General features: G+C 38.8%; 1 protein-coding gene across 1 annotated transcript; it reads left to right on the forward strand.

The window, feature by feature from the left end:
• The first annotated feature begins 22,401 nt into the window (after positions 1 to 22,401).
• On the forward strand, positions 22,402 to 48,368 carry LOC120861580. The gene is given in 9 exon segments (XM_040237311.1): positions 22,402 to 22,691; positions 22,809 to 24,321; positions 24,323 to 24,788; positions 24,791 to 26,053; positions 26,056 to 26,485; positions 28,619 to 29,276; positions 38,302 to 38,518; positions 43,316 to 43,509; positions 48,258 to 48,368. Coding segments are annotated over 9 exon segments (5,142 nt in total).
• Positions 48,369 to 72,089: the final 23,721 nt, after the last annotated feature.

Genomic DNA, 72,089 nt, shown 5'->3' on the forward strand with positions numbered 1-72,089 from the left:
CTCATGCGAAGAGTTGACTCATTGGAAAAGACTCTGATGCTGGGAGGGATTGGGGGCAGGAGGAGAAGGGGACAACCGAGGATGAGATGGCTGGATGGCATCACTGACTCGTTGGACGTGAGTCTGAGTGAACTCCAGGAGATGGTGATGGACAGGGAGGCCTGGCGTGCTGCGATTCATGGGGTCGCAAAGAGTTGGACACGACCGAGTGACTGAACTGAACTGAACTGAGGTGATAGAGAGGCCAACAGATAAGGAGACAATTAGCAGTGAAAAGATAGTTTATCACTCATAGTTCCCATGAGAGGGCATGCCATGAAATGGGTGGGCTGGCACATGGAGAGGCACCAGGGTTGGTCAAGAAACCAAGGGAACAGGTTGGGGGCACTGTGGGCAAATGCCTTTACTGTGGTTTTCTCAGGAAGGAACAGGAGAGACAGGGTAAGCAGGTTTAGGACTGCCTACTTTGTTTTTTGTTTTTTTTTTTCCACATTCAAAATCAAAGAAATTTTATTTAAAATGATGAAATATCACCTCATATTAACAAATACTGACAAATTTGAAAATGTAGTGTCATTAAGGGTATAAGAAACAGGCTTTCCTTTGGTATTATTGGTGCAAGAGTAAACTGGTACAGTCTTCTTGGAGGACAATTTGACTACATCCATAACAATCTAAAATCCACATGTCTTTTGACTTAGCAATTATACTTCAAACAATTTATCCTAATAGATAAATTCTCATACATGTGTTAAAAGGAATAGCTAAGGCCACAGTATGATCTATAATATTTATTATAAAATTTGGAAGCACTTAAACATTCATTGACAAGTAATGCATTCAATAAAGGACAGCATCATCATATATTATAATACTGTGCAACAATTAAAAAGATGAAGTCAATTTATATGAATAGGTAAGAGAAGACTTCCAAGACACAGTGGTAAGTCATAAAAGCAGGACAAAGGCATCAGATATTATATGCCTACTTTGAATAATTTCAGCATCTCTGGGGCACAAGGGCTGTTCATAACTGCCTGGTACCTGGCCCTGAGCTGATTAGGGCAGGTGGATAATGGTCCAGAGTGAGAACCCATAGAGAAAGTACTTGAGGGTGAGGCTCTCACTGTTTAGGTTGCATTTAAAAACACACTTTCCAGCAAGTTGTTTATACTGCTAGGATCTGGCTAGCCCTAGGAAGGACAATCACTCCAGGGTCAGAAATTCTCAGATGTGAAGATATTAGAATGCAGAAAATAAAAGACATTATTAATATAATCCTCATACCAATTTTATTTTCTTCATATCATCTCTCACTACCTTACCTTATATTATAGATTACTTTATTTATTTATTCTATATTTATTCTTCCATAATAGAAGCCTCGTTAAGGTAGAGGCTTTTCTGTTTCATTCATTGCTGTCTTCCTAGTGCTAGAATAGTGCCAGACATGGTGTAAACATTCAATATCATTTTTAAATTAGTTGACAAATGAATGGATGGAAGTTGTATGTCAGATTCTCCATCGGGGTGATTTTATTTCCCAGGGACATTTGGCAATATTTGGATATAATTTTCATTGTCACTCTAGGGGCAGAGGAGTCCTACTGGCATAGACAGGTAGAAGGTAGGTATGCTGCTAGCATTATACAATGTAAGGCAGCTCCCCACAATTTCATGAGTGTCAAGGCTAAATATTGTGCTGTAGATAAACCACATTGCTTTGATGAATCTCAAAACCTATATCTTTTTGAAACCATAGCAATAACTGTTAGAATTTAATGACTACGGTCACAGGAATATTTAATTCAGTACGAATCTTTCTCATGCAATCATTATGTTCATAAACTTTTATTAAATAGGTAAACATAATCATTAACTGCTATAACTACTTATTGTATTTCAACAAAAATTAAACCATGAAAAGCAAAGCATTCATTTGTTAATTTCTTATTTGTATTCTACTTCACTCAGTAAAACAAAAAAGACTTATAAGAACATCTTCCTGCTATGTTCTCACGTGGCAGAAGGGGCAAAGGAGCTTTCAGTTCAGTTCAGTTCAGTCACTCAGTCGTGTCTGACTCTTTGCGACTCCATGGACTGTAGCACGCCAGGCCTCCCTGTCCATCACCAACACCCGGAGTTTACTCAAACTCATGTCCATTGAGTTGGTGATGCCATTCAACCATCTTATCCTCTGTAGTCCCTTTTTCCTCCCAACTTCAGTCTTTACCAGCATCAGGGTCTTTTCAAATGAATCAGTTCTTCGCATCAGGTGGCCAAAGTATTGGAGTTTCAGCTTCAGCATCAGTCCTTCCAATGAATATTTAGGACTGATTCCCTTTAGGATGGAATGGTTGGATCTCCTTGCAGTCCAAGGGACACTCAAAAGTCTTCTCCAACATCACAGTTCAAAAGCATCAATTCTTCGGCGCTTTTGGAGTCCAACTCTCACATCCATGATCTATCCAGATGGATGAAAACTGGAAAAACAATAGCCTTGACAAGACAGACTTTTGTTGGCAAAGTAATGTCTCTGCTTTTTAATATGCTGACTAGGTTGGTCATAACTTTCCTTTCAAGGAGTAAGTGTCTTTTAATTTCATGGCTGCAATCACCATCTGCTGTGATTTTGGAGCCCAAAATATAGTCTGTCACTGTCTCCATTGTTTCCCAATCTATTTGCTGTGAAGTGATGGGTCCAGATGCCATGATCTTAGTTTTCTGAATGTTGAGTTTTAAGACAACTTTTTCACTCTCCTCTTTCATTTTCACTAAGAGGCTTTTTAGTTCTTCGCTTGCTGCCATAAGGGTGATGTCATCGGCATATCTGACTTTATTGATATTTCTCCCGGCAATCTTGATTCCAGCTTGTGCTTCATCCAGCCCAGTATTTCTCATGATGTACTCTGCACATAAGTTAAATAAGTAGGGTGACAATATACAGCCTTGATGTACTCCTTTCCCAATTTGGAACCAGTCTGTTGTTCCATGTCCAGTTCTAACTGTTGCTTCTTTACCTGCATACAGATTTCTCAGGAGGCAGGTCAGGTGGTAGTCCCATTGCTTTCAAAATTTTCCACAGTTTATTGTGATCCACACAGTCAAAGGCTTTGTCATAGTCAATAAAGCAGAAAGAGATGTTTTTCTGGAACTCTCTTGCTTTTTCAGTGATCCAGCAGATGTTGGCAATTTGATCTCTGGTTCCTCTGCCTTTTCTAAATCCAGCTTTAATATCTGGACATTCATGGTTCACGTACTGTTGAAGCCTGGCTTGGAGAATTTTGAGCATTACTTTACTAGTGTGTGAGATGAGTGCTATTGTGTGGTAGTTTGAGCATTCTTTGGCATTGCCTTTCTTTGGGATTGGAATGAAAACTGACCTTTTCCAGTCCTGTGGCCACTGCTGAGTTTTCCAAATTTCCTGGCATATTGAGTTCAATATTTTCACAGCATGATCTTTTAGGATTTGAAATAGCTCAACTGGAAAGGAGCTTTATCTCTTTTATAAGGGTACTAATCTCATTCATGAAGGCTCTGCCTTCATGACCTAATCACTTTCCAGATGTCCTACCTCCAAATATCATCTCATTTGGAATTAGATATCAAAATATGAATTTTGAAGCAATCTATTACAACACTCATTTCTGTCTTAAAGGGAAATAATTCAAAGCACCATATAGTTACTGAACCCAGCTTGAAGTCTAGGCTTTTTAGGTAATACAGTATGTTTTTTGAAGTCTTTTGTGTTTCCCTGTGGGAGTCACAACATACAAACTAAAATGACAAACTTGCTGCATCTCTACCTAATACGAACAAGGACAGGGTGTGCCCAACAAAAACTTCAGATCAACAAAGTGAAAATGGGAGACACACAGCAGTTACTGATCTATGGCAAAGACAGAATTCTGCTGAGCAAGCAGTTTGAAGAATCTTCCTCTGCTCTTTGCTTAGACTTGGACTGGTTACCTTGAAGGAACCAACTGTTCATTGTACTCTGTAACGCTTAGCTCTGCTCACTAAGCATACAGGAAAGTTGGCCTTAGTTAGGGAATTGTGGAAAGTTTAGCTTTTTTATTCTGCTTCCTAACAAGGTAAGTTGGAAGTGTGGCCTAAGTGTTGGTTCAAAGTCACCAGCTGTTTTTGGCTGGGATTATAGTATCCTTAGCAGTACAGTTTTGGCCAAAAAAGAGCTTCCCTGGTGGCTCAGACAAAAGAATCTGCCTGCAATGCAGGAGACCCAGGTTCAATCCCTGGGTCAGGAAGATCCTACCATACTGAAGCCTGCTGGCATAGAGTGAAAGTCAATCCCCTTACTTTTATATGGTCTGAAGCAACAGTTAGAACTGGACATGAAACAACAGACTGGTTCCAAATAGGAAAAGGAGTATGTCAAGGCTGTATATTGTCACCCTGCTTATTTAACTTCTATGCAGAGTACATCATGAGAAACGCTGGGCTGCAGGAAGCACAAGCTGGAATCAAGATTGCCGAGAGAAATATCAATAACCTCAGATATCCAGATGACACCACCCTTATGGCAGAAAGCGAAGAAGAACCAAAGAGCTTTTTGATAAATGAAAGAGGAAAGTGGAAAAGTTGGCTTAAAGCTCAACATTCAGAAAACTAAGATCATAGCATCTATTCCCATCACTTCATGGCAAATAGATGGAGAAACAGTGGAAATAGTGACAGACTTTATTTTGGGGGGCTCCAAACTCACTGCAGATAGTGACTACAGCCATGAAATTAAAAGACACTTACTCCTTGGAAGTAAAGTTATGACCAACCTAGATAGCATATTCAAAAGCAGAGACATTACTTTGCCAACCAAGGTCCATCTAGTCAAAGCTATGGTTTTTCCAGTAGTCACGTATGGATGTGGGTGTTGGACTATAAAGAAACCTGAGTGCTGAAGAATTGATGCTTTTGAATTATGATGTTGGAGAAGACTCTTGAGAATCCCTTGGACTGTAAGGAGATCTAACCAGTCCTTTAGAGGAAATCAGTCCTAAATATTCATTGGAAGGACTGATGCTGAAGCTGAAACTCCAATACCTTGGCCACCTGATACGAAGAACTGACTCATTTGAAAAGACTCTGATGCTGGGAAAGATTGAAGGCAATGACAGAGGATGAGTTAGTTGGATGGCATCACTGATTCAATGGACATGAGTTCTAGTAAACTCCAGGAGTTGGTGATGGACAGGGAGGTCTGGCGTGCTGCAGTCCATGGGGTCACAAAGAGTTGGACACGACTGAGCAACTGAACTGAACTGAACTGATGCCTCAATTACATTTTTTTCACCTGAGAGGCTTAGATGGTCTTTATGCCCTCGATGCCTTTTCAGTCTTATTTTGTATTATTTGAACTCCAGAAACTGTCTATTAGTTTTTATCATCATGTGAAATCAATGTGTTATATTTTCCACTTGAAAGCTAGTCAATTACTATTCTAGAAGGAATTAACCAAAATATTCTAACTACTTGGATGGTTCTGACAGCTCTCCTAAGAGCTACAGGCTTAGTAGGCACTTGATCTACCTTCTAGGTAATCCCAGGTGACAATTTTATCAAATGTTTGCCATGGTAAACAAAGATCTCCAGTTTTCTAGGCACCTCTATTTGCTACCCACAACCAGACTGCTAAGCCAGTTCAACAGATTTTAGTGTTTTTTTAATAGTAGCACTCCACTTCTGGTATAAATTTCTGTATTAGTTTGGGTGACCTAGCTGCAGTTATAAATAAGAACCAAATTTCAGTGACTTAACAGAATGTAAAAGTATTTCACAACTAAATAGAAGTTCTGCACATACATTCCTGTTGCTTTCTTCTACATGATGAATCACGGAGTCTGGTTGCTTCCATGTCATGGCTCTGCCTCTTCCCAGGCCTTGGAGTCCTCTGAATCAAGTTTGTGGTAAAGGAGGAGTATGAGAACTGTACATAGGAGGACAAAGAGGTCAGCTCTTTAACTTCTTGGAATTATTGATAGCAGTATAAATCATAGTTGTCATGATTATAATTTTTCCAGAAGTTTCTCTTCATACTAATTTCCTGAATTATATTTTACCCTATTTGTTATTGATGTTACTTGTTTTCCTGTTGGGGAATAAAACAAGTTAAACATTAAGCTGTAAGTGTTGCCTCTTGATGACTTAAAACCATGATTCAAGAAAACATCTGACTCTGAGCTTTCCAATGTGATTCTCCTTTCTCTGTGCCTTACTTCAATATCAGCTGCTACTGACCTACTTTTACTAAAGCTTGGCAACTCTCCTATATACTTAGTGCCCAGTTTGTCTTATCCTAGACTCTTCTTTATTTTTACACTGCATGAAACCCTCCACCTGTATTTAACTTTGATATCTTTATGTTAGGGATATCATCTCAAAATAAGTCTATCTCATTATAAATCATAATAGATGATAGTCCTTCAAACCACTCACTTTTGATCAACAGCCTTTTAATAATGTTTCCTATTCTATTGCATTTGGCAACTTATTCTGAGTCTATTTGATCTAGCAAGAAATCATTAACTTGCATCATCCCAGCTATACTGGAGAAAAAACTTTTATAATTTATGCAAATGGAACTTTAAAAAGTTAATAATCAGAAAATTAAAGAAGGCCACTTAAGAAGAAAGAAATATGAAAACCTAAATATGCCATTGTTCCCTTGAACCATAAGTCACATTTCAGATCCCCTGGTATCCCAATGGCAATGCTGTGAAAACTAATATTTTAGCAAGGGTTTATATACCCTTGAGTAAATTACCTCCCTTTCCAATGATCTGAATGAGCATTTACAGCATCCTTCAATGCCTAACATCTTAACTGGGGGTGTTTCAGAGCAGGAAATCTTAATCTTTTCAGAAATGTGAACTGGTTCAGATTCAATCACCAAAGTATCAGCTCTGAAAGAATACAGAATGTAAGCACACTTAAAGAATTTAGAGGTTCACCTCCATTTTCTTGCCTAGCAAATCCCATGGACAGAGGAGCCTAGCAAGCTATAGCCCATGGGATTGCAAGAGTCAGACATTACTTAGCAACTAATCTACCACCGCCACCATCACCTCCATTTTACCCATATGATCCAGAGCCTTATTACTCTAAGTGTAGCCCACAGACAACAGCATCTGGGAATCATTAAAAATGCCAAGTTGTAGGCCTCACTACGTGCCTATTGAACAGGAATCTCACACCTACTGAACAGGAATCTGCATCTTCATAACATAATGGATGATTTATAGGATAGCAAAGTTTAAGAAACTCTAGCCTAATAAAATATATACTCCAGTTCAAGGTCCAATGCTGGTGTCAGAGACTAGCCAAGAACCAGTCTTTATGTCTCTTTTCAAAACATTTCCCATCATGGTCTACCCACCCACACAACGGCTCCTGGGTCCTCCCTTTCTACCACACTAGGTTTGTGCAAGATCCAGAATCACTGGTAGGCTCCATGCTAGGAGACCACACCTTTTCAGAGAAACTAAAACAATGTTCCAGAGCACAGCTTGGTGAAGTTATTATAAACCAGCTTGAGAGTAAGCATAAGACTTTCCCATTGCTATCCACATAGCCCCTAAACATAGGATTTTAAATAGTCAAGATGTCAAGGAGATATAACTCTTTGAATAAGTACACCTCTATTTGTTAAAAAGGCCCTAGTTAATGGTACACAAACCATTAAAGGACAGAAACGATATGGACTTAACAGAGGCTGAAGATATTAAGAAGAGGTGGCAAAAACACACAGAAGAACTATACAAAGAAGATCTTAGTGACAGAGATAGCCACAATAGTGTGATCACTCATCTAGAGGCAGACATCCTGGAGTGAGAAGTCAAGTGGGCCTTAGAAAGCATCATTATGAACAAAGCAAGTGGAGGTGATGGAATTCTACCTGAGTTATTTCACATCCTAAAAAACGATGCTGTAAAAATTCTGCATTTAATATGCCAGCAAATTTGGAAAACTCAGCCATAACCACAGGACTGGAAAAGGTAAGTTTTCATTCCAATACCAAAGAAAGGCAATGCCAAAGAATGTTCAAACTATTGCACAATTGAACTCATCTCACATGCTAGCGAAGTAATGCTCAAAATTGTCCAAGCTAGGCTTCATCAGTATGTGAACGGAGAAATTCCAGATGTTCAAGCTGGATTTAGAAAAGGCAGAGGAACCAGAGATCAAACTGCCAACATCCATTGGATCATTGAAAAAGCAAGAGAATTCCAGAAAAACATTTACTTCTGCTTCATTGTCTATGCTAAAGCCTTCGACTGTTTTGAACACAGCAAACTGTGGAAAATTCTTAAAGAGATGGGAATACCAGACCACCTTACCTGCCTCCAGAGAAATCTGTATGAAGATCAAGAAGCAACAGTTAGAACTGGACGTAGAACAACAGACTGGTTCCAAATTGGGAAAGGAGTATGTCAAGGCTGTATTTTGTCATGCTGTTTATTTAATTTACGTGCAGAGTATATCATGCAAAATGCCAGGCTGGATGAAGCACAAGCTGAAATCAAGATTTCCAGAAGAAATATCAATAACCTCAGATATGTAGATAACACTACCCTTATGGCAGAAAGCAAAGAGGAACTAAAGAGCCTCTTGATAAGAGGAGAGGGCTTAAAACAACATTCAAAAAACTAAGGTCATGGCATCTTGTCCCATCACTTCATGGCAAATAGATGGGGAAACAATGGAAACAGTGACAGACTTTATTTTGGGGGGCTCCAAAATCACTGCAGATGGTGACTGCAGCCATAAAATTAAAAGATACTTTCTCTTTGCAAGTAAAGCTATAACAAACCTAAACATCATACTAAAAAAGCAGAGACGTTACTTTGCTGACTAAGATCCATCTAGTCAAGCTATGGTTTTTCCAGTTGTCATGTATGGAGCTGAGAGCTGGACCATAAAGAAGGGTGAACACTGAAGAATTGATGCTTTTGAACTGTGGTATTGGAAAAGACTCTTGAGAGTCCCTTGGACTGCAAGGAAATCCAACCAGTTAACCCTAAAAGAAATCAGTCATGAATATTCATTGGAATGACTGATGCTGAAGCTGAAACTCCAATACTCTGGTCACCTGATTGGAAGAACTGACTCATTAGAAAAGACCCTGATGTTGAGAAAGATTAAAGGCAGGAGAAGAAGGAGATGATGGAGGATGAGATGGTTGGATGGCATCACCAACTCAATGGACATGAGTTTGAGTAAGCTCTGGGAGTTGGTGATGGACAGAGAAGCCTGGCATGCTGCAGTCCATGGGGTCACAGAGTCAGACATGACTGAGCGGCCAAACTGAACTGATCTGCATGGTACTGAAAAAATTAATGATGGGACATGTGCGAAGAACAGTCAATACCTTGAGGGCAAAGTCTAGGGAAAATGTAGAACAAAGTATTCTAGGGATTCTACCAGGAAAAGAGGTAGGTCAAAAATAGATCCAGATACAATGTGTGCTAAGTTACTTCAGTCTTGTCCAACTCTTTGTGACTCTATGGACTATAGCCTGTCATGCTCCTCTGTCCATGGTATTACCTAGGCAAGAATACTGGAGTGGGTTGCCACTTCCTCCTCCAAAGAAGCTTCCCAACCCAGGAATCGAACCCAGGTCTCCTGTATCGGTAGGTGGGTTCTTTACTACTAGTGCCACCTGAGAAGCCCCTCCTGGTACAATAGACCCTGAATATAGGTAACAATTGATTGAAGGGCACTAGGCATTCATAAACAAATTCAATGGATGAATTAACTGTAAAATCTAGAGTTCAGTTGAATAGGACTATTCCTGTTCTCTGCTGCTACTGCTGCTGCTGCTAAGCCACTTCAGTCGTGTCCGACTCTGTGCAACCCCATAGACGGCAGCCCACCAGGCTCCCCGTCCCTGGGATTCTCCAGGCAAGAACACTGGAGTGGGTTGCCATTTCCTTCTCCAATGCTTGAAAGTGAAAAGTCAAAGTGAAGTCGCTCAGTTGTGTCTGACTCTTCGCGACCCCATGGACTGCAGCCCACCAGGCTCCTCCGTCCATGGGATTTTCCAGGCAAGAGTACTGGAGTAGGGTGCCATCAACTTCTCCGCCTGTTCTCTGACATGTTCAAGATAAATCACATAGCAAAAAACAGAAAAAAATTATGGACTTCGTGGCAGTATCAGAGTTCAGAAAGGTAGCACTTAGTTTGATACAGCAGCAACAGACTCTGCTTTGATTTGAGGTCACACATTAGTTGTCTTGGTTTGTAGGTTTAAGATGATACCAAAGACAGTTTTCAATGTCTTCCAACATTGTTCAAGATCTGGTTGTTTTTTTGTTCTGTGCCTCTTCTATCCTTATTAATTTGTTTTTTTTTTTTTTATCATAATAGATTCAAATCTCTCTATGTGCCTGGTTCTATGAAGGTCTATCAGGAAAAGCTTAAAACTTCTAAACCTTCTCTCCAGTTTTAGCATCCTCATATCTACCACAGACTGTGTATAGACATAAAAAAAGTTATACAATAAATTTTTTGTGTGTTTCTCAGAATAAAACATTCTATACACTGAAAGCATTATGGAATCCAAAATTTTGAAGCATCTGAACAAGTGATCAGCTCTGACATGATCTTTTTCCTCATGAGTTTAATGTTCTATTTTTCATAGAAACAAGAAATATACTTGTTTTTCATTCTATATTCAGCTGAGCAAGTATTAGACCATTTTTTCTCACTTCAATAATGCATGGAATGTTTTATAGTTCCACCCATACAGAGCAGTCTTAAAATACAGTAAAGAAGGAAATTGCATGTGTTCTTCATATAGTATGCATACTGTTTGTGCCAACTTGTAGGCACACATTAAATTGAAATTATTTTTTAAGCTGCCTTTTACAGAAGCATCATTTTTCTTATTTTCCTTGAAGTAAGCCAGATTCTTGCTTTTTGAAATTAAAAATGAATTTTCCCTTCCTTCCTTTTCAATAGCCCTTAACCAATAACTGTTGAACCTTCTTTTTACTCAATTACCCCAGGGGTTTAACAATATATTTACTATTTATTGTGGAATCCTTATCTCTCTTCTACATTTTAAACAATACAAAATTCACATTTTGCATTCCCTGTAATGCTGTTTAAGTTTATATTCAATTGTTTATTTCAAATGTAGCTTTTCCTTCATAATAGCTAAACACTTGGAAATCGTTCACAATTACTTCCTTTATAATTTCCAACCCCAAATGACTGCTATTTGCCTCCCAAATGCATTTCAAAATTTGCTATGTGTTGATGTATTTAGTGAGTCAGAGTACTGTAAGACAATTGACTAGACCTTTGCATAAACACATGATTTTTGTAATTAGAAATTTAATTCCACTTTCCCCTTGTTGATATCCGCCAACTGCAATACATTTTTATTATTTCATAACCCTTGTCCCAAGGGATGAAGCCATTATCTCAAATTCTATCTTATTTTTTTTTTACTGCTAAAATGTCATTGTTTTTCCTTTTCTTCATGTTAAATTCTAATCATTGTTATTTATTTTCCTTTTAGAAATATGTATCCAAGGACAGTTGTCCTAAGCCTAACAATTCTGTGTTCCAGCTACATAATATAGTTTTTAGGAAGTTCATTTTGACGGCCTCTTTTTCAGTGTTCTAGCTCTCCTCAGGCCACTGTTTTTGAAAAATTTAGCTCCTTCAATTCTGCCTCTCCCTTTGTGGAAGTCATATTATACATCTCACACAATCTGTGGTTTCTCTATCAAAGCACAGAGTGACTGACATGCCATCTTCCATTCTAGTTGATTATTTCTTCACATCACAAAAGTGGCATCATCTTTTTATGTGCCTGGTTTCAATAAAATTCTATCAGAAAGAGGACATAGTTGAAATCTTCTCTTTCGTTTTAGTTTCATGATCTTAGTTTGTATCTTTGGGAACACTGCTCAGAGATCTGCCTGATTCCCAAAATATCTTCTTAGGGCACTCAAAGTAATGTCATTTTGAGCCTCACATAAAATATGCTGTGAGGTGTATTATTGCAGCATGTATTGGGTTTCCAAAACCAGAATGAACCTTTTGGCCAACCCAATAATTTCCTTTTCTTGACCTAAAACAAATGGTCTACCAGATATCTCCCAGATATCTCTGCAGCAAAGGTGATTTTGGGGGTGGGGGGTGGGGTGGGGATCACCAGAGAATTGCAATCTTGCACCTGCAATCATGGTGAACTGCATGTGAGTGCCTGGCAAAGGAAGGAGGGCACTTTATAAAAGGGAAAGGAATTTGGGAGGGCTATAGGAAACAGGGTCCATGGGTTTTCATTTGGCAGAGTTATTGCCAGGAAAAAAGGAAAGTCTTTCTTCTTCTTTTTGGACTCTGCTATTGATACAGTAGGGGAAAGCTACCACTTTCAGTCTCCCAGCTCTATTTAATCTGGGTTTCTATTAATTTTTTATACTTTTCAGAGTCTTAGGATGCAATGTTTTCTATCAAAGTGAAATAACAGTTTAAGAGAAACGAACTGCATGATAGAACCACTGGCTTTGGGTAACCTTCAATCACAATAATTAAATAAACCCAAATATTCATTGCAGCACTACTTGCAATAATCAAGACATGGAAGCAAATGTCCATTGACAGAATAATGGATGAAAAAGATGTAGTATACATACTTTATGAAATACTATCCAGTCAGAATGAAGTAATGCCATTTGCAGCAACTTGAATGAAACTAGAGATTATCATACTAAGTGAAATAAGCCAAAGACAAAGGTCATATGACATTGCTTGTATGTGGAATCTTTTTTTTTTAAGTTGGTACAAAAGTAAATGCAGCTTTGCATTATTCAACTTTGCCATTTAATATTGGAATACATTTTTAAATAAACATGGTTTTGTTATACATCAAAAATAAATAAATACATATATCTATGTCTTATATTTTACCCAGATAATTGGAAGTTTCTTAATCATCATATATCTTTAGGTAAATGAGAACCAACTGCTCACAGCAAATACACAGATGGAGTTTTCTAGTACTAGTTTGAGACGCTGAGGAGTAAGGACTCTTGTCTTATTCACTTCTATATTAGTTCTTACCAGAGTGCCTGGCATCCAGAAATACATTTATTGATTCAAACAAACATTACATATGTCTTTAAACTGATGATCCCTTAAGTTCAATGGTATGATTTTTGCAGATATTAATTATGTTTAGAATTTTGTACTATAGTTGTTGCACATAATTCTCAGTTGTTTTAATGTTATAAATCATTATGTAAGTAAGATAGCAATGAAGAGAGAGAAATACGGAGCAGATGTTTTGGTTAATAGTTCTTGACTTGACTTGACAAATAAAGAAAGGTATCATGAGTGAAATCTTAAAAATATGAAACTAGCTGTATTTGACTTTTAAAACATTACATTCAACTGAAAGTTCAGCATTCAGCTAAAAATTTAAAGTATTTATTTTTTGTTTCCAAATTACTTATTTTTTAATTTTTAGAAAGAGTGTATTTTTAAGAGTACTTTTTGGTTTTATAATAAAACTGAGAAAAAGATACAGAGATTTCCCTTATGTCCCCTGTTCTCACACAAGCACTTACCAGAATGGTACGTTTATGACCCAGGATGAACCTACGCTGACACATCATCATTACCCCAAGTCCATAGCTGACTTTAGGTTTCACTTTTGTTGTTGTACATTCTACGACTTTGGACAAAGTATAATGACATACATTCATCATTATAATATTATACAAAGTATTTTCAATGCCCCAAAGTCTTCTGTTCACTTCCCATCACCTTGCTTTTTCCTAGCAACCACAGATCTTTATATTGTTTCCATAGTTCTGCCTTTTCCAGAAAGTCATATAGTTGGAATCATAGAGTATGTGGCCTTTTCATATTGGCTTCTCACTTAGTAATATTTTTGTTAATATGGTAAATCCTTTTAAGAAGTCGTTACAGTAATTGTCTTTTCTTTTCAGTCATTCTTATGTGTTTTTACCTCAATGTATTTTAGATTTCACATGAGATGCATGAGGCACCTGCCGTGGTGTTTGAGCATGCTTGCAGAGTGTTAAGCCGCAGTGAATGTTCTCAGTGATTTTTAAAATACTCCAGAAGAATGGAAATCTTTCATTTCAGCAGTTTGAATGACGCAGCAATAACAGTCTCCATGGGAGAGTTAAAGAAGCAACGAACTGCAAAGTATGAACTCAGAGGGTTGGATCTGGAAATCAAAAGGGCTCAGCTTTGAAATGTAATATATCTGCTCATATTCCAATTCAAATAAAAATGTAGAAAGTCTGACTTACTAGACATTTATTAATTAAATGGCACACAGCACAATTACTCATAGAAGTACTCTCAATGCTGGGTTACTTTAGAAGTTACCTCATTTAATAATCTAAACTGGGAAGCAACCATAGTTCAAGTAGGTTAAATAATTTGATCAAAGGCACCTAGCCAGTGATAACAAAAGGTGAGATATAATTGTAGACCTAATTAAAAAATGAAGCTCTTTATCGTGTGTCATGCTATCTCTCAATTAGGACATATGCAATTGTCATAATTTTTGCCTTTTTTAACTCCCCATAAAAGCCCTGGACTGAACTCAGGAACTCTGAATTGCAGTAAGCCCTATGCTAGAATTTGCTTGACGTTGAGCAAGTTAGTTCACATCTTGTTTCCTCATCTGAAAAGTGAAAGCCTGAACTCTACGAGGACTTTAAAGATTTTTCCACCTCCAACAAGATATATTGTAACTTTGGAGAGGTGAGGCAACAGTCAATAGGACAGAAGCCAAAAAAAAGGATACTTTTATAATGCAATTGAAGATCAACTATTTTCAGGAAAAAAAACATAAATATTTAATTTTATTTACTATCTATCTCAAAACTAAAAAAATTTCCTTTAAGCATTTAAAACATGTTCTTTAATATGTATGTTCATAATTAAGGAATTCATAATTATTGTAAAAAATAGAAGTTCAATACAAGATCTTCATGACCTCAACTTAATCATTTCCTCAATTGTTTATAAAGCATATTAAGAGAAAGTTTCCCTAAAAGTATAATAATAATACAAGTCTATAATGACGAACTGACTGTTCCCTCTTTTAGAATTTTCCCAGGATGTACATGCACTTTATCCTTAGGAGTGAATTTTAGGACTGCAAAGAGACCATAATGTTCATTACAGAATTACGTGTCAGATGTACTGCTGCTGCTGCTAAGTCACTTCAGCAGTGTCCGACTCTGTGTGACCCCATAGACGGCAGCCCACCAGGCTCCCCCATCCCTGGGATTCTCCAGGCAAGAACACTGGAGTGGGGTGCCATTTCCTTCTATTACCATAATTATAATCTGTGTAGTAATTAATTTGATCTTGCCCCAAGCACTCTTGCCTTTGTCCCAGGGTCCTGAAAAGCAGTCTCTTAAACTCTTGGAATTTCTCAAGTGGTAAGAATGTTTTTGTTATGTGTGGTGAGCCCCTTGGATCACACCTATAATTTATGCTAAATATTAGGTGACCAGTGACATGAACTAAAGAAGCATTTATGTATAACTATTATGACTCTTCCTTAAATTAATTTTTCAATCTATTGACTATCTCTGGTCATGAGTGTATCAAATAATAAAGTTTCTACTTTATACAAATCCATCCCTTCTCCAAAATTTAAGAAAAAAAAAAAAAAGAAAACCACTATAATTCCAATATCGAGAGAAAAGCACCTTAACATTTAGATAGAGAAAGAGAGACACAGAGGAATTAATTTGCATATTTTAATTTAAATATAGAATATAGCCCAGTGTTTTAATGGATGTACTAAATTTATAATAACACATCAATGATCTCATGCTTTGAATGCTACATGAAAGGCAGTTCCTTTGACATCTGGGGATTTTGAAGATGAGTAGTATACAGTACCTTACTTTGAAAAAAAAATCAAATTTGAGAGCAAGGATGTGTTCTTAAAACACATTTTATTCATTTCATAGAATGTATGAACATCTACTATGTGCTTTGTTCATCTTATCACCGTAGGTAGGACAATAAAACAAGACCAACAGACACGATCCTCACACTCACACTTTATTTTATTGGATGAAATCAACAAGAAATATAGGTAAACAAGAATAATTTTCATAGCGGTTAATATTATGAAGACAAATATAATAAAAATAAATAGTGCACTATGAAAGAGAGTGACTGGCTTGCTACTGTAGATTGAATGATGAGAGAGGGTATGGGGGGTAGAATTTGCCACCCCAAAATGTATCTCTTTGGCATAAAGATTATTTTTAGCTGCTGATTTTTAATAAATGACAGACACTGAAGAAGTTCTGAAAACCAAGAGGCAAGTTACTCTTTGTAAGAGACATCTATGTTTGTAAGGGAAATCTTTGTTTGTAAGGGTGTCTCACTCACTGTGCCAGGAAGAGGGGGATGACTCAATCTCTAGAAACTCATGTCAGTGGAGAAAGCAAAGGCTTTAATCCATGTACACCTGTACTTTAATGCTGACTTTCAGATAAGTAGCTAGCACCCAGGCCAGTTATTGAGGAGGAATATTCCAGATATAATAGGTAACGAGGGAAAATGCCATAACGTAGGAACAAACTTAACGTTTGATAAAAAGAAAGGCAGTTAGGCTAGTGTATTAATAACTGGTAGTAGAATGTATGAGATGAAGCCTGAGAAATAAGAGAACCTGATCAAATAGAGAGCTCAGCTTTTAAATGTGATGGGAGCCATTCAGGGCATGAAGAGTATGGTATTTCAGTAGCTTTTAAAACTGTCCCACAGTTTTTTGAGTGTTCTGTTCTGGGTGTTTTATTTGTTTTATTTGCATTTCAGTTTGGAAATTTCCTCATGAACTATCTTTAAGCTCATTAATTCTTTCCTTAACTGTGTCAGTTTACTAATGAGCTCATCCAAAAGTATAATTTATTTCTTTTATTGTGCTTTTGATTTATGACATTTCCTTTTGCTTCTTTGTTAGAATTTCCATATCTATACTTATTTCTCATCTATTCTTGCATGTTGTCTACTTTTTCCTTGAGAGTCCTTAACATATTAATGATAGATATTTAAATTCACAATTTGCTAGTTCAAATGCCTACGTCATATCTGAGGCTGGTTCTGATGATTGCTTTGTCTCTTCAATTCTTTTTCTCATTTTGTCTTTTGCAGTCCTTGGACATATCAGTTGTTGTTGAAAACTGGATGCCTTGTACACAATAATAGGAACTAAGATAAATATGCTTTTATGTTAATCTGGCTAGGAATTTGTTGTTGTTCAGTCACTCAGTTGCGTCCAACTCCTTGTGACCCCGTGGACTGCAGCACTCCAGGCTTCCTTGTCCTTCACTATCTCCCAGAGCTTGCTCAGACTCACGTCCATTGAATCGATGATGCCATCCAACCATCTCATCCTCAGTCTCTCCCTTCTCCTGTCCTCAATCTTTCCCAGCATCAGGGTCATTTCCAATGAGTTAGAAGTATAGAGGAGGCTTGAGTTTCAGGAGTACCCTGCCTCAAATCGCTGGTAAATGCTTTTCCTCCTGAGCGAAACCTTTGTTATGGAGAAAGCTCTAGGTATTTCACAGTGATTGCTCTTGTAAGCCCCTTAGCAGAGCTGGGAGAGGATCTTCTCCAACTCTTCAATATGAGAGTTTGATGGATTCCTACAGGTTAAAACTCATGAAAATCAGAGGGTCCTTTAAGACAGAAGCGCCCATACTTTCTCACTCTCTTGCTGCTTGTTGTTCAGTTAGTCATGTCCAATTCTTTATGACCCCCATGGACTACAGCACGCTAGCCTTCCCTGTCCTTCACTATCTCCCAGAGTTTGCTCAAACTCATGTCCATTGAGTTGGTGATGCCATCCAACCATCCCATCCTCGGTCATCCCCTTCTCTTCCTGCCCTCAATCTTTCCCATCATCAGGGTCTTTTCCAGTGAGTTGGACAGGACCTAGCAACTAAACAACTGATACCAAAAGGCTCAGTCTCTGTACACCAATGTCAAATTAAATCTCACAGAGTTTTGGGTGAAGTATAAAAGAATAGCTTTATTGCTTTGCCATAAAGCAATGGGGGACACAGCAGGCTCTGCCTCTCAAAAACTATGTGTTCTAATCTGGGAGGAGTTGAGGAAGGGTTTTATAGCAAGGGTTCAAGAGTAGGGTATGATGAGGCTGTGTGCAGGCCCTCTGCTCCTCTTATCTGGTCTCAGGTGACCAGAGCTTCTCGATGAGTTACTCTGATTCCTTTCATATAGACTAAGGTGGTCTTTCTTGGGTATGAAGAAGGCTAACATCTTAAAGAGAGCTTAGGACATTTTTATTCCTTGAAGCGGAACCAGGACCCTGGCCCAAGGCTATACTATTGCTTCCTGGGCTGCCTCTCCCTTTCCTTTGCATCCCTTCCCTTCCAGGAGTGTTATTGTTGTTCAGTCACTCAGTCATGTCCAACTCTTTATGACATCACAGACTGTAACATGTCAGGCTTCCCTGTCCTTCACCATCTCTGGGAGCTTGCTCAAACTCATGTCGAGTCTATAATGCCATGCAGCCATCTCATCCTCTATTGTCCCCTTCTACTCCTGCCTTCGATCTTTACCAGCATCAGGGTCTTTTTCAATGAGTTGGCTCTTTGCATCAGGTGGCCAAAGTATTGGAGCTTTAGCTACAGCATCAGTCCTTCCAATGAATATTCAGGGTTGATTTCCACTCTTTAAATCTGTCCTTTGGAACTCAGGGCAGGTCATGGAGGCTGGAGTAAAAAAACCGGGGTCAGAAAGGCTTTTGTGCCAAGGAGTCCTACAGAGTCCTGCTTGGTTTCACTATTAGTTTATGGCTCTAGTGTTTTCCACCTCATGTAAGGAGAGTTTGTCTGTGACTCTCTAGTTACACCTGTCTACCCAGATTTTGGGAGAGAAATTTACCTTACAACTTCAGCCTTGTGATGAATTTTTTAAAATTATTGACTTTTTATCTGTTCAGTTTTTTTTCTTATTGGAAAGAAAAATAACCACTTCTAATCTATTTTCATTTCAGAACCAAAATTTCACAACAGACTCTTAATAAATTCTTTTAAATATGATGCTGACTAAAGAATTTAGCTAACTTAAAAAGGAAAGAGCAAACTCCTCAAAATTAAAAAAAGTGATCCTTTTTATCTGATTTCATACTATAAAATCCTTAACTAAATGAGAAACATTTGCATACAGAGAAATGGAAGTTTGGAAGAGTAATTCTTCAAGACTCAAATGTCAAAATTCACACCATCAGCCCTTACTACTTTATCTTGGCTCTCCACCCTTTCTCCTCCTTTGCTCCTCTTGCTTCTTCCTGAGGACCAGAATGGGCTGGTACCTCTAGATATAATTTGACCCACACTGGGTGTTTCCTGTCTTGGTTAAATGTCATCAATATCTTCAATCATTATGCTTCAAATTAAGATACTTCTTTATAATTTTCCTAAATCTCTATGCCAAATTTGTCACTAAGCTCTTTTGTAACATTCTGATTCCATTTTTGGTGTTTGACCACTGACAGTTTTTAAGCCCCGTCTATCCCTGTCTCTTGCCCCACACACAGCTAAGGAACTCAGTAAGAAAGACTTCACTAACCTTTCCTTGGCACCAGCAGGACTTTGACCTATGCAAACCCAATCCACACAGAAATTCTTACTCTAGACTTCATACTCTAACTGAAATAAAAACAGAAGTCCCTCCCTTTGCTCAAGTTATTGTACCTGACTACTATCAACAGATAGACCCATTATATGCACTAGACCTTTTCATAACTTCTTAGCAAATGTGATATCACCAATTTAGACATATTAACCAATTTCATTGGGGGCATAGATGGGTAACTACAAAAAAAAAATCTTTCCTTTTTACATTTTCAAATTCTTCCTTGTATTATCTAATATTTTCTCTTGGCTCTTTTAAAATAAAACTCTTCACTGTTCCAATTCGTCTACTCCCATTATCCCTTGAATGCAATTCAGAAATATACTTTCACCCCCACCTCCACACAGAATCTCTTCTTGTGAAGGTCAGCAAAGATCTCATTATTATTTAATCCAAAGGTCAGTTTTTAGAATTCTTGCTTGAAATACCAGCTGTGTTTGATTCAGCTGATTACTCTTCCAACTTTGAAAAAATTTCTTTTCCTGGCTTTTAAGACATTGTAATCTCTAAGTTTCCTCCTATCTCACTGGTGCTTTTTGTCAGTCTCTTTGTTTCTCCTTGTCTACCTTGTGGCTTCCCAGGTAGCACCAGTGATAAAAAAAAAAAAAAAAAAAAAAAAACTTGCCTGCCAATGCAGGAGACACAAGAGACTCAGTTTCCATCCCAGGGTGGGAAGATTCCCTGGAGAAGGAAATGTCTCATTTTCCAAATGCTCCAAATGCTCCAAATGTCAGTCCCTAGGGTGCTTCTCTTCTCTCTCAAGACTCTTTCCTTAGTGACCTCATCTATGGAACTGAGAACAGCCAAATTTCTATCTCAAGGCTTGACCTTTCAAACTCAAAAATTATAGGATTCAACCTCTTACTCAACATCTTTACTTCAATGCCTTGATATCCATTTCAAATGTAACCATGTCAAAACTAGACCCCTGATATTCTTCCCCCCAGTTTTCTCCACCTGCAGTTTGACTCTTCTGTTTTTTAATAATCATTCCATCTTTCCCTGAAGACATCCTTAAGTCCTCCTTATCATTCATACATCACATTCAATTGTCAGAAACTTTAGTTGTCCATATCTTCAGAATAGTTTAAGAAACTGATAATTCAAATTATTTCCATTGCTATCACACTGTCCAAAGTATCACTATATGAAACTGGGTTATTACAATATCCTTCTAACTAGTCTTTCTGTTTCTTCCATTGACACTGCCACCAAGTCTATTGAAACAGCAGTCAGATTTATCCTATTAATACATAAAGCATAATGTGTCTTTCCATTTCTCAAAGCCCTTCTTGGTTTTCTATCACAGTCAAGAGCAAAAGCCAAAGTCCTTATAAGAAACTATAAAGTTCTAAATAGTCAGGCACCCCACTGTTCATCTCACCTAACACTCTACTCCTCTCCCCATTACTTCTTCTATTCCAGCTACAGTATCACGCTTTGCTGTTTCTAGGACACTTCCATGCTTTGATCTTTCTATTGATATGTTACTCTCTGTCAGGAAAGACTTTCACCAGATAACTACATGGCTTGAAATTTCACCTCCTTCAAATTTATTTAAAATATTACTGTATCAGTAAAACCATCCCAAATCATCTTATTTAACCTCTCTTTCCACCTGGCACTGTATGTCCCCTTCACTGCTTTTTTTCCTCATAGCACTTATCTGTCAATCTTTATCTATATCTATCTATGTAAGTAATATGTTTATTTTATGTCTTATAGCAATAAAATATAACCTCCACAAGAGTAAAAAAATTTTTCTGTTTTTCTTTTTGCTGTTGTTGAGGCCTGATAGAGGCCATGACTAAAATAGGCTGAAGCAAGCATCCCGGAAACAGCTGAGACACTGCCCAGGCGGAATCAAAATTAATTACACCAGACGGGAGGACTCAGCCTATCAGCATGCTCCCCATAGCCTGGTCTGTGCCAATCGGGACAAGGATAGATATCTCCTAAGAAAGCCCCTGCGCGCGAAAATTTAGCCAATTAGTAGATGCAAAGAAACCCTTGTAACCAATCCAACCTTGCCAATTCCCTGTCTTTGTCCTAAATCTATAAATACTGCTGTAATACAGGGCTCGGGGCTCTGGCTTTATTCCACTGTGTTGGATGTAACCAGGGCCCTGGCTCGAGCTAGCAATAAATTCCCTTTTTGCGTTTGCATTGCTGTGGATGTCTTGTTCTCTCCGTTCTGGGGATCGGGACCTTGGGCATAACATTTGGGGGCTCATCCAGGATCCCCTGACTGAGAAGAACAACACCTTCCAGGCATAAGGGAAGCCTCATTAGGAGGAAATCTATCTGGAAGCCGGCATCAGGTCAGGGGGCGAAAGAGTCGCCCGGCTAGCATAAGTCCGAGGCCCAGCATTCGAGCTGGAAGGCAGCTGGTTCTGTGAGCCATTCTGTAAAGGAACGGGGGAAAACGTTTCTCCCAATCCTGAGTCTGGTGGGCAGTGGACGCCCTTCAGTAAGGTAACTTTGGGGAACAGGACAACAGCAACCCGGGATAAACCTAGTTCAGTGTTTTTGGCCGATATTTGTTCATCTACTGTCTGTCGCTTGTCTCTGTGTGCTGGTGCCGTGCTTGCTGTTTGTGTGTTTATTGTGGGTGTTGCCATCATGGGTCAAAGTTATTCTACACTGCTATCTGTAATGACTGACCATTTTTCTGATTTTAAGTCCAAGGCACAGAATCTATCAATGTTAGTAAAGAAGAGCAAGCTAAAAACCCTATGCTCAGCTGAGTGGCCAACATTTCAAGTCGGCTGGCCACCGGAGGGAACTTTCGGCCTGCTGGTCATCCACGCTGTTAAAGAAAGAATAATGGCTCCTGACCCTCGGGGCCATCTGGACCAAGCTCCTTACATCCTGGTCTGGGAAAATCTAGTAGAAGACCCTCCCGTCCGGCTGAAACCCTTTATTCACAACCCCCCAGTGCTTCTGTTCCACAGGTTCTGGTCGTGGAAGCCTCTAAGGAAGAAAACCGGAAGGCACGGGAGAGCCGGAAGAAACCGATACTCCAGGAATCTTCTCTATACCCTAGTCTGATTGATTTAGACACTGAAATCTCGCCTCCCCTGTATATCCCGCCACCCTTGCTCCTGCAGGTACCTCAAGTGTCATCTGGAGAACAAAGGGGGAACTCAGAACCCTCAGCTCCGTAGCAGGAGGCGGGGCCAGCCCAGGGAACTCACGGAAGGACCCGAGGGGGCGGAGACTTGTCCGACGACGGGAGCCGAGAGCCCCCTTCCTCCATCGTTCAAGTGCTTCCTGTCTGGGTCGGGCCGGCAAATCCTGATGGGGAATGGGATTATCAATACTGGCCTTTCTCTACCAGTGACATATAACTGGAAAGCTCAAAACCCCTCTTTTTCTGAAAAACCCCAAGGCCTTATTGATCTTTTAGACACTATCCTGTTTACTCACAATCCTACTTGGGATGACTGTCAGCAGCTGTTACAGGTGCTTTTCACCATGGAGGAATGGGAGCAAATTCTGGCGGAAGCACGGAAACATGTTCCTGGAGAGGATGGGAGACCGACCATGCAGCCCCACCTAGTGGAGGAAGGGTTCCCTTCCATGCGGCCGAACTGGGACTTTGAACGTGCGGAAGGTAGGGAGCGTCCCTGAGCCTACCGTCAGACTCTCATGGCTGGCCTAAGGGCAGCTGCCATGAAACCCACGAATTTGTCGAAAGTAAGTCTGATAAGACAGGAGCCAAACGAGAGCCCAGCAGCCTTTTTAGAAAGGTTAATGGAAGCCTTTAGGCAGTATACGCCCATGGACCCCCAGGCTGATGAGTCACACGCAGCAGTTCTGTTAGCTTTGGTGAATCAGGCAGCTCCAGATATCAGGAGAAAGTTACAGAAGATAGAAGGGCTGGGGGAACTGTCAATACAGGATCTGGTAAGGGCAGCTGAGAAAGTGTTTAATAACAGAGAGACCCCTGAGGAGAGGGAGGAAAGGATTAGATGGGAGGAAAGGGAATATGAGGAATGGATTAGATGGGAGGAAAGGGAATATAGGGCTGAAGAAAACCAGAGAAATCAGAAAGAGCTGGCTCAGATCCTTTTTGCGGGGACAAGAACGGGGCCTGAAGCCCCGAGAACTAAAGACACCCGGTCAGGAGGAAAGGAAAAACCAGCTAGACCAGCCCTAAATAGAGACCAATGAGCTTACTGCAAAGAGCAGGGACACTGGAAAAATGAGTGCCCCAAAAGAGATCTGAAGAGAAAGACTGTAAGAAAGGAAGAATCTTCCTCAGGGACCCACGTCTTATATGCAGGGGAAGATAGTGATTAGGGGGGTCAGGGCCCGGCACCTCTCCCCGAGTCCTGGGTAACTATTAATGTGGAGGGGAAACCGGATGGCTTCATGGTGGATACGGGAGCCCAGTACTCAGTTCTCAATCAAAAATTTGGGCTGATGTCCAAAAAGACTAGCTTGGTTCAGGGAGCCACCAAGACAAAGAGATATTACTGGACTACTAAATGAAAAGTGGACTTGGGAGCCCAACGGGTGTCCCACTCATCTCTGGTGATCACGGAATGTCCGGCCCCTTTATTAGGAAGAGACCTATTGGCCAAAGTCAATGCGCAAATTCACTTTGACTCGGGGAATATCAGTCACAGATGGGCTTGGACAACCAATTCATGTTTTATCCCTGGCACTGAGAGATGAATACAGACTATATTCACCAAAGCCCCCTGCAACTGTGGATCCTGCTATGCAACAGTGGATTCAGAAATACCCTCTGGCCTGGGCAGAGATAGTGGGAGTAGGACTGGCTAAACAAAGACCTCCCATTGTTGTTGAATTAAAAGCAAATGCTACTCCTGTGAGGGTGAAACAGTATCCTATGAGCCAGGAGGCCCGGCAAGGAATTACGCCACACATCCAGTGCCTCCTGAAGGCAGGAATTCTCAAAAAGTGCCGGTCCCCATGGAATACTCCTCCGTTGCCTGTGAAAAAGCCCGGGGGAACAGACTTTAGACCAGTCCAAGATCTTCGTGAAGTCAACAAACGGGTGAGTGACATTCATCCCACTGTCCCTAACCCATATACCCTCCTGAGCAGCTTGTGACCAGACTATGGTATACAATCTTGGACTTGAAAGATGCCTTTTTCAGTTTGCCTCTGGCTCCCCAGAGTCAGGAGATCTTCGCATTCAAATGGACTGATGAGGACAGCCAAACTGTGGGGCAGCTGACCTGGACTCACCTCCCACAGGGATTCAAAAACTCACCGACGTTGTTCAATAAGGCTCTAGATGAAGATCTCTGTGAGTATCGAACCAGCCACCCTGAAGTCATTCTGTTGCAGTATGTAGATGACCTAATGCTAGCCGCTACTACTAAGGAGGTATGCCTAAAGGCCACAGGTGATCTCCTCCAGACTTTGGGGACATTGGGGTACCGGGCAAGTGTGAAGAAGGCCCAAATTGCTAGACAGGAAGTCATTTATTTGGGATATAAAATAAAACAGGGGCAGAGATGGTTGACTCAGGCTATGAAAGAGACTATTCTATGAATCCCCGAGCCAACGACTCCCCAGCAGGTGAGGGAGATTTTAGGGACGGTTGGGTACTGCAGGCTATGGATTATGGGGTTTGCTGAAAAGGCCCGACCTCTATATGAAGGAAGCAGAGAAAACAGAGACTGGACTTGGACTGAGCCAATGAGGCGGGCATTTCAGGAACTTCGACAGGCGTTACTGGAAGCCCCAGCCCTTGCTCTTCCAGACCCAGCTAAGCCGTTTCAACTGTTTGTGGATGAAAAGCAGGGAGTAGGGAAGGGAGTCCTGATGCAGCAGTGGGGACCGTGGAGATGGCCTGTGGCATATCTCTCTAAACGACTGGACCCAATCGCTGCGGGATGGCCACCCTGTCTCCGTATCATCGCGGCCACTGCTCTCCTTGTCCGTGATGCTGACAAGCTGACTTATGGACAGTGTCTCCTGGTCTACACTCCTCATGCCATAGAGGGAATCCTCAAACAGCCACTGGGTAAGTGGATTTCTAATGCTCACTTAACCTATTACCAGGCCCTGCTGCTGGATGCTCCCCAGATACACTTTCAAACACCTTGTTTTCTGAACCCTGCCACCTTGTTACCCATCCCGGAGGAGGACGGGCCCTTCCATGACTGTGTTGAAGTGTTAGCTGAGCTAACTGCCATACGAAAAGACCTCAGAGACTTGCCATTAAAAAACAGTGAGCTGGTATGGTTCACGGATGGGAGCAGTTATATAAAGGATGGACAGAGAAAAGTGGGGGCAGCTATAGTAGATGACACTGGGAGGATCATCTGGGCTGAGGCCTTGCCCCCTGGAACATCTGCTCAAAAAGCAGAACTGATAGTATGATACAAGCACTAGAGAGGGCAAAAGGAAAAAGAATCACTATTTACACTGACAGCCGATATGCATTCGGCACTGTGCACATTCAAGGCCCCATATATAAAGAGCGGAGGCTCTTGATGGCGGAGGGAAAAGAGATTAAAAACGTGCCTGAGATTCTCAGACTCTTGGCAGTGGTCCACTTGCCCTGGGCAGTATCCATAGTGCATGTCCCGGGACACCAGAAAGGAGAGGATGCCAGAGCCCGAGGCAACCGTGCTGCCGATGCAGCAGCCCGTGATGCAGCTGCTGGAGACCACAAAACCCATATACTGACTGTGGGATTGCCACCGCCAGGGATGGGAACACTTCCCCCAAGCCCCATGTACTCCCCCTCTGATTTGAGCTGGGTGCAAGATAATACCACCCATGCTGGCAAAAACGGATGGTATCGGGACCAAGATGACAACCTGTTGCTTCCTGCCGACCTGGGCAGGCATCTCTGTACCCATTTACATCAAACTACCCATTTGGGAGAGAAAAAGACTTTGACACTCCTACAAACAGTGCAGTTGCAATTTCCCCAACAGAAGAAAACCATACAGGATATAATCCAGACCTGTAAGTCCTGTCAGATGATGAGACCAGGAAAAGGACAGCACACAGGTGTAAGATATCGGGGGGAAAGGCCAGGACATCATTGGGAAATAGATTTTACAGAGGTAAGGCCAGGCAAGTATGGGTACCGTTACCTGTTAGTTTTGGTTGATACGTTTTCTGGGTGGGTAGAAGCTTACCCCACTAAAAAGGAGACAGCGGTAGTGGTGGCTCAGAAACTCCTAGAAGAGACTATACCTAGGTTTGGGCTGCCGGTATCTATCGGCTCTGACAAAGGACCTGCATTTGTGAGTAAAATTGTGCAGGGACTGGCCTCAGCCCTGGGGACCAAATGGAAGTTACATTGCGAGTACAGTCCCCAGAGCTCAGGACAGGTAGAAGGAATGAATCAGACCCTAAAAGAAACTTTAACAAAACTGGCAACTGAGACTGGTGGGGACTGGGTGACCCTCCTTCCCTTCGTGCTTTTTTGGGTGCGCAATACCCCCTATAAACTAGGTCTGACTCCCTTTGAAATTGTATATGGAAGTCCACCCCCCATTTGTCCAGTGTCTGAAGGAAAGAGTAAACCACCTCTTTCGTTACGTGCCTTCCAACAGGAGATGCTAGCTTTGAGTAAGGTGCATAAACATATCTGGTCACTGATACGGAAAATTTATGAGAGCCAGAATGAAGGGACGATCCCGTCCCATGATATAGGACTGGGGGACTGGGTTTGGGTCAAGAGACATCAGTCAAAGACCTTGGAACCAAGATGGAAGGGCCCTTATGTTGTTCTCCTTACCACCCCTACTGCCCTCAAGGTGGACGGAATTGGACCCTGGATACACTGCAGCCATGCACGGCGGGCCACCCCTGAAGAACAAGAGAGGGCCCAAAGAGAATGGAAGCCGATACTGCATCCCTCCAATCCCTTAAAATTGAAACTTGCCTGGCTGCAGGTCTCAGACGGATCAACCTGACTCTTCTGATAATAGCCACCTTCCTGGACCCCGGGACCATCAGCGCTAACCCTCATCAACCAATGAACCTGACTTGGATGATTCTGAGCGCAACTACGGGAGAAGTAATTAACTCCACCTCGGCCATTCATCCCCAAAACACCTGGTAGCCGGACTTGGAGTTCGACCTCTGTCTTTTGGCCACGGGATCATGGGACATCGGTGACTGGGAGGTAAAGACGCCTGGCAAGCCTGAATGTGGGGCTGGCATTAATAGGTGTAATACTCGACCCCCCACTAACTCAGGGCCTGGGTGCAGCCACTTCATCCAACGGGCAAGCTTGTGGAAAACACCCTTCTATGTGTGCCCTGGAGGAAGACAGGACCGGGCAACTGTCAATAAATGCAGGGGGGCTAATGAGTTTTATTGCGCCAATTGGGGATGCGAGTCAATGGAGACTGTCCATTGGGATCCCCCTATTCATGGGGTCTTGATTACCTTGGGTCGCGTTCCGGGGCCCACTGGCCTAACTGGGGGACATAGAAGGGGGTCCCTCATAACTGGGACTTGTATGAATTTTCTTTGCAACCCAGTAAGGCTCAAATTCTCAACTGAAGGGAAGAGGTTCCCCAGTTGGGAAGCCGGACAATCCTGGGGCCTTCGGTTATATCAGTCAGGATATAACAGTGGGGTTGCTGTTCACTGTCAGGTTAAAAGTAGGACCTATACAGATCGGTCCAACTCGGGGCATAGGGCCCAATTCAGTCCTAGTGCCACGAGAGCCTACCCACGCCCCCATTCGGACTGCACGCCCGAGCACCCACCCAAACGCCTTCCGAGCCCTACATTACTAATACAAGCAACTCCCCTCCAGTTAGCCATGTGGGACCTAGCATTAAAGACGAGAAGGACCCATTATTTAATATGATAATCAACTCCTATCGGGTCCTAAATTCCACTCGCCCGGATCTGACTAGCAGTTGCTGGTTATGTTATGACATCAAACCCCCTTATTATGAAGGACTGGCTGTCCCAGGAAGTTACAGTCCAACCCAAAACCACGCAGGTGCCGATGGCAGCAGAAAGGAAATGCCAGATTAACCCTCCAACAAGTAACCGGGCGGGGCCTTTGCATAGGAAATGTGCCCCAAACCTATCAACACCTCTGTAAGTCTATAAATTCTACAGTGACAAACAGGTACCTGGTGCCTCCCCAGGACAATTGGTGGGCCTGCTCCACAGGTTTAGCCCCTTGTGTTCATGGGCGGGTGTTAAATAATTCCAAAGATTTCTGTGTATTGGTACTATTAGTCCCTCGACTGTTCTATCACTCCAATAATGAAATCCTCCTGAAACTAGAAGCTTCACACCGGTCTAAGAGAGAGCCAGTCTCAGCCTTAACCCTCACAGTCCTACTGGGGTTAGGGGCAGCCAGGGCCGGAACTGGGATATCCTCTTTAATAATGCAGAATCAACACTATTCTAGCCTAAGAGCAGCCATTGATCTTGATATCGAAAGATTAGAAAGCTCAATCAGCCACCTTGAAAAGTCCCTTACTTCACTATCAGAAGTGGTTTTGCAGAACAGGAGGGGCCTAGATTTGATCTTCCTGCAACAAGGTGGATTATGTGCAGCCTTAGGAGAAGAATGTTGCTTCTATGCAGACCACACTGGGGTGGTAAGAGAGTCTATGGCAAAAGTGAGAGAAGGATTAGCACTGCGCAAGAGAGAGCGAGAAGCCCAACAGGGATGGTTCGAGTCGTGGTTCCATCAATCTCCTTAGCTAACAACACTAATTTCTACCTTGCTCGGACCGCTCATTATACTCCTACTCATTCTCACCTTCGGCCCATGTATTTTAAACAGATTAATAACCTTTGTAAGAGAACGTGTCAGTACAGTTCAGGTATTGGTATTAAGACAACAATACCAGGCAGTGAATGGAGAGGAGGATTCCTCTCCATGATCAAAGGACAAGGGGGGAATGTTGAGGCCTGATAGAGGCCATGACTAAAATAGGCTGAAGCAAGCATCCCGGAAACAGCTGAGACACTGCCCAGGCGGAATCAAAATTAATTACACCAGACGGGAGGACTCAGCCTGTCAGCATGCTCCCCATAGCCTGGTCTGTGCCAATCAGAATGAGGATAGATATCTCCTAAGAAAGCCCGCATGTGTGAAAATCTAGCCAATTAGTAGATGCAAAGAAACCCTTGTAACCAATCCAACCTTGCCAATTCCCTGTCTTTGTCCTAAATCTATAAATACTGCTGTAATACAGGGCTCGGGGCTCTGGCTTTATTCCACTGTGTTGGATGTAACCAGGGCCCTGGCTCGAGCTAGCAATAAATTCCCTTTTTGCGATTGCATTGCCGTGGATGTCTTGTTCTCTCCGTTCTGGGGATCGGGACCTTGGGCATAACACTGTATTCACAATACCTAGAACAATAACTTGCTTATAGTAAGCATTTGGTAAATATTTATTGAACCATTGAGTCTTCCTTGTCCTTCCAGTTCTCTTTCTTGGCCATTTGCAATCATCTCTTAATTTGTTTCTCTGTGTTAAGTCCCAGATTTCACAAACCCATTATTTCCTAAAGTAATCTTTCTAAACATATCTCTGCTTAATACTTCTGTGCTCAAAACCCTTCATCAACTCTCCACTGCCAAAGATAGTTTCTTCCAAATACTGAAGTGCAACATCATCAGTTGATTCTTCAAACTACAGATTCCAAGGTCTCATCCAAAATCTTTTAAATAAGAATATTTACAAGAAGAACAAGATACCTTAAAAAAAATTAAATAAAGTAAAATGTGAGGCACAACAGATTTCAAGTATCACAGGGCCAGAAATCCTAAGAATGCCTCCAAAATAATTCAGAAATTTGACCTCAGCCTTACCTTTCTAATCTTCTTTCTTTCTCTCTTCCATGTTATCCACCCAGTGCAAGTATAAGTAGCCAAGCAATGCATGGCTTTGAATTATAGGTAGAGATTTTTACATATAGTAAAAAAAAAAAAGTAAAGAAACTATAGAAGCTAATTTAAAAAATTAAAAAAAAAAAAACAGGAAAGTGAAGCTTGTTTTCTGAGAATAGAAAAGCATACATGATCTTCAATATTTATTTTGTCTAACTAATTCACTAAGTCCAAAGAGATAATTAGATGAAAAAAAATCCTGGTGATGAAAACATGTTTTCATTAAAAACTATGATTATGATCATGGTCAATATTAAGGATTGGTAAAAGTCAAATTACTTTAAAAGTACACACATAAAAAGTTTTCTTTAGTGAGAGAGTTCTATTATTTGATGTGAGTACCCTGATCCTGGGAAGATTGAGGGCAAGAGGAGAAGGGGACGACAGAGGATGAGATAGTTGGATGGCATCACTGAATCAATGGACATGGGTTTGGGTGGACTCTGGGAGTTGGTGATGGACAGGGAGGCCTGCCGTGCTGCAGTTCATGGGTTTGAAAAGAGTCGGACACGACTGAGTGACTGAACTGAACTGAGCTGAACTGAATCACTCTCAACCATCAACCACTAAATAATTAAATTTTAGATGGTGAAAAGCAGAAGTGGCAAGGTATGTAATCAATCTTTATTCCTCCCATTGTTAAAAAGTGGTTAGAAAGGTAAATTTAAAACTTAATTTTAAGATAATAAAACCTATATATTTCTAAATTTGAAGCTCCCTATAGTAAAGATAAAAGCACCTAACAAGAAATGCTTAATTGGGCCAAACAAGATGATATTAGTAAGCTTACATATGGGGGATTTCAATTTTTTATTCTATGAAAGAATTATTAAAGTTATTACACAATGTTACTATGAAGTCTAAAAGTAAGATATTCATCATAAAACTAGTGAGGAAGCAAAATTTGGCACCCTAAAATGTCTTTTTGGCAAGAAGACTAATTTAGCTGATTATCTTTGAGAAACAGAAGACCCAGGAAATCTTTTTTTTGTCTACATAATTTAGCTGAAGGGTCTCTTTCAGAATAGAGCCATCACCAGAGATACCTGCAGAGAATGTGGTCTGGATGTGGTGGAGGAGACTTGGCAGGGTTTAGAGATCAGAGTCCACTCCCTTTCTCATTGCCTCTGTATGGACCAACAAACATTTATTCACCAAATATTTGCTTTTCCATCTTCATATCAAACCACCTTCTGCAGCATTCTCTTTTCTCTTTGGCTGAAGACAGTAAATAAGGTGAGAATTTTGGCTCTTTGGGTGAGTAACCCAGTTTTCCTGGGTCTTTCCTGCAAATACACATTATGAAACTTTTACTTTATTTTCTCCATTAACCTCATGTCAATTTAACTCTTAGATCTCATGTCAAGTCAATTTAATTCTTAGATCAGCTCAAAGAACTTAGACTGAGTGAAAGTCACCCAGTCGTATTCAACTCTTTGGAGAATTCCATGGAATTCTCTAGGCCAGAATACTGGAGTGGGTAGCCTTTCCCTTCCCCAGGGGATTTTCCAACCTGGGGATCAAACCTAGGTCTCCTGCATTGCAGGCAGATTCTTCACCAACTAAGCCACCAGGGAAGCAACTTAGAAGGGTAGAGGAAATTTTTTCTCTCCAACAGACCCAAGGCACTTCTAATGTACTGAGTATGTATGATTTCTCCTGGGTAGTCCTGTCTACTTCTTTCCTTATGACATACTACCTCACTGCAGGAGGCATTTGGCTCCCTCCATGGGTTCTACATTTTGCTTCCTGTTACTTGCAATTTCATCAATTTATGTTTAAATTTTAATCCCATTCTCAAGAGGCCATTTATTTCCCTTCTGGTATTCCCTCTGTAATCTGGGTGCTTTGTCAGTACATGAATCACCAGCTCTGCTTAGGGTGTTATGCCTCAGCCAATCTGGCTTCTTCTAAAAATGCTTCATTTGACTATAGTATCCACCCAACCTTTATATTTTAACTCAACTATGCAAGAATCCCTGACAAGGGCCTTTCCATGTAGCATGTGCTCATATATTATCTAACCATAGATGTGACCACAGATGAACAACTAGCAAACCATTGGCCCCAGATGATTTTATCCACAGGCTAGGCTACCCATTAGATTTCTTTCCTTGGAATTTGAAGTTTGAATATTTAGAGACACTGAGACATCAGTTTCCTAACATCAGTTAGGAAACAGTGGGTGGGGGATGCAGATTCAATAAGTAGAGATAAGTGAGCATAAAGTCAGAGAAACCAGAGTGAAGGCCCGCAAAATCTAGTTGGTGGGCTCCTGGAGATAACCCATTTTTTCTTTTATTACATAAGGCCTAATTTTTTCACCATTTGCAGATTTTTGTGAAGATGCAACCTCCCCCTTCACTTGAGTAAGCTTGAGTGGACATCTGTTCCTTATCAACCAGAGATCAACTGGAGGATCCAAAGAACCTAAATTATCACCTGTTCAATTATCCTGTTGTGTTTGTGTATGTGGTGTGTGGATTTTTTTGCTATATATTTTTGTATATTTTGAATACTTCTATACCTTACAAAAATAAAAATTATTATATGTATATTTAATTAAATGAGCAGAAATAGCAAATAGTACAATCATTGTAATAAATAATAAAATTTTACTGTTTATTTTTGTTGTTGCTCTGGGGTTTTTGTTCATTAGTTTATTTTTTATGCTTTAAAAATATAGTGTCATTTGGTACCATTTATAGCATATTAAACTATTTTTCAGAAAGCCTGAGCTTCTTCTAAGTTGACAGAATAGAGTTTGTTTTATATGTCAATTCTTTTGTGTTTTATTGATACTTGTCTCTTAAGTAATCAATGGCTAGAAACAACCTAACAGCAAAGCCTGCACCACCCTAAACAGGCATAAGTGATGGCCTATAATTGAAATCACAGTAATTAAAAAATGATAAAAGGAAAAAGAGATGTCTTATAACCAAATCCTAAAGTCAACAATTTCCTGATATCTATAAACCTTGAGCAGTTTCTTTTAAAACAAGAATATTCTAAAGCAAATATCTTTGGGTAGCATAGGATCTGTCAGTCTGACTAGTTTTTAAATTATTATTTCAACATTTCAATTAAAAATACAATCTCACTCCCAGTAAGTTCATGTAAATAAATCTGTGTCAAAAGTAAAATGTAGAGTAATCAAAGCAATTGTCTACTTGATGCCATATATTTGCATACCTAAAGTTAGGTATAGAAAACATCTACCAAATAACCAACATTGTCACTTTATATTCAGAGTGTTATATAAAAGTATCTCTATGTATACTGAAATTGTAAAAAAAAAAAAAAATCAGTGTAAATGTAATTCTACTGCTTATCTCATTTATTCATTGGTATATTATTTCAACAATTACTATAATGAAAGGGATTCTCAGTGTGTGGTCCCTGGACCAACTGAATCAGTATCACTTAAAAACTAGTTCAAGATAAAAATTCTGTCTCTACCTTAAACTTAATTGAAGTAGAAACTATGCGGTCAGAGTTTAGAAATCTTTTTTTTTTTTTTAAACAAGCCTTTCAAAGATTACAATGTAGCCAACATTTGTGAAGCATTGCTCTTGGAGAAAGATTGCTGAGTAATGCATATTGTACCAAAATATAGAAAATCACATAATTTACAATATAATATATGATCAAACTAAAAGGTAGTATGAGGTCATCTCCCTGCAGAAAAACTCATTTTTTGGAGTTCATTTGGTGTTTCTAGATTGAGTGCTGCCCTGATGGTGTACAGCTGCCCTTCACATCATGATCTGTGACTGGTCCCTCCACAGATGGAGAGACGGCACAGTTCAAATGACTAAACACTGAAGCTGGTGTGAGCAGCACTCATGAGCTCCATTCTTCACCTCTCAGTGAGGCACAGTTTTCAACAACAACAGCAACAAACTGTGACGCACAGATGAGACATCATGTCATGTAATCAGTTTATTCTTGTTCAAAATTTGAATGGTAAGCCTGCTTCATGTTGGACTTCCCTGACAGCTCAGATGGTAAAGAATCCTCCTGCAATGAAGGAGACCCCATTTTTTAAAATATAAATTTATTTATTTTAATTGGAGGCTACCTACTTTACAATGTTGTATTGGTTTTGCCATACATCGATACGAATCCGCCACGAGTGTACCCATGTTCCCCATCCTGAACCCCTCTCCCACCTCCTTCCCCATACCATCCCTCTGGGTCATCCCAGTGCATCAGCCCCAAGCATCCTATATCATGCATCGAACCCAGACTGGCAATTCATTTCACATATGATATTATACATGTTTCAATGTCATTCTCCCAATCATCCCACCCTCTCCCTCTCCCACAGAGTCCATAAGACTGTTCTATACATCTGTGTCTCTTTTGCTTTCTCGCATGTAGGGTTATCATTACCATCTTTCTAAATTCCATATATATGCGTTAGTATACTGTATTGGTGTTTTTCTTTCTGGCTTACTTCACTCTGTATAATAGGCTCCAGTTTCATCCACCTCATTAGAACTGATTCAAATGTATTCTTTTTAATGGCCAAGTAATACTCCACTGTGTATATGTACCACAGCTTTCTTATCCATTCATCTGCTAATGGACATCTAGGTTGCTTCCGTGTCCTGGCTATTATAAACAGTGCTGCAATGAACGTTAGGGTACACTTGTCTCTTTCAATTCTGGTTTCCTCAGTGTGTATGCCCAGCAGTGGGATTGCTGGGTCGTATGGCAGTTCTATTTCCATTTTTTTAAGGAACAGGAGACCCCATTTTGATTCGTGGGTCAGGAAGATCCCCTGGAGAAGGGATAGGCTACCCACATCAGTATTCTTGGGCTTCCCTTGTGCCTCAGCTGGTAAAAAAAATCCACCCGCAATGTGGGAGACCTGGGTTCAGTCCCTGGGTTGGGAAGATCTCCTGGAGATCTTTGCTACCCACTCCAATATTCTGGCCTGGAGATTCCATGGACTATATAGGCCATGGGGTCGCAAAGAGTTGGACACGACTGAGGCCTTTCACTTTGAATCTATACACTCTTTCACTTTGCATCCATACATGTTAATTTGTGTTCAACTATCAGGTATATGTGCTGTGTGTCTGTGATGTATGTATGTTCCTTATGTTGGATTTACTAAAAGTTCTTTTCTGTCTTAAACATTTGGTAAGATAAAGAAAAATACTTCACGTGACTTTTCATTGTTTCTGTTTTGAGGATATTTTAGAATAATAATCAATTTAAGGGAGTGGCTGAGTACATTACAATAATCTATAATAGCATTCAAATAAGCCTTGGAATTTCTGCTTTCTCTCAATAACAGTTTGGTGAGGACAGGATTTGGCTGCAGACTCCAACACTCCATATGTTTGATTTAGAATATTTTCCATGTTGTCATTATTTTTTCACAGATGCACAGATGAAAGGCAAAGTAGATTAAGCTGCCATAAAATACTAAGCTGTATTTTACAACAACCACACAATGACTACCAATGAATCCCTGCTGAAAATTGTTATGGGCAGGCCCTTCCTTTTTGGCTCTCTATTTCAGTAGCATAGAAAGAAAGTGTTGGCAGCCACCTAGAGAACTTTTTCAGCATCTTATCCTATCTCTAACAAAGCCTATACTTTGATCAACTTGACAAGAAAGTTAACTTATGCTTTTGCTTTGAAGTACACATAAAGTAAAACTTTACAACATTCCAGTTCAAAAGTACTTAATTTACTTTCACACATATTGTTTGCCTATGCTGGATTTGTACAAAGGAACTGAAGTCATGGTCCTTGTTCTTAAAAAATCTTATAAGGGTTCCAAATCAAAGTAAGAACAATGAATGCCAAATGCTGTATACATTAAAGGGAGCTTCACAACAATCCTGTAAGATAGGTGTTATTATTATCCTCATTTTAGAGAAGAGAAAATTTTCCTAAATATACATAACTAACTTTGCAGAGTTGAGATTTCTATCCAAGTATTCTCATTTTAAGGCTCATTCTTTTTTCTCTACTCTACATTTCAACTTAACTGATGCCATCACTCTTCCTGTTTTTCACAGCACCAAAGCTGAGCAGTGAGTTGGGTCTGGATACCAGCATGAGGTAGTAATAGTTCTTGGGTATGTCTGACTCTCCAAGTGTGACTTCTGGAGGTATAGAGTCTAAAATATTTAAAACACATACAATTATATAACTCAAGCATGATCTAATCTGGTCTACCTCCAGAACTCACAGCAGACGTTGTAATCAAGCCCAGCTTAATTAACTAGATGGGAAGACTTCTTTCACAAAGAATGCATGTTTCAAATCATGATGTGCACTTTAAATATCTTACTATATTGTTCATCAATTGTATCTCAAAAAAGTTTAAAAAAACCCAGAAATGTATATCCTCAAATCCTTAATTCACAAGGAGATATTGGTGGTCTTTACCAGAGCTTCCAGGTTAACATATGAAATGAAAACTGCTATGCTTAGTCTAGTCTTGACCTTATGTTTATGGTTAAACTGGGCTTCCCTGGTGGTTCAAATGGTAAAGAACCTGTCTGCAATACAGGAGAACCAGGTTTGATCTCTGGGTCCAAAACATCCTCTGAAGAAGGAAATGATAACCCACTCCAGTATTCTTGCCTGGGAAATCCCATGGACAGAGGAGCCTGGTGGGCTACATACAGTCCATGGGGTCACAAAGAATTGGACACAGCTGAGGAACTAACTCTTCACTTCACAGTTAAACTGAGTACACTAAAATCCATGGTAAAGCCTTTAGTATTATATGAATATTAAGTTACATGGCCTCTAGAATTTATTCTCAACTCACAGCTTCTTTGTTTTGTTGTAGAAGAAAATAATAATGGTATCATAAAAGAAATTCTTTATGAGAATTTCCAAAAATAAGTCCTTCTCTGATTCAAGTAACCTTCCATCCTTCCTTGTCTTAGAGTGGATAATTTCAACAAGAGATTAGAAGCAGAATTTAGGCCTCATCGGATTGAGCCACAAGTCATGGTTTTGGGGATAGAAGTATTGAGTATGGACAATATTATTCCATTTAGATACTTTAATCAGAAACTCTATTTGGAAGTGAACACCCATAAAACAGGTGTGAGTTTATCTAAAAATAATCAAATGTAAGAAACGTCACATTTTGAAACAAATTACCCTGGCTCACTGCCTTTCACAGGCATTTTGCAGCTATCCCCCACTGAAATCCTGCCAAATTGCAGAGTATATTTGCATATAGGAAACTGATCGCCAGCATCCTTTAATCCTGATAGTCCAAGAATCTCATTTGTTTTTGCCTAGATCAGGCTATCCACCTCTTTCATCTCTCTGCCTACAACCTAGTGCTGTGCTGTGTAGTACAATGACCATTATCTCCATACAAATATTAAGTGCTGGTAAGAATTAGGTGTTCTGTAAGAACAAACAAACAAACAAGCTAAAAAAAAAAAAAAACCTGCATTTCAAAAACATCCTACAGAAATTAGTCTTAAGTATGTCATTAAAATTTTATATTGATTACATGTTGAAGCAATAATATTTTGATATATCAAGTTAACTGAAATCTATTATTAAAATTGTTTACTCTTTCTCTTTACTTTTTTAAAAAGATCTTCACTAAAATATTTTAAATTACCTGTGTGATTCATATTACATTTCTGTTGGACAATGCTGCTCTAAGATAATTTCAGCTAAACTGTTGAAGAACTTCTAATGCCCTGGATTATTACTCATTTTAGAGTGTTACACTACACAAAGAGAACCAATTATCACACATCCTCTCACCCATAGAAGAACATAGAAAGACACAATTTCGGCTGTCCCAGGAGAGGCAAAGAGAGAAAAACACTTATCTCTCTTTTTTTCTTGAAGAACTGAGAGAAGTACACAGGATTTCTCAGTTAGAAGTGTCTCAGAACTATCAGCAACACTGTGAGACTGAAACATGGATTCAAGGTAAGAAAACTAGTTTCTCCCTGTGTTACAATAAATTATGTGGCTTAGCATTTCTGTTCTGAGTGACTCTGGGTTTCAATTTCCATGTCTCAAACATGGAACAAGTCATTAAGCTGTTTCCTGTCCAGATCTCCTGTATTCAATGAAAACCATGACTTTAAACAGAGAAATAATCAGACTGTCATAAAAAGAACCAGGTTTTAATCTTATAACCTCGAAGAAAGTTTAACTTTCTATCCTATTTCTATTTCTAACAAGTTACCACATACCATATCTAGATATATTGGGTAAGTGGATTATGGCAAAACTAAATTACTGGACCATTGGTCATGGCCCAGTTAGTTTCATCATCCAGAAAAGGCTTCCTTCTGTTTCATTTATGTTTTAATCTCCTTCACATAGAAGAGGGCTCTGCTTTGTACCTGACTCACTGGGTATCATTTCAATCCAGTGATCTTCACATCTGTGGTTCTACCTGTGAATTCTGTGCCCTCTTGGGTCTCACTGGAGAAGGCAATGGCACCCCACTCCAGTACTCTTGCCTGGAAAATCCCATGGATGGAGGAGCCTGGTAGGCTGCAGTCCATGGGGTCCCTAGGAGTCAGACACGACTGAGCGACTTCATTTTCACTTTTCACTTTCATGCATTGTAGAAGGAAATGGCAACCCACTCCAGTGTTCTTGCCTGGAGAATCCCAGGGACGGGGGAGCCTGGTGGGCTGCCATCTATGGGGTCGCACAGAGTCGACATGACTGAAGCGACTTAGCAGCAGCAGCAGCCTGGGTCTCATAAAATGGTATGATGTTTGTGATCTGGGTGTTGAAAAGCACAATGTTATAATTTGTGCCAAAGTTAAATAGTATGGAAAATGACTCTTTCCTGAGATGGATGCTTTTCTTTACAACTAAATCTGATGATAATTTTAATTGCCATCAATATAAAGTCAATACTCACTTTTTGAAAAACAAAAATGGCTTTTCATTATAATTAGAAATGCTTGAAAAGTTTGATCTTAATTGATGTCTACAGTCTTTTAACTTATGCCTGAAAAAATATGCCAGAAACCAATATCTTGACTACATTTCATAAGATCTAGGTAAAGGTTTTGATTTTAATTTGTTTTTAGTGCTTAATTTTCCAGAAAACATTACATTTTTAAACTGATATCCCATATTGAAAACTAAACCAAAATTGACATGCTGCTGCTGCTAAGTCGCTTCAGTCATGTCCGACTCTGTGCGACCCCATAGACGGCAGCCCACCAGGCTCCTCCGTCCCTGGGATTCTCCAGGCAAGAACACTGGAGTGGGTTGCCATTTCCTTCTCCAATGACTCAGCTGCAATTCAACAAAGTAAGATGCTATCCAAAAATTTCCTACTCAGGAGCTCTACAAAAGATATATGGCTGTCTATTAAATTAAACTGTCTTTTTATTTCTTCTGGCAAGTTTTTATAACTAGATAGTTGCATTAGTTTGTTTATTCATGTTTGATTTATCAACTCTAATATAACTTTAATTCTAAAGATGTTTATTTTTAGATATTGCCATTTTTCTATTAAAATATTAAGGTCAGAGGTTATTAGTATTTCATAGTAAAGAGAGGTATCACAAGAAAAATCTTCAATTTCAGGAGGGACTAATATAATCTTGAAAAAACTCTTCTATCTTGGAGTTATATTAGAGAATAGGAGTGATTATACAAAGGCCTCCTCTAGCTATATTTAAGAATCAGGTGGGTGATTGGGTTTAAGAATAATCTTGAAGAAAAATATTTTAAATCTGTCCTCCATTGCTTCACATTCCGTAGTTTTTTAATATCAAAAATATGAAAAATATACTATGCTGTGTCCAAACAAAAACTAACAGTATTTTAGTCAATAGATTGATGAATTATGCAATTTTATCTGAAACAAATAATATATTTATTAAAGCTTCTAAATAGAATAATCTCTACTTTCTATTCAATATTTACTAACTGTTGCATCTGCCCCTAATCCTCTGATGAAATTATTTACAACAAGACCACCAAGTCACCATGACAGAGGTCTGGCTGCTCTTGATCCCCTTAAAGGTAGTATTCCCTGCAGAAATATCAGCAAGGTGATTTCCTCTAGCTTCCTGACAATCAAGTTTAGAATGCCTTAGAATCTTAATAATTGCCAAAGCTTCTGGAAAAGTACTGCATCCCCAAATTCCTGAGCACTGGAGCTATTTTTAATTTTATTTCTCCAGAAGATAAGAAAGTCATGCTGCTTCCACAACATCCTAAAATCATGAGCTACTCTGAGAGTATACCTGCTGTCAGTATAAATACTGGCAGTTTTGTCTTCACCTGTGTAAGAGTGTATAATTCTACTTGTTGAACCTTTATCTATGGCTTTATCTAGCCATAGATAAAGATGTTGCCTCAACAACGTCAAAAGGATTTACAATAGTACACCCAGTACAATATTGCCATTGTCACCTTTTGAATAAGAACCATCAGTGAACAATGAGAAGTCAACTTTACCCAATGAAATTTCTGGTAGATCATTATGAAGAGTCAGAAGTGATCCACCAGAGTTAAGCAGTTGTGATTATACTCCTTTGGTGGCAGAGGAGAGAAAAGTAGCTAAGCTGAGGTTATTAAAATGTAAAATAGTTATCTGAGGATCGGTTAATAAGAAAAACTTCATGGAAGGTAAAGTGGCTGGCCGAGAAATGTTCAGTATGTTGAAAATTCAGGAGAGTTTCTACTGCATGAGGTACAAAAATGATTAAAGGGGACAGCAATTTTCTCTGGTCTTAACCAAAAGGGCAGGGGCTGTAATGTCTCTAAAGTAAGTGGAGTATCCCTCTACTACAGGGCCCAGCGATTGAGTATAATACCCTATGGACTGATGGTGGTCTCCTTTGTTTTAGGGTAAGTACCCAAAAGTATTCCCTTTCTTTTCATATATAAAAAGGGAAAAGGCGTCTAATAATTGGGATACCCAGGACAAGTGGGTTCATCAAACTCTCCTTTAAGGCCCTGTAGGCTATGTCATTCAATTCTTCCCATAAAACTGGATCAGACTTGTTATTGTTGAGTAAAACATATAGAGGTTTAACTGTAAGAGAAAAATTTGGAATCTAATTTTGGCAATAACCTACTACCCTAACAAAAACTTACAGTTGGCATTGTTTTGAGTTTGGGGAAACAGGACACCATGAAATCTATCTGGATCTAGGTGTAGACTTTGTTCTAAATTTGCCCTAAATATCAAACCTGGGTTTGAGCAAATAGCAATTTTTCTTTGGTGGTGTTTTAATTTTTAAGACTAAAAGTTAGCAAGTGGATGCAGCCTTCCTGTGAAGAAGTTTGAGAAGGAAAGCAAAAAAGCAAATCATCCATATACCACAACAAAGTAGAACCTCTAAAGAACTCTTTGTCATCTGGGTTAGCCTTCAGGATTTGCAAGAATTAAGAACTTTCAGTAAAACCCTGAGGCACTACTGTTTCCTTCCAAAATGAAAGCAAAAACGTATTGTCTAGATTCATCAACTGGAATACTAAAGACTGCGCTGCATGAATCAATTTAAAGAATCTACTTCCAGTAGGAATGCATATTAGTAACATATAAGGGTTAGGAACAACAGGCTATCAAAGGATAACAGTGTTACTCATTGCTTAGAGGTCCTGGACAAACCTCCATTATCAGCCCTTAGGTTTTCTCACAGGTAAAACAGGAGTGTGTGTGTGTGGGGGGGTGGGTGGGTAGCGATTTCATTTCGGAGCCTTCATTTATTGGAGTTGAAGAAAAAATATTTTTGTGATTTTCTTTGGCGATAACTCATTTAAAGCTCCCATAGATGCAAAGAGCCGACTCACTGGAAAAGGCCCTGATGCTGGGAAAGATTGATGGCAAGAGGAAAAGGGGGCGACAGAGGATGAGATGGTTGGATGGCATCACTGTCTCAATAGACATGAGATTGAGCAAACTCCAGGAGACAGTGAAGGACAGGGAAGGCAGCGTGCTGTAGTCCATGGGGTCGTAAAGAATTGGACATGACTGGCAGAGAAGGCAATGGCACCCCACTCCAGTATTCTTTCCTGGAAAGTCCATGGACAGAGGAGCCTGGCGTGCTGCAGTCCATGGGGTCGCAAAGAGTCGAACACGTCTCAACTATTGAACAACAACATCTACAGCACAAGAATGCTAGTTTACCAGATGAACTAAACCTGAAGTGGACATAATTTCCCATTTTACCCTGCTCCTTTTTAGTAGAGGGGAAAGGTCCCAGTCCATTTCATTAATAAATATAGAGTTAAAAGTTACTTGGGTGGAATTAGCATTTGAAGGAAGATCAGAATTTTCTTTAAAAATAAACTGAAGTCAATTGTAACAATCATGACTATATTCATCAGACTTTTGTGTGCAGGCCTGAATTTTGTCCCAATCACCATGCTTTGGAAAAGCTCTAGGAATTTCTTGATGAAATCACTCAGTGCTTGCCTAAGCCTGATTTTATAAGTTAGTGAGCTGGCCTCCCAGTTTTAATTCCAGAGACCTTTCAGAACTTTCCCAATTAGTGGTTTTCATTAAGGGCTAGGCTTGGTCTTACAGACTAGTGTATGAATTAGCTGATATAAGTCTGAGAAAAGAAACTGATAAGTTTGAGTGACTGTGTTAAATTCCTCAGAAATCTGTGAGAATCTTCTATTACTTTGGGAAAATCTTTGACAATGGCTTATAGTTCAGCTTTAGTCTGGGGAATATAAGAAATTAAGAGTTTAGTCTCTGGAGCCTCAAAAGGATTAACTTTAAATGAATAGGTTCTGACAATTCAGAGGAAAAGGGAATGGGCAAGCTCCAAGAAAAGGAGAAGCTTGGTGAGAGAGTTTGGAAGTTGTTATGGGACAATAATGGAAGCACAGGTGGTGTAGAAGGAAAGGAAGAAGATGGTGTCAGTGATGGTTTCAGGCTGAGAGACAAGATGCTGCTGGAGACAGAGCTTGAGACAAAGAAGGCAGGAAAGGCCAATCTGAGGCATCAGGACTCATTTTACCTTTCTTTAATCATTTGCTTGCCTCAGTTAATATTAACACCTTATTTTGCAAAGAGGCAATTTTAGACTCTTGATAATGTTAGGAAGTCTCAAAATACCAATCACAATAAGCATTCCACTCAGTTCTGGAAATTTTTGAGTTACTGTGGTTCAATTTAGTATTAAAGAAATTAAGTTTGGGGATTACAAAATTCCCCATAGTGACCAGTGATATTCTAAATTGCATTTGGTCAGGTTGGTCCATTTAGTTAGAAATGCACAGAAGGAAGGTTCACAGTTTTTAAGCATAATATTAGCCAGAGGCTTTGTGGTGGGATGGGTGGGTGGGGTCCTCAAAATATTTAGATAACTGGGGCTCCATTTTCAGGGTTTTTTTCTTCTAGAGTAAAAACAATTTTCAAACAGCTCAAACAGCTTACAGCACAAATGATTCCGTTCAAACTGCTTGCAAGTCAACCCCAGCCAGTCCTAAGAAGACAGCTTGGTCCAGGAAGAGCCAAGGCAAAAGATGTTTTTTTTTCTCAGTCTGCAGAGAATAGTCTTTCCAAAGGAATAGTCTGAAGGCTAAAATACTTAGCACAGTTTCTTTTGAAGCAGTTCCTTCCTAAAGGAATTGGGCCAACAGCAATTCCAACCACTATCAGTTGAAACAGTCTGATCTCAAAATCAGATGAAATGCCAAACCAGTACTAGGACACAGAACAAGGTCTTAACCAGAAAGTCAAAACCCTTAAATAGACCCCAAATAACACCTGGAGAGCTTCAAACACAAACAGGTTGTAAACTTAGATCCAGGAGAAATGCATACGTTTGAACCCCAGGGTTGGTAAGAAAAGCAATGAGTGACAAAGGGTTCAGATCCGCTCACCAGTCCCAGGGCCCTCAGGGGTCTTCTCTAGTTCCCAAACGGGTGACCCAAATGCTGACCTGAAACAAATAGACTGCCAGATATTTCCCCAGCAATGGGGGGTTTATGCAGGATCAGCAGAGAATTGTAATTCAGGTTCTGCAAGGTGGCAAGCCACGTGCGTGTTCCCACAGGGCAAGGGAAGAAGCACACTTTTATAAAGGGAAAGAGGAAGTTCAGAGAGCTCTAGTAAATAAAGAGTCTGTAGTTTCATTGGCTGAGTCCTTGCCAGGAAAGAAGATGAGTCTTTCCTCTCCCTGTCGGGCTCTGCTTTCACAGCACATGAGAGCTCCCCCTTCTGCTTTTTTGACTCTGTTTAGTGAAGGTTTCTCATTATTATTATTTTCTTTCTTTACTTCATTTTATTTAATAGCAGACAGAAAATCAAGGATTTCTGGTTAAAGTTAACAGAATCAAAGAAAGAAAGTGAAGTTGCTCAGTCGTGTCCAACTCTTTGGGACCCCATGGACTGTAGCCTACCAGGCTCTTCCATCCATGGGATTTTCCAGGCAAGAGTACTGGAGTGGGTTGCCATTTCCTTCTCCCTGAGATCTTCTCGACCGAGGGATTAAACCCAGGTGTCCCACATTGTAGGCAGATGCTTTACCATCTGAGCCACCAGGGAAGTCCCTTATAAACACACACACACACACACTGCTCTACTATTCATTTATCCCTAGAAATAAAGTACTGTCAAATTGAAAACTATATACATATATATAAACTACTAAATTTTGAGTTGCCAAACTTTTCTAATTTGATAGGTAAAGAATGGAATTTCATGTTAATGTTCATTTTGGAGTAAGGTTAAACACTATGCTTTTTTTTTTCCCTGTAAAATATTTACTGGCTTACTTTTCCATGTTTGAAAAGAGTTGCTGGTATTCCTTCTTATGAAAACATTTCATGATTAAATAAACCTTGTCAATTATGTTGGAAACATTCCTTTCTGCCTGTTACCAGAACAAATCACTAGTTTTTTCTTACATATTCTTTCAGAAATCTTCTATCCTTATAGAGCCAAATCTGTGTGTGCCAATTTCATATGAGATGTATACTCTTTAATATACAGAGGAACTTACAATTCTTCAGTATTTGCTTATATCAGTAAAAAATTTTTTCATTTATAATATATTTTCAGAATATTTTTCCTTGTCAATACATATTGAAATCACTCTTTTTAAAGGCTGATAACATTGCCTTTGTATGTATGTAATATTTCATTTTAAAAGTTCCTTTACCCCTGATTGTTTCTGGTCTTTTAATATTGTATATATCACACTGTACTTACATTTTTTTAATGTATACAAGACATCTGTAGGAAATTATTGGGTTGAAAGATATGTACAGTTAGACTCTTGAGAGTTCTTATCAAGTGGTTAATCAAAGAAAATGTGCCAATTTACATTCCATTAACAGTAAGGGAGTACCTGTGTTAATCAAACATTTTCACTTTTGCCAACATAATAGACCAAAAATGGAACATCATTGTAATGTTAATTTGTACATCTTTGATTATGACTGAAGTTGGGCATGTTTCAAAATTTCATAAGGGATTTGTGTTTCTTTTCTTATAGACTATCTGTACACAAACTTTGCTGGTTTTATGTATATTTGTGTATAGGTATGTGTATTTCTACAAAATATATGTTATAGTTTTATTTACATGCTTCATATTTCAAAACTTTTGTTCACTTGATCTTTTGTGGTGGGATAAATGTAGATAGATCAAAGGAACAGAACGGAGAGCACAGAAATAGAAGCAAATGCATATGGGGATTTAACGAATAGCTAAATGTGGCATTTCACTTCAATAGAAAAAAGATGGATTATTTTTCTTTCTTAAAGTGTTCAGAGTGACTGCTAGTCACTAGGAACAAATAAAGCTATATTTCAACATTATCATTTTTAACAAAATATATTTTAGATATATCAAAGTAGAAAATATGAAAATGTCATAGGAGATAGAAAAAGATGAGCATATTTATTCATTATATTAGAGTTGGTTATGACTTTCTTCATGAGAAACACTAGAGAGGAGAGGACTACAAAGGAAAATATTGTTAAATATTTTAATAATACTTAATTTAGAGAAAGCTATAGAGGAAAATGGGTTCCCTGGTGGCTCAGATGAAAAAGAATCTGCCTGCAATGCAGGAGACCTGTGTTTGATCCCTGAGTCAGAAAGATTCCCTGGAGAAGGGAATGGCTACCCACTCCAGTATTCTTGCTTGGAGAATTCCATGGACAGAGGAGCCTGGTGGGTTACAGCCCATGGGGTCACAAAGAGTCAGACACATCTGGGTGACTAGTGCTTTCACAGTGGAAAACGTTGTTAAAGTTGTATATAACAAAATTATTAAATATCAGTCCAGGAAAAATATTATGAAAAGATAAACATAGCAAGTGATAAACTAAAAATAGGGCTATGTTTCCTAAAGATATAAAACATTTCTACACATTAGAAGAAAAACAGATGTAAAGAACAGACTTTTGGACCCTGTGGGAGAGGGAGAGGGTGGGATGATTTGGGAGAATGGCATTGAAACATGTATACTATCATGTAAGAAATGAATCACTAGTCTAGGTTCGATACAGGATACAGGATGCTTGGGGCTGGTGCACTGGGATGACCCAGAGAGATGATATGGGGACAGAAGTGGGAGGGGGGTTCAGGGTTGGGAACTCATGTACACCTGTGGTGGATTCATGTCAATGTATGGCAAAACTAATACAGTATTGTAAAGTAAAAAATAATAATAATAATAACAACAACAACAAAAAGAAAAACTCAATAACTCTACAGATACATGTATAGATTACATAAAGAAGAAATACCACCAATTTATAAACCTCTTTCCTAATCAATAGGATGCACTTTAAAATAAAAATTTGATGCCATCATTATCTCCCAAGATTAAAAAAGTGGAAATATTTATGAACATTCATCTAAAAATTTCAAATCCTGGTGAAAATTGGCTACATCTGTTTGCAGAACAATTTGGCAATCACAAAATTATAAGGGCACATATCTTCTGATTTAGAAATTTTACTTCTTGGAATTTATTCTTACATATACATGTGCACACAAATGTATGCACTGACATTTATTAACAATGTTGTTTTCTTTCAATATGTTGTTAGTGAGGAAATTAAAGCATTGATCAATAGGCAGGGAAGGTTCCTGTTTGTGTTGATATGTGGGACTCAGACCTAAATTGGAATGGAAAACTTCTTTCATTGCACATGTGTTCAAATGTTACCATTTGAATTTATTTAATTATCAATAATGCAGGTAATAATAGGACTTTTACTTTTTAATCCTGGTAATTCATATTATGATGAGGTTTCACCAGTATCAGTTGGACTGATAATCCAGGAGTACTGAAATTTTAGCCTACACTATACCACCCTTCTCATGAGGCTATACACAATGAACAATGACAAATGGGAGAAAGAAGCGTTGGGCAAAAGCTATATTTGTCCTAAACCTCAAAGCTTGTAATCATTTTATATTGAGACTTCTGAAGTTTAACCTGTCAACTTCTCTATTTCAAACTCTCCTCCCACACATACCTCCTCAACCTAAGGCAGATTTTCAGTATTATCACATTCTAATTTCATGGCAGGAAGATGTAGAAGATATTCAAAGAAAGAAAAAGAAAGTAAAGTAGCCTCCAGGGTTGTTGAAATGGCCAAGTTCCTGAACTCTGAGTCGAGGAGGCACGAGAGAGATTTCAAAGGAAGCTAGCCATTTAACCTGCAGATTAACTTCACTCATTTCTTGTTATGGCCTTTTCAGTATCTGACATCTGATAAGCAGACTTCTCCTCTAGAAGAAAAAGAAGAGTGTGAGAGTAGAATCGTGAAATCTTCCTTTTCCCCCAGAAACTACAAAGCTAACAGCTCCTAAGTCCATGTTGCAGATTCATTCCCATATTCAGAGGCCCTGAACTACATTTCTAACTCAGCTAAATTTCTTAGTTTGACTATCCCACCATCTCAAAATTAACTTGTCCCAAACTGAACCTATAATTTTCTCCTAAATCTGTTCCTCTTGCTATGATAATCCCTATTCTGGTTAAGAACCCGCCAGAAGCCTAGACACTTAAGGTAAAAATGTCATGGTGGTCCTCCAAGCATCACTGAACCAAGGCAAGAGAAACATCTATTCTGATCCATCCACTCCAGTATTCTTGCTTGGAAAATTCCATGGACAGCAGAGACTAGTGGGCAACAGTCCATAGGGTCACAAAGAGTCAGACATGACTGAGCGACTGAGTACACACATCTTTGAAAAAAATTCCGGGTTTTCTTTCTCATGCACAAATATTCTCTCTCTCTCTCTCTCTCAAGGAAGTCATGGGCATCTTTGTCTTTCTGGGTCTGGCACACAGATTGGCACAAGGTGAATTGTTCCACTAATATCTTTTCTCTTGGCTAGTACCCTTCAGTTTCCATGACAACGTTTCACAGATCTTTTGCCCTATATTCTTGAAATCAAAGGGAATTACTTCTGAATGATGGGAAGGTGTGAGAACTGTGTCACTACTAACTTCAGAAAGGGGCCTTGCCAAAGAGAAAGATGAGGATTTAAGCTGTAGACATGCTAAGGTGAATGAAAAGACAAATTAATGAACTTGTCAAACTGTTCCTTCAGCAGGCATGGGTACAATGGATTCTTGCAATAACTTCTCAGGCTAAGCATCCATTTTCATGCTCTCTTCATGTTCCAATTTGTAGTTCCAGAGGTGCTCAAGCATTAGTATCATATTGCTAACTGTTCAGTGGAGACTGTGGAACATTTATCAATGTTAAGAATTCTTAATATTAAATTTGTATGAGTTAAGGTCTGGAGGAAACAGGCATGAAGTATGATATTGATTCTTCATATTGGCAACCAGGTAGACGTTAAATGCTAGAATTGATCTTAAATAGAATATTCTTTATAATTTACATTTCACATCTTAATTTTAATAGATGATTGGGTTGCTTTAGGTGAAAAAAACTTTCCTGAAAATATGAAAAGTAATTTTTAAGTTTATAATTTTATCAAAAGTATATTAAATTACATATACTTTGAGCACAATTACATTTTAGCTTTTAATCCCTTAAGCCATTATTTTCATGAAAAAATGCTGACAAAAACACTGAGATATGCACTATATAGTAATTAAATTAATTATCATTGATATTTTACCAACATTGTTATATAAAAATCATAGATTAACCCTATAGTTAATCTGTCATTACAGATTTATATTTTTCAAGATGAAAGGACAGGATGTGTTTTAATTACTGGATTGTCAACTTAAATAAATTTTTAAAACTTGTGATTATGTTTACCTACATTGACTCATGAACTGGGACCTAAAGGTCAGAGGCCAGTCTGTTCTTTCTAGTCCCCTTCTATTCTCTCACTAACCCCTCACCAAGTCTTGCAGGTCCAACTCCTTATTGCTTCTTGAATCCTTCCCCTCTCTTTATCTACACACTCATGAATTTAACTTGGATGATAATAACAGTTCTCTAACTTATTTCATTTCTGCTACTCTCATGCTAATCAAATCTATTTTCCCCAATACCAAGAGTGTCTTTTCCATACACATATCAAATAAGTGATGTCACTACTTTGCTTTAAATACTTAAACACCTTAAGACATTATGCTAAGTGAGCAGTCAGGTGAAGAAAGACAAATACTGTATGATATCACTTATACATGGAACCGAAAACAACTGAACTTATAAAAACAGAGTAGAACAGTGGTGGCCAGGGGTTGGGAAGTGGGGGAACATACTTGCAACTTGTGAACAAATGGGTCCTAGAGATCTAATGCACAGCATAGTGATTACAGATAACAATGTTGTTGTTGTTGTTGTTGTTTAGTTGCTAAGAATGCTGGAGTGGGTTGCACTCTAGAGCCTGGGAGCCATCATTACCAAGCCCACTTGCCACAACTACTGAGGCCTGACTGCCCATGCACCTTGACTAGATAAAAGCCCACACAGCAACAAAGATCCAACACAGTGAAAAATAAATAAAATGCAAAAATAAATAAAACTAAGTTAGTAAACCTTTTTAAAAGACATCATGATTACTAGGAATCAGGTGCAAATAGCTGTAAGAAAAAAATATGACAAACCTGTGTGGTGTGGCATGGTGTGCTCAGTCATGTCTATATCTGTGCAACCCTATAGACTATAGCCCGCCAGGCTTCTCTGTCCATGGAATTCTCCAGGCAAGCCTACTGGAGTGGGTTGCCATGTCCTACTCCAGGGGATCTTCCTGATACAGGGACTGGGCCCGTGTCTCTTTCATCTCTTGCACTGGCAGATGGATTCTTTACCACTGTACCACATGGGAATCCCATGACAAACATAGACAGTGTATTAAAAAACAAAGACATCAGTTTGCCAACAAAGGTACACATAGTCATAGCGATGGTTTTTCCAATAGTCATGTATGGATGTGAGTGTTGAACCATAAAGAAAACTGAGCACCAAAGAACTGATGCTTTCTAATTGTGGCGTTGGAGAAGATTCTTGAGAGTCCCTTGGACTGCATGGAGATCAAACTAGTCAATCCTTAAGGAAAGCACCACTGAATATTCATTGGAAGGACTGATGCTGAAGCTGAAGATTGAGGGCAGGAGGAGAAGGGGGTGACAGAGGATGAGATGGTTGGATGGCATCATTGACTCAATGCACATGAGTTTAAGGAAACTCCAGGAGATAGCGAAGGACAGGAAGCCTGGCATGCTGCACGCCATGGGTCATAAAGAGTCAGTTATGACTTTGCAACTGAACAAAAACAAACCAATTTCCACTGTAGCAGTTGTGGCTGTGGTCATAGTGGATGATGGAACTATCTTCTGTCATTTTTCTCATATTGATTATTGTTGATAATGCTAGATTCTGCCCCCAACCCCCAAAGTCTCTATTTTTTACAACAGTTTAGTTTCACAGCAAAGTTGAGCAGAAAGTACATTTCCTATATACTCCCTGACCACACACATGCATAGCCTCCCTCAGTTCAGTTCAGTCAGTTCAGTTGCTCAGTCATGTCCGACTCTTTGCAACCCCATGAATTGCAGCACACCAGGCCACCCTGTCCATCACCATCTCCCGGAGTTCACTCAGACTCACGTGCATTGAGTCCGTGATGCCATCCAGCCATCTCATCCTCGGTCGTCCCTTTCTCCTCCTGCCCCCAATCCCTCCCAGCATCAGAGTCTTTTCCAATGAGTCAACTCTTCACATGAGGTGGCCAAAGTACTGGAGTTTCAGCTTCAGCATCATTCCTTCCAAAGAAATCCCAGGGCTGATCTCCTTCAGCATGGACTGGTTGGATCTCCTTGCAGTCCAAGGGACTCTCAAGAGTCTTCTCCAACACCACAATTCAAAAGCATCAATTCTTCGGTGCTCAGCCTTCTTCACAGTCCAACTCTCACATCCATACATGACCGGAAAAACCATAGCCTTGACTAGACGGACCTTAGTCGGCAAAGTAATGTCTCTGCTTTTGAATATGCTATCTAGGTTGGTCATAACTTTCCTTCCAAGGAGTAAACGTCTTTTAATTTCATGGCTGCAGTCACCACCTGCAGTGATTTTGGAGCCCCAAAAAATAAAGTCTGACACTGTTTCCTCTGTTTCCCTGTCTATTTCCCATGAAGTGATGGGACCAGATGCCATGATCTTCATTTTCTGAATGTTGAGCTTTAAGCCAACTTTCTCACTCTCCTCTTTCACTTTCATCAAGAGGCTTTTTAGTTCCTCTTCACTTTCTGCCATAAGGGTGGTGTCATCTGCATATCTGAGGTTATTGATATTTCTACCAGCAATCTTGATTCCAGCTTGTGTTTCTTCCAGTCCAGCATTTCTCATGATGTACACTGCATAGAAGTTAAATAAGCAGGGTGACAATATACAGCCTTGACGTACTCCTTTTCCTATTTGGAACCAGTCTGTTGTTCCATGTCCAGTTCTAACTGTTGCTTCCTGACCTGCATACAGATTTCTCAAGAGGAAGGTCAAGTGGTCTGGTATTCCCATCTCTTTCAGAATTTTCCAGTTTATTGTGATCCACACAGTCAAAGGCTTTGGCATAGTCAATAAAGCAGAAATAGATGTTTTTCTGGAACTCTCTTGCTTTTTCCATGATCCAGCGGATGTTGGCAATTTGATCTCTGGTTCCTCTGCCTTTTTAAAACCACCTTGAACATCAGGAAGTTCACGGTTCACATATTGCTGAAGCCTGGCTTGGAGAATTTTGAGCATTACTTTACTAGCATGTGAGATGAGTGTAATTGTGTGGTAGTTTGAGCATTCTTTGGCATTGCCTTTCTTTGGGATTGGAATGAAAACTGACCTTTTCCAGTCCTGTGGCCACTGCTGAGTTTTCCAAATTTGCTGGCATATTGAGTGCAGCACTTTCACAGCATCATCTTTCAGGATTTGAAACAGCTCAACTTGAATTCCATCACCTCCACTAGCTTTGTTCGTAGTGATGCTTTCTAAGGCCCACTTGACTTCACATTCCAAGATGTCTGGCTCTAGATTAGTGATCACATCATCATGATTATCTGGGTCATGAAGATCTTTTTTGTATAGTTCTTCCATGTATTCTTGCCACCTCTTCTTAATATCTTCTGCTTCTGTTAGGTCCATACCATTTCTGTCCTTTATCGAGCCCATCTTTGCATGAAATGTTCCCTTGGTATCTCTAATTTTCTTGAAGAGATCTCTAGTCTTTCCCATTCTCTTCTTTTCCTCTATTTCTTTGCATTGATCGCTGAAGAAGACTTTCTTATCTCTTCTTGCTATTCTTTGGAACTCTGCATTCAGATGCTTATATCTTTCCTTTTCTCCTTTGCTTTTTGCCTCTCTCCTTTTCACAGCTATTTGCAAGGCCTCCCCAGACAGCCATTTTGCTTTTTTGCATTTCTTTTCCATGGGGATGGTCTTGATCCCTGTCTCCTGTACGATGTCATGAACCTCATTCCATAGTTCATCAGGCACTCTATCTATCAGATCTAGTTATCAACAAACCTCACCGGAGTGGTACATTTGTTATAATCAGTGAATCTACATTGATATATTATTGTCACCCAGAGTCCATAGTTTACATGAGAGCTCACTCTTGGTGTTGCACATTCTAGGGGGTTTACAAACATACAATGAGAAGTATCCAGCTTTGTAGTATCATACGGAGTAATTTCACTATCTAAAAATCCTGTGTGCTTTGTCTACTCTACACTGTCTCTTCCCTAATCCCTGGCAATAACTGCTTTTTACTCTCTGCATTGCTTTGCCGTTATAGAATGTCACACAGTTGAAATCATACAGTATGTAGCCTTTTCTGATTGGCTTCTTTCATTTAGTAATATGTATTTAAGGTTCCCACATGTCCTTTTCTTTTTTCCTTTTTAGTCCTGAATAGTATTCCATTTTGTAGATTTACCATAGTTTATAATCTGTCTGCAATGCAGGAGACCTGGGTTCGATTCCTGGGTTGGGAAGATTCCCCTAGAGAAGGGAAAGGCTATCCACTCCAGTATTCTGTCCTGGAGAATCCCATGGACTGTATAGTCCATGGGGTTGCCAAGAGTTGGACACGACTGAGTGACTTTCACTCACCATAGTTTATTTATCCATTCACTTACTGAAAGACATTTGGCTACTTCCAGGTTGTGAATAATGCTGCTATAGACATTTGTGTGCAAGTTTGTGTGAGCATGCTGTCATCTCATGTGGGCAGTAACCAAGGGATTGTGACTTCTGAATCATATGGTCACAGTAAGTTTAGTGTAAGTTTCCCCCTAAGTCTGGGTCTCCTTTCATTGCTAAATCTCAGGCTTGCTTCCACTGAAACTCTAGCATTTTGTCAATTACAGTTTAGATTTCTGCTCTAGTAAACTGTGATTTTCTGTGTCTTCTTGTCTATCCTTCTAATTTGGGGGGCAACAATTTCTCCTATGACCTCAGTTCTGATGGATCTAAGAGTAGTGGATATTCAGTTTGTTCAGCTTTTTATTTGTTTTTAGAACAGAGTGACAACTTCCATGTTCCTCAGATGCCAGACCTAAGCATTGATTTTCTGAATGTGTCCTAGTCTCTCTCTTACCTCTATGCATTTATCCAAGTTCCACTATACATCTGGGCTTCTGTGCACTCACTGCTACCATCTGCATTAATCTACACTGGGTGACAAGAGTTTCTTTTTTTTTGTTGTTCATTTCACTTGAAGAAGGAATCTACATATTCAGAGTCTGCATAAGGCATCAGGACACATTCCTTAACAAACAACAACAACAACAACAAAAAAAAAACAGAAACTCAGTCCCAATTAGCTTAAGCTAAAACAGAAACTTATTGACCTATTTAATAAGAAAATATACATTGTGTTCTTGCTTTGGACTTGGCTGGATCCAAAGGTTCAAATATTATCAAGAAGCTGCCATCATTTCATTCTCAAATGGACTATTCATATCTTAACAAAGATGCATGGTCTGTTTTGCTGTCTCCTTATACCAAGCATTCCTGCCACAGAAATAGAATATTCCCTTTACTATTAACATCTATATTAATCCTTGAAAAGTTTTGGAGTAGTTAATGTTCCTAACAGTAAGGGCTACTCTTACAGGTCAACCTGGATTATTTTTTTCTTCTGTAGCCAGGAATCTCTCATAGAGAAGAGGAACTCACCCAAAGGAAGGAATACAGGCAAGATATAAAGGTCACAGATAAAGTCCATGGTTTGTAACCAAGAGAGTCTCAAAAAATATTTATATTAAGACTTTTGGCAATAAAAATATATGACTGAAATGACCCCTAACTTCATTTTTTAATTTCGTTTTTGCACATAGAGTTCAAATTCACTTAAAATTTATTTTCTCATACCTAGTTTGAAGTGTCTACAACAGCTTCTAGCAAATACAAATCCCATTAACAGTTAGGAAAATGGAATGTAAATTAACAACAGGTGCACTTGAAGCAATTTTCCCTGAATTATCTTTAATATGATTCGATATTGTTTTTACAATTAAAAAGTTTCAAAGGAAAAAATTCTTGCCAAAAGAGAATAACTTTAAAACATTTTGAAGGTTGTTTTATTGCTATAGAAACAATCATAACACCTGCTATTTAAAGAAACACTAACTTTTGCAAGCCTATCTGTCTTGAATGTGAATTAATACTTTCCATTATGTATGATATCTTGATAAGAACTGCTTGTATTTGCCTAATTCTGTTTTAAAGCGTTCAGACCACTTTTGAAAACATTATCAATAAATGCATCACCTTGGAGTGTTGTGGATATGATTATTTTCAGCAGTATAGAAAAAGTGGAACAACAGGACAATTCCTTAGCAGGCTTTATACTTATCAAACCATAGAAAAGACTGAAAGGAGGAAGAGATGCCATCACCAGATGTGTCTTCAGTCCTCTGCATGGCCATACTTCCCTGACTCATTCATTCACCAAATATGTATGTGGGGACAGCCTCTAAGCAGGCACTACAGTAGAGACTACACTTCTCTGCATACTTTGCAATTGCCTTCCTTATTTCTCCTGAGCTAATAATGTAACAGGGCTTCTCTAATGGCTCAGGGGTAAAGAATCTGCCTGCAGTGCAGGAGATGTGGGTTCAATCCTTGGGTCAGGAAGATCTCCTGGGGAAGGAAATGGCAACCCACAGTGGTACTCTTGCCTGGGAAATCCCATGGACTTGGCAGGAGCCTAGCAGGCTACAGTCCTTGGTGTTGCAAAGAGTTGGACATGACTTAGAGACTAAACAACATTAATAATAAAAGTATTATTACCCTTGCCACAATTTTCTTTCCTTTATGCTTCTATTGTGTTTACAATTTTGTTTTAAAATTTGGCAACATGCAAAACCATAAGTAGATGATTACAGTATTCACAGAAAGCTAAAAGTTGACTGGTCATTCTAGGCATGGTCTACACTACAAAATTTCTAAAACAAAACTAGTGGTATGTAGAAGTAGCTTTTATATGGAACACATCTTGATTTATTACAAAATTCTAAAATGCAACCATTATACATCATGATTTCAAAAATCAGCAAAGGATCCAAGCAGATAACCTATTAAAAAAAGAAACAAAAATAGACAAATAAAATTTTAAAAATTCAACCTTGTTAATGATGAAAGGAAAGCCAAGTAAAATAAGATGCAGCTTGTATGTATGAAATTGGCATTTACAAAAAGTTAATATCATGTTATGTGGAGACAATGGTGTGATAGGTCTCTTATATACTGCTGATGAATACATTTTTTGGTAAAACAGTTTGGCACATGAACTGTGAAATTTAATATTTTTATAGGCTTCGATTCAGAATTTTTACTATGAAGATGAAATCCCAAGGAAACAATGAGGAATAGGGGCAAAGATTATGTAAAGAATTCTCACTGTAGCATTATTACAACAGTGATTAAGGTGAAGGCATTTTACACTGTAACCATGAGGGAATAGTAAATTATATTATGATATATTCATGTACACAATGGAGAATTTTTTCCCTCAAAATTTGTTTATGAGTAATTATTATGTACATGAAAAATCCTTACCATACAATATTGTGATCAAAATTGGACCGAGGCTACAGTACAGCTATAGATACAGAAATAAAAATATAGATTTGCAAAAAAGTAGCAAAATGTCATTATAATTAATAATGAGATGATTCTTTATGGTTATTTCCTTCTTTATATGTTCCTGAGCATTATGAGTTTTCTTCAATGATTGCTGTTGTTCAATCGCTAAGTCATGTCCAACCCTTTGTGACACCATGGGCTACAGCACAGCAGGCTTCCCTGTCCTTCACTATCTTCCAGAGTTGCTCAAACTCATGTACACTGTGTAAATGATGCCATCCAACCATCTCATCTTCTGTTGCCCTCACTCTTTCCCAGCATAAGGGTCTATTCAAAAGGGTTGGCTCTTTGCTTCAGGTGGCCAAAGTATTGGACCGTCAGCTTCAGCATCAGCCCTTCCAATGAATATTCAGGGTTGATTTCCTGTAAGATTAACTGGTTTGGTCTCCTTGTAGTCCAAGAGATTTTCAAGAGTCTTCTCCAGCAACACAATTTGAAAGCATCAATTCTTCAGATTTCAGCCTTCTTTATGGTCCACCTCTCACACCCATACATGACTGGAAAATCCATAGCTTTGACGATATAGACCTTTGTTGGCAAATGTTGTGCGTGTGTTAATTGCTCAATTACATCTGACTCTTTGCAACTCCATGGACTGTAGTTACATTATGTTCCTCTGTCCTTGGAATTCTACAGGCAAGAATACTGGAATGGGTGGCTATTCCCTTCTCCAGGGGATCATCCCAACTCTGGTGTCAAGCCAGGGTCTCCTGGATTGCAGGCAGATTCTTTACCATTTGAGCCACAGTGCTTCCAAAGTGTGTTGGCAAAGTGATGTCTCTGCTTTTCAATACAGTGTCTAGGTTTGTCATGGTGTTTCTTCCAAGTTACAAGTGCCTTTCAATATCATGGCTGCAGTCATCATCTGCAGTGATTTTGGAGCCCAGGAAAATATAATCTACCACTGTTTCCATTTCCATTGTTTCCTCATCTATTTGCCAAGAAGTGATGGGATAAAATGCCATAGTTTTTCAAATGTTGAGTTTTAAGCCAGCTTTTTCTTCTACAATTACTTATTTGTTTTTAAAATAAAATGCAGTAAAATTTATTTTAAAGGTAACAAGATTTTCGGTTCAGGACAGCTGATAAAATGCAAACACTTTTCTTCTCTTACCTTAAGATCTTCAACAAAGGTCAATAAAGAGTAAAAAATATATAGATGACTATAATAAAATGAGATAAGAGCTTCAGCAGACAGATTTACCAAACATGGACAAACAGAAGAGGACTCACCCACCCTAGAATTTAAGGAAGAACCCAGAAAAGCAGGGAGCTGACCTTCTAAATACAATACCTCAGTGTTAATTTTTAGAAGAGTCAGAACAGTCCCTGTTTATCCTGACTTCGAAATAAAGCAAAATAACCCAAACTGTTGGGGTTAGGAAGAAGAGGACTTCATTCTAATGAAACTGAAGTGTCTGTGGGCAAACTGAGATAAGTGGGCATTTGCCTCAAAAGCAAAATTGTTCAAATTCTACTATTCAGGAAAATTCCAGTTCTCTGCTCAATTATTCAAAACAAAGTCTGCCAGTTCACAGGCCCCAACCACACACCTTACACTGACAATCATTCTCACTATGAAAGAAACATGCTAGAAACTGAAGAAAAATCTGTAGCAAGGGAAAGATCAAGCTAAACAAATTTGAAAAAGTTACCAAAGGAAAAAGATCAATTATCAGGGAATTCAAGTGAGCTTTTTAAAAAACAAAGAATTTTAACCCTAGTACACAGATGTGAAAAGATTTTCTAATCCCCAAAACGAGAACAGAAAATATTGCTAGATACTCATTTATCATCCCCAGGTGACTTAGGGGTGAGGAATCCACCTGCCAGTGCAGGAGACGCAGTTGGATGTGGGTTTGATCCCTGGGTCAGGAAGATCCCCTGGAGGAGGAAGTGACCACCCACTCCAGGATTCCTGTCTGGAAAATCCCATGGGCAGAGGAGCCTGGTGGGCTACAGTCCATGGGGCCACAAAGAATTTGGGAAGACTGCGTATGCACAGCATCCATCATACAAAGATATGCAGAGACAAAGGCTGAAATAAATTAATCAAGAAATAGCAATGCAAGTTTATGATGTAGAGCTGCAAGAAATATTAGCTAACAGAAAAGCAATAGAAAATGGTAAAAAGAAAGTTATGACCAACCTAGACAGCATATTGCAAAGCAGAGACATTACTTTGCCAACAAAGGTCCATCTAGTCAAGGCTATGGTTTTTCCAGTGGTCATGTATGAATGCAAGAGTTGGACTGTGAAGAAAGCTGAGCACCAAAGAATTGATGCTTTTGAACTGTGGTGTTGGAGAAGACTCTTGAGAGTCCCCTGGACTGCAAGGAGATCCAACCAGTCCATTCTGAAGGAGATCAGTCCAGGGTGTTCTTTGGAAGGAATGATGCTAAAGCTGAAACTCCAGTACTTTGGCCATCTCATGCAAAGAGTTGACTCATTGGAAAAGACTGTGATGCTGGGAGGGATTGGGGTCAGGAGGAGAAGGGGACGACAGAGGATGAGATGGCTGGATGGCATCACCAACTCGATGGATGTGAGTTTGAGTGAACTCTGGGAGTTGGTGATGGACAGGGAGGCCTGGCGTGCTACAATTCATGGGGTTGCAAAGAGTCGGACACGACTGAGCAACTGAACTGAACTGAACTGAACTGAACTGAAAAAGGTTCTAATGAAAGAGAATCTGAATATGGAAGGAAATTGTATGGGAGACTACTTTTTTTTTTTTTTTTTTGCTAAGCCCTCTCCAGTACTCTTGCCTGAAAAATCCCATGGGCGGAGGAGCCTGGTGGGCTGCAGTCCATGGGGTCGCTAAGAGTCGGACACAACTGAGCGACTTCACTTTCACTTTTCACTTTCATGCATTGGAGAAGGTAATGGCAACCCACTCCAGTGTTCTTGCCTGGAGAATCCCAGGGATGGGGGACCCTGGTGGGCTGCCATCTATGGGGTTGCACAGAGTCGGACATGACTGAAGCTACTTAGCAGCAGCAGCAGCAGCAACATGGCTAGAGTTTAAAAAACCATGTACTTGTACTACTTTGTTACAAATAAAAAATAATGTTAAAAATAGGAAGAAATCTGTTTCAAAATGTTCCTTCTCAAAATAACAAGATTTCCAAACAAAAGTCAGGTTTCTAAATTCACACTTGTTTTAACTCTCATTCTGAGTAGTGAAAACTACTCAGAAATGAAGAATCATCTCTGAAGTTTTAATGGGAATGATTAATTTTGTTGTTGTCACTGAAATTCTTTAGTCAAATATGTACTTGATGTGAGTTAAATATTGGGATTTAACTTTGGAATTTCAGTGCTTTAGATAAAGCTATGTCTTTGAATGAAAAATCTCAAAGCATCTTGCTAAATACCTCCTCTGCCATCATTAAAGACATGGTATGTGGTGAGGTCTGGCTGTTCGCTGCTCAAAATGCCAATAAACAGGCCAAGCTGGTTGAAATGAAAGTTTGCTTTATTTCAAGTGCTGGCAACTCAGTGGGGAGGGGGAGGGCGAACATCTATCTAAAGGCAGGGGTGCTGCATGCAGAAACAGCACAGTCATCTGTAATAGTCATCTTCCAATTGGTCATCAGCTGTCTGACCAGTGTCATCTTCGTTTTAGGTACAGTCAATCTTCAGTTCCAGGGTCTATTTGTTCCCATTTCTTGTGGCCAGTTCTCAGAATTGTGGCAGCTCATGTCCTGGGTGTAGTCTAGTCAACATGTAGTTAACTTCTCCATCTGGTGTTTTAGTGTCTACAGGATAGCTCACAGGATATGGTTCAGAATATTATCTAAAGGTCTTTGACTATGCTTAATGACTACATTATTATTACTTAGTCTCCTTTGACTGTTTTCCTTTGTTTCCTCATTTCCCACTTCTCTGATTAAACTTTTTCTTTAACTAGTTTACCACAGACAAAAGGAAGACAGCAGACATGGGACAGGTTAGAGGGTCAAGGACCATAGGATCCTGCTTCATTTCAGCAGTGCCAACAAAAATTAAAACTTACTTTGAAAATGTTGATTTTTTCAATTATTTCTCCTCTGTCTTTTCTACAAAGAACCTATTTGCATCCAAACCAAGTGTTCACACTGAAAGGCATTGGTGATTCTCTCCTCTCAAGCTGCCTTCCCTAGCCTTTAGACTAATAATGCTCCTTGGCTCAACACCAGGAACTTCCTGCTGAGATCAGGTACTTTGACAGCCAGGATTCTTCAACCAATTCAGACTACAAAACAGCCTTAGAACAAGTTGGTCCAGCTCTGCACTGCCTAGAGAGCAGGTGTTACAACAACATTTTCCCAGCCTAAACTGGAAAAGAGCTTGGTGGAGTCAAGGTTCTGAAAGGAAGTCAGTCGACTAGAGCATTTGGGGCAAAGGGGAGAATAATGGCTCAAAACCTAACCAATTAGTGCACAAGTCTGTGAATGTTTCTCTGATGTGATCCCCAAAGACTGTCCAGGTGAAAAAGCTCATTGGAAAAGGTAAAAGGAAACGATTGATTAAATGATTACATCAAAATTGAAAAAAATCACCTGTCAGAAATATCATGAACAAATATAAAGAGCAAACGCTAAAGTAAGAAAATAGTTGCAGGACATATGACTGAAAATAACTGGTATTTTATGATTATCAGAAGTCTTAGATTTTAAAAAGATAAGAATGTCAGTCAAACAAACAGAGGCTTCCCTGGTAGCTGGGTAGTAAAGCATCTTTCTGTCCATGCAGGAGACATGGGTTCCATCCCTCATCTGGGAAGATCCCTCATGCTGAGGAGCAATTAATTGCATAGGCCACAACTACTGAGCCTGTGCGCTAGAGCCCAGGAGCCGCATCTGCTGAACCCACAGGCAGCAAATACTGAAGCCAGCGCTCCCTACAGCCTGTGATCCACAACAAGAGAAGCCACCATAACAAGAAACCCACACACCACAAGTAGAGAGTAGCCCTTGCTCGCTGCAACCAGAGAAAAGCCCACACAGCGACTAAGACTCAGCCTGACCAAAAATAAACAAATCTTTATGTTTAAAAAACAGATGAAGGAAACTAATGGACAATACATACATACACATAGTCATATAATACAAAATTATCGTACTTTAAAATGTCTTATACTATTAACAATCAAAGAAATGAAAATTAACATACAAATGGCATGAAATCTCTCAGGTTTCAACTGTGCTTTTTAAAGAATGAGATTACTAAGTGGAACTCAAGTGTACTGAACTCCACATAATACTGGAATTGTTATGTAAAACTGGTGAAAGCTGACAAAGTTTTTCTGAAAAAGGATTATTAATCAATATACATACCAATATATAACTAAAGTTTCAAATGTTTATACCTAGTAAATTTTTTAAGATTCTTCTTAAAAATACCAAAAGTGAAGCTTCAAGATTTGTGTATAAGATTTCCTCATACAGTATTATTTCTAATAGGAACAAATGAGGAATTTATAGGTCTTACAGAAGATAAATGTTTAAACTGATTCTGCATAGGAGATCCTGAAATCACACAAGCTTTCCAAGCATGAGAAAATGCATTTAGCTAATAAAAGTTTTACTTCTTAGAATAGTCAAAGGTATCAAATAAATACTCAAAGTCCTTAGAACAGTGCCTGGTACATAATGATAACAGACAACCATTATTATTTAATAATTATTAAATATTAATATTAAAAGAACTTATTCACTGACAAACTTGAAACTGAAATTTTTATGACTAATTAGATAGAATGGCAGAGAAGCAAATAGTTGTGAGGATAAAGGCTTTGAAATCAGGCAAAATGGAAATACTTATACAAAGATCACATATTTACTGGGGAAATTTAAAGAAATAAAGCATTTAAAGTACATTTAAGCATCACAGTTCTCGAATGAAATGTTCATTGTCATTATTATTAATCACTATGATTACCAGCAAAAGATACTATAAATAAATACATTAAATGTATTTAGTTTTAATTTTGAAAAATGTAAAAAATAATATATAAATATACAAATAGAATAAGAAAATGAACTCCTATGCACACAATTCTAAGTTTTAATAGTTTCAACAAGTGGCCATTTTCATTTCATTTATGCCTCCCTGCTCCCAATATGTATACTGGATTATTTTGAAGCAAGTTCTAGGTAGCAGTTTACTTAAAAGTGTCTCAGGGTATATTTCTAAATTACGAGCATTCTCTTACTTGCACCACAACCAAAATATCATTGTTATATCTAAAACAAAATTCCTTAAAATCATCACGTTCAGGCCAGTCAGTGTTCAAATTCCCAATTGTCTCGTATATATATATATATATATATATACATTTTTAATCAAAATCCAAGGAAGGTCCATACATTGCAATTTGCAATTATTTTGTCTCAAGTTTCACTTTATATGTTCCCACCCACTCCCTCTTTTTTTCCTCCATCTCTTTTTTTTCCTTGCCAATTATTTGCAGAGGAAACTGGATATTTGTCCAAGAGTTTCCCAGTCTTGATTTTGCTTAGCGCATCTCCATGGTGTTGCCCAAAATGTTTCTCTCATTATTTCCTGTAAATTGGTAGTTAGAATGGCATTCAACTCTGGGAATTCTTTCGGCAAAAGTGGTCCAGAGATCGTCTCTGTACTCTCACGTAGGTATATATTGTCTGATTTCCTCTTTTTTGCATGTGATATAGTAGTCATTAATTACTTTGCTCAGATCCATTCTTCACTGGTTATATTCTAACTCATTTTTTTCTTTACTCATTAGCTAGAATAATATGAAAAGAGACTTCTTGCTATTTGTTTATCCATTAGTTGAGTTCATAGAGAAGAGACAGGATGAATATTAAAGTTTTTTATTCCAGTCTTTGGAAAAAATGAGATGGTTTCCTAAATTCTCCAAAGGGGAGCCTTTAATTCCATTTTAGAGGTTTCTAATTCTCATAGAGGGATGTTTATTATGCTATCACAAGTACCGAGCAGCACCTACCTGCTGGTCTCCCTTCATTGGAGGTCTGGATGCCAGCTCCACAGGACTCCAAGATCAAAGACGCCAGTGCCATCCAAGCAGTGCCCTTTCTTTAGAGGGTCAAGTATCAGTTCTGCTCCTTTCCTTTTCATGCTTTCAAGTTCTCATAACTGCAGATTATTCACCCCTTTGTTTCCCTAGTCATAGGTATTGTTTTTCCCTGTGGTTACTACCTGTGTGACACATAAATGTTCCCATTTTCATCTAGTTATACAATTTCATTTTTAAAATATTTAAATCTCAGAACAATCTGGAATCACACCTGTGGAGCCGGTCATAAATAAAATCAGTTTTATCTATTATTACTGTGGTTAACCAGCTAGTCCAACATCATTTATTAAAAAGTCCAAGTTCTCTTGGATATTATTTGTTCTTCCAAATGAACTGTATTACCAAGTTAAGCTTCAGACAAAGCATTTACTATGTGATAAAGTGAAGTGAAAGTGAAGTCGCTCAGTCGTGTCCGACTCTTTGCGACCTCTGTAGCCTACCAGGCTCCTGCGTCCATGGGATTCTCCAGGCAAGAGTACTGGAGTGGGTTGCCATTTCCTTCTCCAGAGGATCTTCCCAACCCAGGGATCAAACCTGGGTCTCCCGCATTGTAGGCAGATGCTTTACCATCTGAGCCACCAGGGAAGTCAGTGGGGAACAAGTTCTTGTTGTTGGAGTGAAGAAATGTTGCTGTTGTGACACTCAAAGAAACTGGAGGCAAAGCATCTTTTAGATGTTCTGAAAAGTTAGCATTCTTTATTTCCTTTTCTGAGTTTCTGTTTGTTATAGTGTCCCCTGCAGGCAGAAACTAACAGAAGCCGTGGAGCAAACAGAACTGTAGTCAATAGAGGCCCAGACTGCACATCTGGTCAGTTATACAAGAGTGGATTTTGAAGCTGAAAATAAATAAATTAGAGTTCAATAACAGGGTATTTTTTTTCTCTTTCAAAACTGTTGCCATGAATAGCATTCTGTTTATACTTTTTCATGTATTTGTCAGTGCGTTTTGAGATCGAGTTCTAGAAATGAGACCTCTGGATCAAAAGATAAATGGAAAATATAGCTAAATTCTCCTTCAGAGAATGTTACCATTTTCCATTCCCAATAGCAATCTATGAAAGTGCTTGTTTTCCCTCAACCTCATCAACATTTAGTCTACTTTGGGATTTTTGTCAATCTGATTGATGAGAAACAGTATCTCAGCTTAGCTGTAATTAGCACATTTCTCTTATGGAAAGTTATGAATATTTTCATATATAAGAGCTATTTGCATTTCTTCTTTTGTGAACTATCTGTTCATATCTCTTTTGTAAATTGGCCTTTTATCTCTCTACTTTCAGAAGACTTTTATTTTTTAACTTTTTATGTTGAAATATAGTTGATTAACAATGTTGTGTTAGTTTCAAGTGTACAGCAAAGCGATGCAGTTGTATGTACACATGTATCTATTCTTTTTCAAATTATTTTCCCACTCTGCTCAATATTATGTAACAACCTAAGTGAGCAGAAGGCTTTTTTAGGGATAATAACTCTTTAAAATGACATAATTTTCAAACACTTTTCTCCTATTTGTCATTGTAATTTTTACTTTATTGGATTGTTTTGCAATGTAAAAGTTATTTCTTTATATCATTAAATTTATCCACATTTTTTCTCATTGTATATTGATTTTGACTTATAATTATGAAACTTTTGTCACTCAAAAAAATTTTCTCGATGTTTTCTTCTTGATTTATATTTTCTTTTCTTTTTTTTTCTTCTTGTATTTAGAGATCCAAACCAGTTGGAATTTATTCTGTATTAAGTGTCAGAAGCAGACACAATTTTATCTGTTTTCCTTGTGAGTGACTAGTTATCTCAACACTATTCATTAAAAACACATCTTCTCCCCACTGTTTAAATGCTACCTTTGTCATATATTAAATTTCTGCATAAAAAGTCTATTTATGGATTCCCTATTCCATTATATTGGTCTGGCTTCTATTTATACATGATGGCACAATGCTTTAGAAATAAAGATTATGAAAAATGTTTCAATAACTAAGAGAGACAGTCACTACCTTCTAGGATATTCATGCGTCCTGATTATTATTTGCTCTGCTAAATGAATTTTATAATTAACATGCCAAGTCCTAAAGAAATACAGTTTACTAATATTTCCTGGAAAAGCTTTAATGCTAAAATTATCTCAGGGAAGATTGAACTCGATGACATTGAGGTTCTCTGTCCTAGACCATGGCATATGTTTTCATTCGTTCATATAGACACATATACATATGCTATACATTTTTCAACATATAGCTGTTCTATGGGCTCATTATTTTTCCTTGATAAGTGGAATTGTCTCAACCACATTATCTTTTCAAATGTTGACTCTATGATTTTATAATCTGATCTCACCTGGAATTCTTTTATTGTTTATAGTTACTCCATCAGTTTTTTTCCACATACACAATTCTGTCATCTGCAAATAGGAGTTAACTCTTTCCAACTCCTATGCTTCTAATTGCATTTTTACTAATTGTATATGCTACTTCCTGTAAGTTAAAATTTTAAATAATAATAGAAGCTGAGAACATATGTGATTTTTGCTTTATTTTAATCAGAATGTCCCCAGTGTTTTTCCATTACGTAAGATGCTGACTTTGGGATCCAGGGTTGTAGGAGTGTGTGTGTCTGTGTGTGTGTGTGTTCACACACATGAATATTTGTATTATTTTTAAAATGAAAAAAATTATACATTGTTAAATATCATTATACATCTTTGAACCTGAGGATATCATTTACCTCCCTAGCTCCACTGATATAACGGGTTATGTAAATGTCAATATTTAACTCTCATTGCACATTGCATTCCTGGAATAAAACCACATGATCACTGTGTATTACTCCTATATTTATATTGAGATTGAATTTTAGGTACATTCTTTTTAATCTGAGGGTCTACAACTCATATATTTCCTAAAATGAATTTGGAATTTTCATTTTTTCCTGTTTAAATAGTTTAAATAGATTGAGGATTTTCTTATTTTCAAAGTTTGGCCAAATTCTCAACTGGGCCTATTCAGGGTTTTCTTTCCTTTTATTTATTTATATATTTTTTAAATTTATTTATTTTTTATTTTACTTTACAATTCTGTATTGGTTTTGCCATACATTGACATGAATCCACCACGGGTGTACATGCGTTCCCAAACATGAACCCCCCTCCCACTCCCCTCCCCACAACATCTCTCTGGGTCATCCCCGCATACCAGCCCCAAGCGTGTCATATCCTGCATAGGACATAGACTGGCAATTCGATTCTTACATGATATTATACATGTTTCAATACCATTCTCCCAAGTCATCTCACCCTCTCCCTCTCCCACTGAGTCCAAAAGTCCGCTATATACATCTGTGTCTTTTTTGCTGTCCTGCATACAGGGTCATCATTGCCATCTTTCTAAATTCCATATATATGTGTTAGTATACTGTATTGGTGTTTTTCTTTCTGGCTTACTTCACTCTGTATAATCGGCTCCAGTTTCATCCATCTCATCAGAACTGATTCAAACTGATTCTTTTTAATGGCTGAGTAATATTCCATTGTGTATATGTACCACAGCTTTCTCATCCATTCATCTGCTGATGGACATCTAGGTTGTTTCCATGTCCTGGCTATTATAAACAATGCTGCGATGAACATTGGGGTACATGTGTCTCTTTCAATTCTGGTTTCTTCAGTGTGTATGCCCAGTAGTGGGATTGCTGGGTCATAAGGTAGTTCTATTTGCAATTTTTTAAGGAATCTCCACATTGTTCTCCATTTATGATCAAAACTCTCTAGAAAGCAGGAATAGAAGGAACATACCTCAACATAATAAAAGCTATATATGACAAACCCACAGCAAACATTATCCTCAATGGTGAAAAATTGAAAGCATTTCCCCTAAAGTCAGGAACAAGACAAGGGTGCCCACTTTCACCACTACTATTCAACATAGTTCTGGAAGTTTTAGCCACAGCAATCAGAGCAGAAAAAGAAATAAAAGGAATCCAAATTGGAAAAGAAGAAGTAAAACTCTCACTGCTTGCAGATGACATGATCCTCTACATAGAAAACCCTAAAGACTCTAACAGAAAATTACTAGAGCTAATTAATGAATATAGTAAAGTTGCAGGATTTAAAATCAACACACAGAAATCCCTTGCATTCCTATACACTAATAATGAGAAAGTAGAAAAAGAAATTAAGGAAACAATTCCATTCACCATTGCAACAAAAAGAATAAAATACTTAGGAATATATCTACTTAAAGAAACTAAAGACCTATATATAGAAAACTATAAAACACTGATGAAAGAAACCAAAGAGGACACTAATAGATGGAGAAATATACCATGCTCATGGATCGGAAGAATCAATATAGTGAAAATGAGTATACTACCCAAAGCAATTTACAAATTCAATGCAATCCTTTTTTTTTTAATTGGAGTCATCTCTTTATTCTGAGGTAATTGGTATGTTTATTAATCCTTTAGAATAAATGAACTTTGATAAATTATATTTTGCTAGAAAATTATTCATTTCATCTAGATTTTTAAAAATATTGAATAAAAAATATATAAATGTAAATAATATAAACAGAATATAAATAATCTGTTATATTTTTTAATTTGAATAAAACATTGCCATTTCTAAATTTCAGTATTTGTGTCCTCTCCCACACATTTTTAAAAATTAATATGAGTATTTATTGATTAGTGATCTCTTATTGTGTTGATCATTTCAAATGAGTGAGTTCACTTTTGGATTATTCTTAATGATATTTCATTATGTTTCAGTTTTAGAGTTGATTTAAATCTTCTGATTTGAGTTTTATATAATTATTTCTAAAGTTTCTTGTTTACTGAGCTACAAGGTGTTTAATTCACTTTTCTCTTTTATTTTTATAAATATTTAATCTAAAAATTGTCATCTAATACCTAATTTAGCTGTATCTCATCAATTTTGATACATTGTGTTCTCTTGAATTTTAAGGAAGGTCTGAAATTTTGGCTTCTACTTCCTCTTGAAACTGAGCAGGACCCTATGATCCTTGCCCCCCATCTCCACCCTCACCCCCATGAACTCTGCTTGCCTTTGACCGTGGAAACCTTTAGTCAAAGAATATGTTTAATCAGAGAAGTGAGAAATACTGAAACAAAGGAAAAGAGTCAAAAGGGATTAAATAACAAACATAACATAAACATAGTTACTAAACATAGTCAGGGACCTTCAGTTCTTTCTCAAGGGTTGTAGATAATATTCTGAGCCATATCCTGTGAGCTGTCTTATAGATACCAAAACACCAGGTTAACTATGAGGACCAGAATGTACCCAGGACATGAGCTGACACAATTCAGAGAATTGACCGCAAAGAAATGGGAACAACTGGACCCTAGAACCAAAGATTGTTTAACTGTACCTAAAACAGTCAAGATGATGCAGGTCAGACTACCAATGACCAGTTTGAAGATGATGTTAGAGATGACAGTGCTGTTTCTGAATGTATTCCCCCTCCACTCTGTCTATAAAAGCTGACACCCCCTGCTTATCATGGGTGAGTCTGCCTTTGGACAGATGTCTGCCACTCTCCGCCACCCCCACCCCAGTTGCCAGCATCTGAAATAAAGCAAATGTTCCTTTCCACCAACCTGACATGTTCATTGGCTTTTAAGCAGTGAGTAGCCAGACCCCAAACACATACTCTTTCAGTAACACTCTTTGACCCATGAACTATGTGATAGTTAATTTCATGTGCCCAGATATTTGGTCAAGTCAATGGCATCCCACTCCAGTATTCTTGCCTGGAAAATCCCATGGACAGAGGAGTCTGGTAGGCTGTAGTCCATGGGGTCGCAAAGAGTCGGACACGACTGAGCAACTTCACTTTCACTTTTCACGTTCATGCATTAGAGAAGGAAATGGCAACCCACTCCAGTGTTCTTGCCTGGAGAATCCCAGGGACGGAAGAGCCTGGTGGGCTGTTGTCTGTGGAGTTGCACAGAGTCGGACACGACTGAAGCGACTTAGCAGCAGCAGCAGCATTATGGTAGGTCTGAGAGGGTGTTTTAGAGTGAGATTAACATTTGAAATTTGAAATTCATATATTGAATAAAACTGACTGCCCTCCCTAATGTGTGTGCCCTCATCAAATCAGTTGAAAGTGTGAAAAGAATAAAAAGCTGACCTTCCTGCAAATAAAAACTCATCTTGTTTGAGCTGGGACACTGGCCCCTGGAATCAGAGTGAAATATCTGCCTGCCTTGGGTCTAGAGTCTGCTTGACTTTCAGACTGCAAATTATATCATTAGCTCTGCTGGTTTTCAGGCTGTTGGAATTTGACAGGAATTACACTTTTGCTTTCCTGGGTCTCCAGCTCGCCCACTCACCCTTCAGATCTTGGAATTTAGCCTTCATCATTGCATGAGCCAAACTATTCAGTTCAGTTCAGTTCAGTCGCTCATTGTGTCTGACTCTTTGTGACCCCACGTACTGCAGCAAGCCAGGTTTGGCTGTCTATCACCAACTCCTGGAGCCTACTCAAACTCATGTCCATTGAGCCTGTGATGCCATCCAACCATCTCATCCTCTGTCGTCCCCTTCTCCTCCTGCCTTCAATCTTTCCTGGCATCAGGGTCTTTTCCAATAAGTCAGTTCTTTGCATCAAGTGGCCAAAGTTTAGAGTTTCAGCTTCAGCATCAGTCCTTCCAATGAATTTTCAGGAATGATATCCTTTAGGATGGACTGGTTGGATCTTCTTGTTATACCAAGGAACCAATCTACACCTGATAATAAAACTCATATATATATATATATATATATATATATATATATATATATACACACACACACATACACACACCAGGTGGGCATGGCTTTCTGTTTAAAATTTGGGGAGTTTTTGTTTGTTTTGGTTTTAATTGCAATATGGTCATAGAATTTATATTACTACAATCATGCACACATACACACACAATCTTCCTGTTTCTATAACCATACTATTTTGGGAGAAAACAGGGAACTTGAACTGCTTTGGTGTAAGAGGTGTGTTAATCTCCTTCTTACTGTGAATTCTTCCTATTTGTCCTTGAATTTCCAGTGGCTTCAGGTGTTGCTATGGTGTTGCTTACTGCCCTAAACTGTTTGCCTGCACAGAACTGCTAAATCAGAGAGAAATAAATTTCAATTTTCTTTAAGCTTAGCCTTATTTTATCTAACTACAGACAAATTCACCAAGTTTATAAAGTTTATCTCTGAAGAGAGATTGGCTTAGTGACTGGTAACTGTACAAAACGGTCAGTTCCAACTGATACAAATAAAGTGTGGCATGTGTTTTGGACTAACTCATCAAAGAAGATACTTCTTTTTGTTACTTTGCCACTCTCTTTCCCACAATCATTTCAAATGCTAATAATTCTGTGCTACAGACTATGTAATTATGTTGTATTCTGAGGAGATTTATAGTACAATCCAATAAATTAATAATTTTGAATGAGTAAAATATACAAAACATTTGTCTTGGTATATTCAGGCTACTATAACAGAATCCCAGAAACTGAGTGGCTTATAAACAGCAGCAATGCATCTCTCATGGTTCTGGAGGCTGAGATGTCCGAGATCAAGCTGCTGTTAAATTCAGCATCTGATGAAATCCTGCTTTCAGATTTAAATATGGGTTCTTCTGATTAAGTTCTCACATGTCAGAAAGGCAAGTAAACTCTTTGGGATCTCTTTTCTAAGGTCACTAACCCCATTCACGAGGGTTTCATCATCATAATCTAATCATTTCCCCAAGATCCCACTGCCAAATACCATTACATTGAGAATTAAGTCTCAAAATGAATTTTGGAGAAATACAAACATTCACTATGATAGCAGTCTATTAATTAAAGAACTATCACAGTCTTGTTGTAGCAAAGAAGCTT

Source organism: Oryx dammah, unplaced genomic scaffold (assembly GCF_014754425.2).
Source record: "Oryx dammah isolate SB20612 unplaced genomic scaffold, SCBI_Odam_1.1 HiC_scaffold_3, whole genome shotgun sequence".
NCBI classification, from domain to species: Eukaryota; Metazoa; Chordata; class Mammalia; order Artiodactyla; family Bovidae; genus Oryx; species Oryx dammah.